The sequence below is a fragment of the Sinohyriopsis cumingii genome, chromosome 7, assembly GCF_028554795.1.
Source record: "Sinohyriopsis cumingii isolate HCF-2022 chromosome 7, ASM2855479v2, whole genome shotgun sequence".
NCBI classification, from domain to species: domain Eukaryota; kingdom Metazoa; phylum Mollusca; class Bivalvia; order Unionida; family Unionidae; genus Sinohyriopsis; species Sinohyriopsis cumingii.
This window is the reverse complement of record NC_142967.1, coordinates 104,840,323-104,899,192: the sequence shown is the minus strand read 5'-3', so window position 1 is coordinate 104,899,192 and position 58,870 is coordinate 104,840,323. Positions and strand designations below refer to the sequence as shown.

Here is a 58,870-nt window from a genome sequence, read left to right as displayed (position 1 = left end):
TGATCCTTGTGTCCATCATTATCACACAGGGATGAAGCCTCTAGATCATGGCCTGGAAACTAATGAGATTCCCTACCATATAGCCATGTACATACTAATGGGGCTTGAAGATGAATGCACACACCCAACAAACATTTGTCTATGAAACTTGTTAAGCAAGATTTTCACACTTTGAGGTTGAGGTCAAAATGAGGAACTGTTGGGATAATTGTTTTAAAAACAAAGAATTCTAGCTCAAAATAGTTTATTGTCTGAAACAGCTAGGTGAAATGAATTGAATTCCACCATAATCAATTATAGAAATATTAAATCACTTTACTGAAAATGAAGGCTGTACTACCTTGAAAGCGATGTAAAAAATCCAATATAATACATTTGATGAATTGTAATTGCTTTTGATCCTAGGATAAAATAGTTTACAAAATGTCAAAAATGTCATTTATTGCAACAGATTACATAATCCAAAACCTAATGCTTTTGTAAATAGTTGCTATTTTATGATCATTCCTTGGATATGAATGAAAGTGTTGTGTAGTTACAAAGAGAGTGTTTAGTCATCTAAGCTTCAGTTAGGAGGAAGTTTGTTATATAATGCAAAGGAAATTCTTTTCCTGCATAAATGCCAGATATATTTTATCTTGTGTTTTAAAAAATATAACTTTACTTGTGGCTGCATCACTCATTAAAATATCATCCTTTTTGTACCACACAATGAAATATGTCCAGTATTAACCAAGAAAAAGAACATACCCTCTTTTTAATTTTTATCTCTGTTTTTCCCTACAGTGTTTCTAAAATCCTTATAATAACCTTATTTTTGTGGAAGGAGTACATGTCAGTTTTTGTTTGAGATAATTTTTTTTAACCGGATGAAAAGAGCCTATAATGATTCATGATGATAGATGAGGTAAGTATAGCAGTAACATATTGGACCTGTTGAATTATTAATGTAATGGATTGTGTTATTTATTTTGGCTAATTTTTGTTCTCAATTACTTCAATAAACAGTATTCACTTAGTAATATTGCAACATCATTATCCGCATAATTTTTGTTATGATATCCATATAAAAACTCTATAATTTTGGAAAAATATGGCTGGGAGGTCAGTGAATATTTGGATTTTAACATGTTATTTCTGCAATGATGACATAAGCATTTTACAAATACTAATCTGATTGACAGATTGGTGATCTAATAGAAGCAGATGCTGGAAATCTGAAGTGTAAGAAAGTGATCTGTTGTGTTGTCCCTACATGGAGTAACAGAATCTCTGATAAAGACTATAGGAAACAGTTGGGACAATGCTTTGAAAACATTATGGATAAAGCCAAAGCATTCAAGTCAGTTGCTATACCGCTCATTGGGACAGGTTTGTCTTGCAGATATTTTATTCATTATCATATTGATAGATCAACATTGTTCAAATTATTTCTCAGTTGTATGCCACCACCACAAGCATTGGCAGAATCTTTATCATGTCCTAATATGTCCTACCTGTCTCCAGAAATCTGTGAGCACAGTTGCACAAAATGTACTCTGACCACAAAAATTTAGCAGTTATATGTAGATGATGTGCCTAAAATGTTCAGACTATTAAAGCATTTTTCAATTTTTCTTAAACATTTCATTAATTTTTTTATACTTTTTTGAAACCTTTGTTATTACATATACAATTAAGCATAAGCTACTCGGGACATATATACGGTACATATTTGACTTGCCTGTTGGTATACATATCTAATTGACCTGATTAGACATTCATTTAAAAAAATTTATAAGTTTTATTTGTGTTTGGCATTTTTTGGTCACAGTTTAGTCTGCAAGTGGGAACATACTTGTTTTAATACACAACTCTAGCTTTTATATTATTTATTAGGTCTTGTCCCCAAAAAATACATTCAGAACATTCAAAATTTATTGTGGTAGGTTGGTTAATGCATATCTGTATCGGGGGTGGGGGTTGATGGCAGTAGTGTTTGTAATGCTTAGCCATTTGTCAGTGGGATATAGTTTTACCGAAAATGTATTTGAAAAGCACGAGTATGTGATATTTCGCTGACACTTGATTATTTTTGGGTATGGGGGCATTTACTTCATTAAATTGTCTTTAAAAAATGTCATTTCATCTTTACACTTTAAACAAAGACAAATGTGGAACTTTGTGTATTGCCAGCTTATAATGTCAGTACTTCCATATTGAAGTGATGGCCTTATACAAAGGGAGGCCTATCATGAGGGGTACCACATCAGACTTCAGTTAATTACCTTAATTAATAATTTTGTCAAATATCATCTTTAAAACTTGGGTCACTTTTTTATCATTGTTTAATTGTTTCTTTAATAATCAGTACTGTGAGATGTGTATATTATTGCTATATCAAGTGTCAAGACACTGACTCTAATAACCAACTCTGAAATAGGTTAGATAGCTTGTTGCCTATTTTGTTTCCACACAATAATTTGAGTTGTCTGGCACCTACAGTTACAAAACTTAACTTGATGGCACGCACTTTGAATAAAGAAGAATCTAATCAATTTTGGGCTAAAATTTTAAAAGTCAAAGTCACTGTGACTGAAAAAATTAAAATCGTTTCCACACAGTATCTTTAGTTCAACAACAAGCCTAGTGTAAACTTTGTTGATTGCTTGCACTTAGAGAAAGTAGGTTAAAAGGTCAACGGTAAAGATGATAGTGGCTGAAAAATGAAAAATGATATCTGCACTTCACGTAAGGAGGAACTTATCAGTTTTGTGCTCATATGGTCTGGGGTCAAAATCACTGTGGCTGAAAGAATAAAAGTGGTTTCCACACAATGACATTAGTTTTGCGTCACATACCTGGATCAAACTTGTGTATGTTTTGGACTTGAGGTAAGATAGAAGCCTATTGCTATTTGGCTCAAAGGTTAAGGTAATTGTGACTGAAACTAGATAAATTGTTTCTGCTAAAATAGCTCAGTTATTGACCAAGCACCTTCACCAGAGTTTGTGAATGGCTTGCACTTTGGGTGAGAGAGAATCACATTGATTTGGGTTTTGAAAAGGTCTGAAGTGAAACTCACTGAGAGAAGAAACATATTAGTTGCATTAAGCTTTAGTTCTACATCAGATATGTCAATGATAGTTTGTGCAAGGCCTTGTACATGAGGTACAGAAGAGGCCTATTGATTTGGGGGCTAAAGGTTAAAGGTCAAGGTCATTGTAACTCAAAGAAAAATTGTTTCTGTAGAGCAGTGCTGTCCAACCCACGTGCTGATTTTAAATGGCCCGCCAAAGCTCGAGCAGCTATATAGTCATTGCTTTTCAGTTTTCTACTGGGGCCCTTGGCTTCAAGAAAAACATTATTCAGTGGCCCACGGTGTCAAAAAGGTTGAACAGCACTGCTGTAGAGTATATGTTGCTCTTGTGAAAATTCTATGGCTATCCTTTGTAGATGGCTTGCACTTAGAGTAATAAAGCAAACTTTAAAAGTTAGTTTGTATGCCTAGAGGTTAGAGGTCACAATCATGGTAAGTCTGATAATGAAATAATGGTTTATGGACATTAAGTTTGGATTAAGTTTGTGATCACATCCCTAGACCAAATATATACAAATTAAAGGTATTTTGGTTTATTCCTCACATTTATCTGTCTTCTTATGCAAGAAACTTTGAGCTCCTGAGGATACATTGATCTCAACTTCCAACATTTCTAGTGAAAACATGATATTGCATGTATTTAATTGTTTACGGGTTTGTTTTAGCAATTTCTTAGATTCATTATGATTGACATTATATCACAATTTGTCAAGATCAAAGATCTGGATATATTTGTTGCTTACTAAAGAATCTTCCAATCATTAATGTACAGACACAGTAGAGCTGGGTATATTGTCATGTTTCGCTATGATAGGTATCACAGTTGTTGTCTTTGATATGATATGCATTTGCAGTAGCATTGCATACATAATAAAAGCCAGTAAAATGTGCAGGTGAGTCCCATCATAAGTTGGGCATATTATATTGTAGCATACATCGGTTTGTCCAATTGTTAACATTTGCTTCTTCGATATGTAACTGATTAGAGCAATTATTGTGAAATTTTGCCCAAGCTTACATCTCTTTTAATAAAATAGCCAATACACTTTTCCTACAGTATGTGCAGTTTTTGATACGACATGTTACATATCATTTTATGTGATTCTGATTGGTCCAAATAAGCCCATGAGATTCTTGTGCAGTACTCTACTGATTGGCTGTGATTATGTGAAAACTATTGTAACATCATGTATAATATATCATTATATGAAAAATGGCATCAAACCACAAGACAACAACAACAAGTAAAACTAAGGTTATTGCTCAGTTGATAGCAGGTGTGTGGGGTGTGGATAGAGGGTGCGGTATATATGTAATATGGAATCCACCCTATATACAAATGAGGTTTAAATGTTAACCTATAGAAGTAAATAAACTCTCCTCTGTTCACAGAAGAAGATGTACATAAAATGGTTTCCTAAACTGATAGAATTTTATCTGACCACAACATATTCATGCAGATTAAAAAGGTGATGCAATTCTGACTCAAATAAAATTTGTGTATGTCTTCTGCAATCTACTATTCCAAATCAGTAATGCTTATATCTGGTCATAAGTACACTAAACAAAATATGGGACTTTATGCACCAGTTAATCATTCTTTTACTTGAATATTGCAACAATGGAATGTTTAGAAGTGAAACTGACATTTTAGTGTAAACATGGATCGCCTATTGTACCCTAACTGGTAATGTATCCAACAATGTGACATCACATACATAGGACATTCTTTGTTGAAAAATGATTTTGTTTGTGTAAAGTGTTCAGTTTATTCAGAAGAATACTTTTTCTTTGATTTATAATTTGTAAAAAACATTAATCTACTTTTAAATCTTAAGAGTTCTTCAGCTGCATTTGGGACTATTTTTAATGCACAACAAATGAAAGGTGAAGCATCTCAGTCAAAATGGATGAAATTATTCCTTCTTCTTTCTCTTTAAATAATGTTAGCTAAATAAAAATCTATGTGATAAAAGGAATCTCAATGGGTAATGATTTATTGATAAATTTTTGAAACTCATTGAATGATGTTTAGCTTTTATCAAGGCTTCCAAAAGTTGGACATTATTCAACTTATTTCATAAATTAAATATTAAATCAATCATTACCAATTTGAGATTTTCTATATAGACACTGTATAATGTGCCATCGCTATGCAATATGCTCCCTACCACAAAGTCAAGCTTGTAGCAAGGGGCAATGTCATTCTTTAACTTACATCCTCATTCAAAGAATAACGTTTGAACCACTGCAGATACTTTAATGAAATTTTAGCCAGTTATATATCATGTATAGACAGTGTGTCATACACCACAGCCATGGCTTCAGCCTCAAGATAAAGGTCACAGAATGGGAAAATTTAGTTCTGACTTACATGGCTTAGATCCTTGCCCAGTGTGTAACTTAAATTAGATCTACTGAAGATATTTTAATGAAAAATTAAACCAGTTGTGTATCATAACTAGACAATGTGCTTATGCAGTGGCCCTGTCTCCTGGTTCAAGGCCAAGGTTACAGCTAAGGGCAAAATATAAAATTGACTTTTAATCCATGTACAGGCATACTTGTAACCATGGAACAAAATTTAGCCTCTAATATATCTTGGCTTCATACTTTCTCATATATTCGGTCATACCCCAGCTGATAGTTAAAGGTCACAACAAGAGATAACAAGTCATTGGCCTGTTGCTATATTCAGGAGGTCACTTTTTAACTCTTACATATAATTTGATGAAACATCACCCAAGTTCCCACTCTGTTATAATATAGTCAAGTCCATTGCTCAGAGGTGAAGGTTATAAGTGGCAAAAAAGTCATGAGATGCATGTATCATGCCATTTTTAGTATTTATGTTTTATTTTGGTTTGAAGCCCTTGCTTGGCGTGTTCTAAAAAAATTAAGAATTCTTCCACCAATCTAGCTGACATATGTCACCTGGTTTAAAGTAAGACTTTAATTGTTTTGTAATTTTTTCTAATATTCTTTGAATCAGTACACATTACCTGAGAAGATGTCTCCCAACACTAGTGAAACAAGCTATATGTTGAATTAAACCAAAATTGCCACACATTTGAGCAAGATTATTACAAACATAATTTTATCAATATTTTTAGATGTTATACCATGCTTTAAAATGAATTTTCAGTGTATAGTGTATTTGTTGTCCTTAAATATAAAATTTGGGCATTTTATATTGCTCTTCAGAATTCAAAAATTCCAGCACTGAAATATGTGGAAAAGTTTTGCTAGATTCCCAGCCATGTTATACTATGATGTGTATCAGAATAATTGTCATTGATAGGATATGCATCCCAGTAGTGTCATAAACATAAATAAACTGTACAATTTGCAAGCATGTTCATTTTGTTTAAAACAATCATTTCTTGCATATTTGCATACATCTGTTGTAGGATAGGCTGAATTTCTGCAACAAACCAAAATAAGTGAAGTCGTTTGGGTTTTCTTTCTGTCTTTTACATGTTCACTGAACATGATTCAGATACACTAAATTTATAACTGTTTTCAGAAAAGGTACATGCTTTTTGAGGAGTTAGATTAATAATGAATCTATTGTGTAAGTGTACAAATGCAAACATTAGGTAGAAAAGCTATTTACTTTAATAAAAATGTAAACATAATATTATTGAAAAAAATTACTTTTTGACCTATAGGATTAATGACTGCTGTATCATAATGGACTAAAATTTGATTCAAAAAGGAGTGTATATAACAGTTACTTAGGCAGATAAAGACAGCATTGACTTTTAGTCTGTATATGACACCCTAACTATAGAAAATGTTCTGATTTATTGATGCATAAATGATACCACCTCTGCAATACAGTATGTCAAGAGCAAAATAGATTAGCTGTACTTTTCAGATGCCCATCGTAAGTTGTTTATATATCATTTTTAAATATAGTAAGTTGGGCATATTATGTTACAGCATCCATCTGTTCATCCAGCCATTAGCAAGCCTGTCCAATCACAGACTTGAGAGATTATCATGAAACTTTGCTCAAGCAATTGTATCATATATAGACCATGTATAGTATGCCATAACCATGCCCCCTGCCTCAAAGTCAAGGAAAAATGTAATTCTTTGACCGTGTCCTTGTTTAGAGTATAACCTTTGAACCATTGGAGATACTTTAATGAACCTTTAGCCAGTTACGTATCATATACCGACAGTGTGGCAGAACCATAGTCATGCCATCTGCCTCAAAGTGAGGGTCACAGCAAGGAAAAATTTAACTGAGGATACTCTGATGAAACTTGAAGGCAGTTATATATCATAACTAAACAATGCCACCTACCTCAAGATCAAGGTCATGTCAAAGGGAAAATATAAAATCCTTGACCTTTTATCCATTAAACAAGCAGCAACTTATATATCTTGAATTAACAGTGTATCATGTATTCAGTCATGCCCCTAGCCTCAGATTCAAGGTCAGTAAGAGATAATGCAAGTCAGTGTCTAATTTTATTATCCAGGCTGACACTTTTTAACTACTACATTTATTTTTTCAAAAGTTACCCAGGTCCCCATCCTGTCAAATTGTAATCAATCCCTTGATGAAAAGGTTCAAGGTCACTGGTAGGGAAAAAATCATGTGATGCTTGTATTAAGTGCTATTTGTATTATGGTAATCATGTTTTAATCTGATTTATAGATCTTGCTTGTTTCAAAAATGCTTTAACCAATCAAGCTGACATCAGTCACCATCTTGTAAGCATCAGTTTAATTATTTTATATTTCATCCTAATATTCTTTGAATCAGTGCACATAACCTGATAGGTGGCCCAAAGTGGCCAAGTGGTCTAAAATGCTCACCATTCTGGATCACTGTCATCTCACCTCTGTCTACATGGGTTAGAGTCTCAGGCTCGGCTAACATGGGTACATGAGAAAGCTTGCCAGTAGCTTCTTGTGGGTCGGTGGTTCTTCCTAGGGTTTTCCAGGGTTCTTCCTCCACCATTTATACGGGCGCCATGTATAGCCTATCTTGTGCTGAAAAATGGCGTTAAATCCTACAACAACTATAACTACAACTACATAACCTGACATGGTATCTTGCAACACTAGTGAAGCAAGTTACATGCTGAAATCAACTGAGGTTACCACATATTTAAGCAAGATTATCACAAAAATAATTTGATGGCTATCAACAGACATTATACCATGCTTATAAAAATGGTTTTCAGTATATAGTGTACTTGTGTCCTTGGATATAAATTTGGACATTTTATATTGCACTTCAGGACTCAAAGATGCCAGCATTGAAATATGTGGAAAAGTGTTGCTAGATTCCTTAATAAGATTCAGTGGAGCACACAGGGATAAAGAGACCATCAGAGAAGTCCATATTATCAGTCTTAATGCTGAATCCATGGCATGTGTCAGAAGTATTTTCATGGACTATTTTGATAAGCTGAAGAAGTTCGATGCAGAGAGCAGACAACCTGGATACACGCAAAGAGGTTCTGCTGCTGAATCAGAGAGAAACAGTCCACCTCCTCCAAGACCTGGAGTCAAAGAAGACATGTCATCTTTTAATCTTGGGTCTAACCAGCCTCCAGGAGTCCAGAAAATGGACAAAGGCAGGAATGACAAACAAGACAGCTGTGTCATCTGTATGTTTCCATTAACGAATCCAGTTAAACTGAAAAAATGTGGCCATGTGTTTTGTAAAGGCTGTGTTGACACTCAATTGCAGTACAAACCTGTATGTCCAATATGTAACACCATATATGGAGTCATTACTGGAGACCAGCCTGATGGCAGAATGACTCATTATATCAACTCAAGAATTTATCTTGAAGGGTATGAAGAATGTGGAACTATTGAGATAACCTATGACATCCCAGATGGATTTCAAAGTGTAAGTATGTTTAGCATTGTATGTTATGACAAATGTCATGTAGAAGATTATACACCAGTGAAGAAATATTAGCAATTTAGGGGTGTCTGATTGTGATGGTGAGAATAAATCCCATCAAAATGTATAATCTACTGAAGTAAATGCAGCCAAAAGAAGAAAAAAATATATATATTTAATGATCTCATGCAGGTTCATTCTGAGTTGTGCCCTCGTGTTAGTTATGTTTATATCATGTTTGGTGCCAAACAAATGGCTATTGGGCACCTATTAAAACAAAACAGAAAATAAGGATGAAAGATTGTAATAGTTGCTCTCAGACTGACTGAACTCAGAACACCTTGAGATGGCTTACTGAACAGAATGCGCTCATTGACAAGAAATACAAAATGATCAGTTTTATTGGCCGACAGATTATCTTACTGATTTTGATTTGTTAGGGCACCAGTTGTGATGAAACTCCATGGTTGATTGAGCACGAACAGGAAACTCATGTTGCAGCATATGAAATTGGAAAAAACTCAGTAACATTTCTTTTCAAAGCAGACTAAACAGGGTGTAAATATTAGTTCAAGTGTGGATATTACAATTCCTTTAGAGAAAAAAAACTTAAACCAGTCATGAATGATCCAATTCCCATTATAGATGTTGAGACTGAAAATCACAATACCGATGCAGAGTCCTCTCAGACTGATACATTTCAGACAATGCTAAGGACTGATTAATTTAAAAAATGGTTACATAGTGTTACGAGTCTATGCTCTTAAAATAAGTAACAAAAAAGAGTGAAAAGCAACAAGCTTTGTAAAATTCAACAAATAATTTATTTCCCTGGAATACAAAGTGAAAAAAAAAGCAAATTAAATATACATAACAATAATTACAAATGGCTGTCTTATGCATCTGAAAAGAAAGTATGACATGTCATTTGTACTTAAAACAAGGAAACTGACAGTATGACAGTTCTAATTTTCATATGAGTACCCTTACATGTCAAGCTAGCAAAGACCATTACATAGCAATATCAGCTGAAGAATTTATTAGAGGACTTGTTAGTTGTATCTTATGAAGCACTGCAAGGAAAGAGGGATATTCTCAACTGCTACTGAGGTGTAACATACCAGTTAACTTTTACGATTTACCTGTAATTTGTAAAAAAAAAATTCATTTTCGTCAGTGTATGGCCGTACAACCATTTTGTACAGTTTTTTCTCATAAAAATTCATGTTTTTTATTTATTTATTTTCATTTTTTTTAATCCTGGGAGTCTTGACAGTTTTTTTTAAAAACCGAACGCGGTCCAGATTCTTTTTAAGCTATGCGCATTCAACATGGGGATAACTCTAATATGTTTTGGAAAGTGATAGAAGCCAGGAATGCCAAAATTGGGTTAAGTGAAAGTAAAATGAAAATAAAAATACGTAATATTGAAGAAAGTGTTTAGATAACTTTGCTACATTCAAGATTCTTTTAACTGATTTTGGTATTCCCACCTTCCATTGCATTCCAGCCAGCTGAAATGTAGGCCATCAGAACTTAAAATCATTTCTATTTTCTTGTTTGGGAATTCAAATTTGTTAGGAAAAAGACAACAGTGTAAGTAAAGTCAGACTAAAACATTATAACTTTAATTTGTAGAAAAGCGCTTATATTGGATGCCAAGTGTGCGAGATATTCCTGAAAATTTGAATTATCATTCCAAAGTTAATCAATGTTGGAACGCTCTACACACCTTTGTTGGGCAATAAGACCGTGACACCCATAAAATGAATATCAGGTTGAGGTTTTATATTGTAGGACGAAGGGTTTATGGGGGAAAAATATAAATATGTAATAATGAGACCATGATAAATCCAAAGAAGTTAATATTACACCTTGAAAATTCGTTTTTCAAAATACCTTGCACATCTTTTTATTTTACTAGTAGCGACACTTTCGTTTCTGAGTTGCTCAACACCTGGATCATGAAGCACTTAAAGATGGGGTTGAGGATTATTGCATGCTGCCTGACGAGTGTGTGCATGTATTAACTAACCATCGCCAGAAAAGGAGCATTTGTAGCTACTGGCTGGATATTATCAGCCAGACAATTAATACTGGTGGCATCCACTTCCAAATTTGAAATTAGTTATTCAGCGACTACTTACCTTGCCTCACAACAATGTAGACTTGAAAGATCTTTTTCTATGATGAAAAAAAAATACATATTGTAGGAAGTCCCTGAATGCAGACACACTATCATCATTTCTACAATGTAAAATAATAAAAAAACCACTGACACCTCCTGCATAGACTACAAAACCCCTGATTAAATTGTTAAAAGTGCAAAAGGTGCATGTGTTGCATATAATAATTTGTGTGTGTGTTTGTGTTACAACACACTGAAAATCAAAAGAATAAAATGAAATATAGTTTCAGAGATGTAAATAATTATGTAAATGTGTGTAAAATTAGTTCATTTATTGCATTTGTTGTTTTAAAACTGTTGATCTTATATAATGAATACATTTTCTTGTGTAAGAATTTTTATATATCTTTATAATCTTTTTGTTGGTCTAGTATATAGGTTTTCATCTCAACTGGTTGGCAGGTATGGGTGTATGAACTTTTTGTCTGATACTAGATTACCTTAAATGAGTATTTCTGCAAAAAGCATTAAAATGCATTAAAAATGTATGGTTGATTGTTTCTTTTGGAAATCAATGAGTTTATCAGATTATGATCCTAGATAAAAATGGTGCGTGTATCGACAAGGAATGAGTCAATCAACTAGGTGAGAATATCGTGGCATCATTGTTTGATTAGGACAGAGACCTTGGGCCCCAGTTTGTTAAATTCTGGAATGAACCCTGCTCAAATTATGTTTTGTTTGATAGAATAATTATGCACTCTTCATTTTCAGCAAACATGGGAAGAATGAATAAACCATTAGTATATACATGTACCATCAGTACCCCATATAAACAGCACCATTCTCTTTGATACAGAACAAAAACATTAACTGCTTTCATGATGACTGGTTAGGTTTCATTAATTGCGGTCAATTATACTGCTGTTAATGGAACTGCAGGCTATACACATTTATACTGTCACTTATAGAAGGCAGCTGAAGTCAGAAAATGGCAGCTCTGCATGCTTATAATCTCAAACTAGATCAAATTCTTCATGTTCTTAATTCTCAGAGAAGGATCAGATTCTTTACTTGAACTGTCCTCTTAACATGACAGTCAAGTTGACCATCACCGGTGTAAAAATAACTCAGATTATTATTGGTGTATGCACTGATTGAATAATTTGATATACCAGCCGTGAGTCATCTCCACAGTCCATGAGAGAACATGGAAAAAGGATACAGAGTGGTCTTGTAAAGGTAGGTATACTGACTCCATTGGGACTTGGTCTAGATGAGACATATCCAACTATGAAGCAACTTCATGAAACAGCAGCAGAGTTACATATCAAGATTCCTTCACAGGCTGAAATTGCATGTGTGGCTATTGATGAACAAAACCATTATCATATCACAGCCAATATTGCTGCTGAGGCTGCAGCATGTGCTTCTCAATGAATCCAAGTTCCAAAGTTCAAGTTGCACAGGTGCAGTGGTGATTCTATAGATTATCAGGCATATATCACAAAAGAACACAAGCCAAGCAGTGATGCTGTGCATTAAACATCTCTCTAACATGCATTTGGGAATCATATCAACTTAAGGTTTTGCACTGATGCTCAGAAAATTTTATGAATGCACCAGAGAAGGTTTCAGGATGACCTCTGTCTGCATGTACAGAAGTTCATTTTTGTGTTTCCTCATACAGCTTTACCATGGTCCATATTAAATTTGAACATGTTTCCCATGGCAGGCAGTGATAAAAGTGAAAAATGAATATGTTTCAGATGGATGATCTTGTATGCTCTGCATCCCATAAGCAATAGTAAAGATTAGCCTCAAAAATGCAAGGAACACATGGGTGAATTCAGATCTAGCAACACAGTATTTCATGCACAGGTTACTGACATCAGTTAGTTTTGAATGGCTCAACCCTGATATCACTGTTAATATATTTACTTGGAACAGTGACCTTTAGTTGACTTATCCATGCATGCATGCAAACCAATGTTGATCTGTTGTTATTCAACAACACAGCACAGTACCATTACATGTGAATAAAAGATCATCCCCAAGTAATGTACAGGTACCAGAAGTATCAGGGGAGGAAATTTCCATGTAGACATTGCATGTACAGTAGTCCCCCTCTTATAAGGCCACCCTTACTGCAGCAGGGAAGTGGCCTTATAATGAGGGTGGCCTTTCTAGAGGGGGATGACAAATGTGAATAGTAAATACATATGAAGAAAGACACAAGTACATTTAATTTTAAAACATTTAATATTTTCATTAAAAAATTCACATGCATATTGTGAAATAAATGTAAAACAAACTGTTTCATCATTTTCAAAAGAATGTCATGAATAATCATTGATATTCTTTTAAAACTCTTTATTATTATGTTACAGATCACATCATCTGTCACTCTGTTGATAACAGTCTAAAAAAAATAAAAGTCTCGTCACAATTAAAAATATCCTTGCTGTCATATCCCCTGCATATATCATTTAGTCTTTTGTTCCAATATTCGACAACTTCATTATTAACATAAGCTGGTTATCCACTAAAGACAAAACACTTAATATTGTGTCGCACTTGAAATCTGTGCAACCATCAGTTACTTGCGGTAAAGTCATCATATCCCAGTTCAACTGACAAATTTTTTTTCTTTTTTTTTCTTCTTATCATTCAAATCAGGATACAGACATCTCCTGGCTCAAACAATCTTCCTTTCTCCATCCATTTCACCTTTCCACTTCTGCAGAATTGTTTCCTTATCTTTCACTATATTGTTTATCCGAGTCTTTCCAACGTTAAATAGTTTTCTTCAAGGATCCTCTACCCCCCACCCCCCGAAACCTCTCGGTCAGTTGAATTAATTTCACTTTCTCTTCTAAATTGATAATTTTTCTTTTCCTTGATGACATTGATCTTTCTGCAGTAACTTATTCATGTTGCCAGCTACAATACTGATAAAACAATTTTTGTATGCATCTAAACAAATTGCCGTGTTTTTAAAGGAAGATTCATTAGTCGCAGTCTGGTACCCTATTGTTTTTATACATTTCTTTACACTAAGTGAGTGAAGCCAAAACAGCTTCGATATGTACCAATTAACATCACGTACATTTGACCTCGCGGCCATTAGGATTTGTAATTTTGACAATTATTGTCAGTAGTATTGGCAACTAATTATCAAAGTGAACATCTTACTAAGGGCAGCCATAAAGACTATCAAACCATTTTCCTGCTGTCTTGTGTATTGTACATCGATGCTGCCAATTCTCAGCTGTTACTACTGTTCAATAATTGTAATCTTAACAATTATCGAAGTGACTAAACTGGACATCTTATGATAACACAGCAGTAAGGCCAATTGGATTACATGTACGTACCCTTTTGTATGGATTAAACTTTGAGTCTTTCTCGGCTTTATGGAATAAATGTGGCTTCTCGTGAGGTGTAAATGATATAATATTAACCTTAGTGGTACATGTACTTTAGTCAACACTTCTTTCAGTAACGAAAACCTGACATTGGGAAACAGAAATAAGTTTACTTAACACACGTTATGAATAAAATACTCATTCTGGATACATATCAAAATAAAATGTGGCCGCTTGTGAGGGGTAAATTTTATATTATTGCACTAATATGCCCGCTGCTGGTCGCATTAGCCGGATGGCCTTTCGTGAGGGGTACTTTTGAACACAAACTCATCGGTGCCAATGGATTCTGGCTGTAAGGAGCGGGTGGCCGCTGGTCAAGGGGGCCGTTCAAGAGGGGGACTACTGTATGTATTTAATACTCAACAGCTGCTGGAAAACTATGACTTCAGCTGTGGAGCAATCAGTGAGAAGCTGCAGTGTACGATTATGCAAGAACCTGAAAGAATGTTTTGAACTTCACTACACTGCGATAAAAGATGAAAGTTCCATATGTTATGTATGTGGACTTTGAACGACTAAACGTTTCCATGAAAGTACCCATGATTGTAAAAAATAAATATGGGTCTTATTATGCAGTTGTTAGATATTGCGATGAAAAACTGAACTGCCAGTGTTACGTAGTAGCAATGATTCAGTTGAGATGCTTATCAAATCACTTGAGGTTACCGTGTAATGGATCCAACAACTTTCCTCACCCATGAGTATGATCAACAGTGATATATACATTTTCTGCAATAACATGTTGTTGGATTTATGATGGTTCCTTTGACACCAGTGGGGGAACTGTAACTTCTGTTTATGACTATTGGCATATACAGAGGAGATATGCACAGTGCATACAATCCAAAGCTGCAAATCTATCATAATAAAACAAAAATTATGGTTGTGATTTCAGGTTCAGCTTGCTCACCCACAGAAGAACCTATCCCTATAAGTACATGAACAATTGAGAGAAGTTTTCTGAAACTCACTTGCTGCTGATTGAGACCAGCCTATTCATCACTGTCCTGCAGGTGAACAATGTATGGTTCACATTCAGCTGTGGAAATCTCGGTAACTGCCACATTCTGTGTTTGCACATGAAAATATTGCTCACATGGATGTCATTGGAGCTTTTTGTGATACTGCCAAGCTTGTGTACAAGCATGACTCAGAATACTATGTCTCATCACCAGGAATGGCCTGGAATGTCAAATATCAAAGTCAAATTGAAAGTGTTCACTGACATTGACCAAATTTTGTTTATTGAACATGGTATCCATAGTGGGATTTCCATGGCAATCCACCATTATCCTCACATGAACAACCCACTTGTGGACAGATATAACCAATCCCTACTGAACAGTTACATCTTGTATCTTTACACAACCACTCCGGTGGCCTAGTGGTTAGAGCATCCACCTCGGATGTGGGAGGTCATGGGTTCGATCCCCGGCCGATTCATACCAAAGACTTACAGAAATGATACTAACAGAAGCCTTGCTTGATGCTCAGCATTAAGAGGTTAGTGTTAGGATTGGTTGGCCTGGTGTCAGGATAATGTGACTGGGTGGGACATCATGCTACATGTATGCAGCATGATGCCCCAGTGCTAGACATCACTATAAACTGCCACATTGCAGACATCGTAGCGATATGACTGAAAAATTGTTAAAGCTATGTTAAAAATCCAAATCACATCACAATGCACATTGTATCTTTACACCAACAACCTATTTGGGTGGGTGATGATGTAACCGATGCCACCAGTATCAAGATTGGATTTGGCATGCATTGTTCAGCAGTGCAGTTATCAATGGAAAGGAAATTGATGCAGTTCTTGACATCATTGACACTTAGCAATTTTGCATTATAATATAGAAGCTATGCTTATACATATATGAAATGCCTGTTGACATCTTCAGACATAAAAGCGCCACAACTCGACGCATCATTAATGATTTAACCAGGTTTGCAAGCAAAGTGGATCTGAAATATTTGAGTAACCTGGTTGCTGTTGGTGTTTACCCAAATGAGCTTGTGATTTTTCTGGATAAGACCAGGAAACTGTAAACGTCTGACATGGACATCAACAACTAGCTGATAACCCAGAGAACTAGGGAATCAGAAACTCTGATATGTTGGTTGCTTTGATTAAAGACTCCATTGATGATTTCAGTACTAAGAGAAAACTACGTGGACATGAGGACTGCCCAGGTGCTATCACCCTTGCCAATGCAGGCATCTATCAGAGGAATATTGACCAGTGAAGTAGAGAAGAAGGTGATATCACAATAACCGACCAATTTACTTTTGGTATTATGAACGATGATTACTTTCAGTTGATAAACCTAAATCTCACAGCTTTAAAGTGCATGTATTCATTCTTCTTATATACATATAGAGGTGGGTGGGGTAAACAATCAGCTGTGAACTGTTATAACACAGACACATGATGTTCAAGACACACAGTTTTGAGAATGTTTCACATACCAGTACTCAGTTCCAAAATCATTCCTTGCCAGAGATGAAAAGACTTATCATCTATCTGGAAGGGAACTTAACTACCTTTTGCATTTGTGGTAAAGATTCCTTAGTATGTATATATGATGAATTCTGAACAGCCTCATGATGATGTTGTAGAATTTATGGGTAAGGTATTGGATATGATAGGAGGGGATACCAACATCGATGGTAGTTTTGTTCCATTCCTTTTTTAAAAAAATTATTTCTATATCACATCTTAACAGACTTGGACCAAATTTGACAAAAAGTGTTCTACCTTAAATGTCATTTGGATATATATAGATGCAGCTATTCCACCACCAGACATGGCAACCAGACCTAAAAGTAGAAAAACAATTACACAACTTTATCTTAAAATAATACCATACAGAATTTTACCAATGTTGACTCAACGTGTTCTGGCACAGAAGCCTGTCAGTACTAAACAAATTTTACTGCTACATGACCATGAATCTAATGCATGCAACCAACATCATTGTATGAAATTTCAGGAGAAAGCATCCCACTGGTCCAGATCTGTTGACCATCTGCTCTTGCATCAGAATATTAGTCAGATGTCAATCAACTGAGTAATATGAGGTCCACATGGTTCTCTTGTTTAATCTTACTATTGGCTGAGAGGGACAAATCTTGGGACAAGCAGATATCCAAACTATGTAAACTAGTTTGAAGAGAGGCCAATCTAATTTTACTCTGAATACATATTCGACTTAGGGTCAAATTGTATTTTCTTTCTTATGTAAAGGCTATCAAATTTTCAGGGCTGAGGTTTATCAGAACTGTTTAATATCAGAATACTCTGCAGGAATGTGCTTGAAAAGAGGGGGTGATTCTCTTAATGATAAAGATAACTCAGTTGGAAATGTGACTAATACAACTATACACATGTGCAAACTTGGATGGATTTATGCTTGCATATGAACACAAAAAACCCAATACACTAGAACTGTTACCAAGAAAATGCAAAAAAGATATAGATCTTATCTTTTTATGTGCATAGAGGGCTATAATGCAACCTGTAATTTTCCTAAAACTCTTTCAAATGGCATTGAACATGATCAACATATCTAATGGAACATTTTTCTAGATAAGATATTCAAGAAAATGCTAAATTTTATTAGTACACAAATTATCCAGAAATGTCTTTTGCTGTAATGTTCAAAAAATGGTAAACAACAGTCTATGATATCAACCTTCCCATTTGCTATATCCCTCTATTATTCCATATTTATGCCCTTAGATGGGAGGGGGTTATTAAAACGTATATTTACCTGAATTATCTCAACTGATCAAGTGACCAGCTGAGATTATGGGATGGTGTGAACCACAGGTCTTTGGTGCATCTACCAGCCAGCCATTAGCACAAAGTTTTTTTCTGTTATTGCTACTCATCCTAGACTGCTAATCTACTTGGATGATTGCCATGAAACTTGGCACACACTATCATTCAAAGGTGACCCATGCAATTCCAAAGCCTTTCTTTTTATACTGAGTCAACTTCTAGCATTCATTGTGATCTGGGTGGTAATTCTGATGTCTTCTTTACAGATTTTCCAGTGATATACAAGAACTATTTGCAGTCAACCTGCTTCTTTAAGGTGGATAAAGACATACTGCACAACACTCTAAAGCTTGTTTGCAATATTATGGCCACATCTTTGTTGTTGGACTTGGTGTCTCTGTTGATTTTTCAGGCCACTGCTGTTCGGTGGCAGGATAGAAGAATTGTGGAGTCGGGCAGCCCAAGAACTGCCTATACATCATTTCTGATTCACCATCTATGATGTGATGGCGGGAGAGGAAGAGATTCAGGATCATTTGCTGTACAACCCAAAAGCTAGCCATGAACCCAATCCTATTCATGAAGACAATCTGCAAATCAGTTCCAGAGGCAGTTGTATCAAGAAGATGGAAACAAAGTTTCTTTATCCCTACACATCCGCACTCTCACCAGTGACTCCAGTCCATGTCTGCCTATAGACTGCTGTTAGATGCTTGACTCTTCTTTCTTCAGAGTGTCCATGTTTCTAATTTTTGCCCACACCCACTACATTTGACCTTTCCATTCCTGATGGAAGTTAACACCATTGGACTCACTAAAGGACACACATTTGTAGCAAAGCAATCTAGATGTTCATCAAGAAGTGGGCAATTGAGATTGTTCAGAATCCACAATCTTCAGAGTTTTCATCCAAGCCTTTTCTGGCTGAAATGGCCTGTGACATTCAAGATGAAGATGGCAGAACTTCCTGCAGTTTATGTACTGAGGAAATTGTTATCAGTTTAGCACTCTTTCCTGGATTGAACACTAGGCCATGGGCCTTAACAGCCTACTCCACTGTATTATGTCCCAGTTCTGTATGCTTCCCAGAAGCATATGATCAGTTCCATTCTAGTCAAAGGAAAAAAAATGATCTCATTTTCCTTTTACATCATCTAGGTTTTCTGATGAGTCGGGAAGTCCAATATTTGTACATCCCATCAGTTCGTCCATCTCAGGATGGATTTTCTCACCCACCTCAACCTGGTACATCTTCCCCACTTTTGGATGGTCTGAATCATCATCCTCACAGAATCCACTTCCAGCATGAAATCGTTCACAACCAGGGAATATCTCATCTCCTCAGATTGTTTTATGCAGCAGAAGATCTTATCCCACTGGGTAATCTCTTCATGCACCCATGCAGATGACCTTGCTATCTCAAGGACACCCCTCTTCCATGCCTCACAGTTATAGAGTCAGCATAATGAGCAAGATAGTATCATTCATTGACTAGTGGCACAACCAAGGTTGGTTCATGAAAGAAATGCTTCTCGAATGTGGCCATGTGTACAGTGCAAGCACTTGTTACTGGACCTCAACACTGTCAGCAACCAGTGGGATCTGGAGGACACAGGTTTCCACATCAATCTCTTGGTGATGAACACTGCCATGAAAAGCTTTCATTTTTGCAACTTAACCCTCTTTAGAACAAGATGGTGTTCATAATCTCAAACAGATTGGTGGTGGTGACATACCTTCTCAAACAGGTTAGTATCAAATCACCCCTGAGTTGTATTTGTTGATCTGGGCATTCTGCAATTGGTGCAGACAACACAACATCAACATCCAGAGCAGAGATATACCTGCCAGTCTGTTCGAGGATGAAACAGATACTACATACAGAATGATCCCTTCATCTATCTGACCATCTCATCCTTCACACTTGGGTTTTGTTTGGAGAACCTTGCAGCAGTAACAGTTTAACCCTTCATTCTTGGAATTAACTGCACAAGCTAAAAGGCCCCCCACTTTAAAGTTCAAGAAGGGAAGTGGCACATTTTGAGGGACTGGGATAAAGTTAAAAAATAGAACAAAATATCCATTTGAGTGCTCCAGTTAATATTAAGATCTTTAGTTCTATGATATTGGACATGTTCTGTCATCATAGCAGGTAGAATATTGGGCATAACAAAGACCTTTCTAACTTGCCCATCTTTGACTTGCATACATCTAAATCATTAACTTTGTTACCTAAGTGGAATCTTCCCTGGGTTCTGCTTTGGTTGAATTCAAATAAGTCTGAGCCTTTAGCCAGGGCCTTGCGGAAGCTCCTTTCATACAAAACCTGTTTTCTGATAGCGTTCACTTTGGCATGCAGAATCAATGAATTACATTCCCTCTCTGTTGACCCAGACTATCTTCAGTTTTATTCACTTGGCTCAGCGATTCTTATGAGACAATCCGGTTTCATTGCTTAGAACAGGTTGCCATCAATGTTCAATCAAAAGTCATCAAATGTCCTCTCATCTGTATTGACATATCCCAAGAGGCTTTCAAAGAAGACCCAGTACATGTGCTCAGACTTTATCTAAAGCAGCAAGGCTGAGCTAGTTCATCGAGCTCTAAGATGCCTCTTTCTCCCAGTCAAACTGCGAAGGAGGACTTAACTCATCAAGCTCTCTTATCATGCCTGAAATCTGCAATATCTATGGCATATTCTGGTATATGGTGAGAGCTATTGCCTCATAAAGATAACAGGTCATGAAATAAGAGCAATCTTCTTGAGACATGCCTTCAGCCATAATGTCTCTATCAAAGATACTAATGAGGACATTGGTTGGCTTGCAGAGTCAACCTTTTTGAGTTTTTAGCCACAAGACCTTACTCAACAACGACACACTCTGGATCTTTTAAGCCCAGTCTCAGTTGCAAAAGTGACTACCAAACACAATTGACATCAGCAGTACCTTCAGATTAGCACACTGTGCAGCTTTCACTGCATTTGCCCAGAAATTGTATGTCATATGAAGAGCTTGTGATTTCTTCTTTCCAGACATAAACCACATCACATCTGGTGCTTGCAATTAGGAGAGTGGGTTCAACTTTATATGGTGAATCCAATATTCTTCCCACAGAGGTTAACGAAGGTATTAGTGTGATGCTCAACATTCCTTTGCATATTACCTATTATCCATACATTAATCTGATTGGGGAATGTATTTGAAGGAGAAAGCAAATTTTTCAATAAATTATGTTTGTCATAGAATACTTACCTAATCTCATTACTTTAATACCCTCACATCCTCCCCACAATGCAACCTTCCCATTACATGATGTTCCCCTCAGCTTAAAACTGGTGCAAACTGTAGGTAGTAAGGGAGGTAATGGACAAGAAGTACTGTCTTTGTATATATAATATAGACAGAAAAATGAATTCTTTTCATCTTTGGGAGGGCTGTTATCAGGATATAGTAAGTCTTATATTTCTAACTTTAATGTGATCCAGTAATAATTATAATTAATTTAATTTAACAAATGTAGTCAAGATTTAAGGTAATCAATGACAAATTGGTTCATATTTTTTCTTAGAGGCCATCTCTTATAATGTATTCAACCTTGAAATTGGCTTTAAAATGCATATTAATGATCCATAAAGTATATCTTTAAAATAACTAATGTGGTATCCAAAGAAACATGTAAGATAATTAGTTTGAACTGCTATAGGAGCAGTCTTCAATACATATTTTTCAATTTCTACTTTAATGTTAAATGGACATGTGATTTTCTTTAGTTAATACAAACTATTATTTTAAAGCTTCAGTACACAGAGATTTTATGGAAACAGTGTGACCCTACCCCAATCCATGAATTTAATAAAATTAAAATTAAATGAATTTTAATGCATTTATCTTGGCATATCTAGAGTAGCAATATCTTTCCAATCTGTTGTTTGCTTTGGCAACTAGTGGTTTTATAATTGCTATTAATTAATTTTCAGTTTCAAAATGCATCAACTTTAGGTACATGGACTTTACATATGGTAATTTTCTTTAATGGATGATAAAGTGTGTTAATGATCTTCCATATTATCAAAGAATAAATGTAGTACCATATGTATACGTTATTAATAACTGTTTAAAGTTCATTAAAGTGTATCACAGAAGAATCATTTTTGATATTATATAATTTATTTCAGGTAATGCATCCCAATCCAGGCAAACCATATATAGGATTGAAAAGAACTGCATACCTACCCAATAATGACAAGGGTCGGAAGGTGTTAAAATTGCTGCGTTTAGCATTTGATCGGCGGTTGATATTCACTATTGGTCAATCTAAAACTACAGGAAAGGATTACGTGGTTACTTGGAATGGTATCCTTCACAAAACAAGGATATATGGTGGCCCTCAGAGGTAACAATTAGGGCCATAACATATCTGATTGTTGGAGCTTTATAATAATCACCTTTACTGTTTCCTTGTCCATCTACTCACACCCTCCAACTGTCATAGCTCAATAACTATTGGGTCTATTTTATTGCTCTGTCAGGTATTTATACTTAGTTTTCCATCACATGCTGCATGCTATGGGGGGTGGTGGTATTCCCTGGTATTATTTCACATTTGATCGAGTTTGTGCAGTTCTATTTTCAAAGCATTTCAAGATTTGTCTGTGATTTATATTCATTATCAAATATTGCTGCAGTTAAAAAAACAAAATCTTAACTTCATCTAAGAACTCTACAACCATCAGTCCCCAGGAGACCCGGAGGTGCTTGAAGTTTCAAACTCATCAAATGATGATGACTTCCCCATTCTCAAAGAAGAGGTGGAGTCAGCAATAAGAGCACTGAAGAATGGGAAGGCAGCTGGAGTAGACAACATCCCAGCTGAGAATCAGTGAAAGAGCTACTAACAAAAATCTGCAACAATATCTGGCATACAGATGAATGGCCAAGACAATGGACCCAGTCACTGATTATAACACTTCCCAAAAAAGGCAATCTCCAGCTATGCCAAAATTACAGAACTATCAGTTTGATCAGCCATGCTAGTAAGGTAATGCTGAAGATCATCTTGAACAGACTGAAACCACAAGCAGAAGAAATAATCGCTGAAGAACAGGCCAGGTTCCGGAGTGGAAGAAGCACAACAGAACAAATTTTCAATCTCAGGGTTCTGTGTGAAAAGTACTCGCAACACCAACAAGACATCTATCATGTGTTCATAGATTTCAGAAAGACCTTTGACAGAGTGTGGCATAAGGCATTGTGGGCCACAATGAAGAAGTAGAACATGGGTCAGAAGTTAACCAATACCATCAAGCAGCTGTATGCCAAGGCTACCAGTGCAGTAATTGCCCAAGGTGCTGTGGGGTACTGGTTCCAGACAACAGTGGGAGTGCATCAAGGCTGTCTCCTGTCACCCACGCTTTTCAACATCTACTTGGAGTGCATCATGAGCGAAGCCCTGGAAAACCACTGTGGGACAGTCAGCGTTGGAGGGCGTAACATCACCAACCTCTGCTTTGCAGACAATATTGATGGGCTGGCAGGCAGTGAAGATGAGCTTGCCACCTTAGTGAAGAACCTGGATGAAACATCTGCCAGATTTGACATGGAGGTAAGCGCTGAGAAGACAAATCTGATGACAAATAGTGGCAAACAAATCTCAGCCAAGATTAAAGTCAGAGGATATGAACTGGAAACAGTGAGCCAGTTCAAAATCTTGGATCCATAATCATTGAAGAGGGATCAAAAGCAGAAATTTTGTTAAGAGCAGCACAAACAATTGCAGTTATGTCAAAGCTAAGACCCATCTGGAGAGACAAGAATATCTGTCTGAAAACTAAAATCAGACTATTGCGAGCTCCAGTCATCTCAGTCTTTTTGTACTCATGTGAGGCATGGACCCTGACAGCAGAATTACAACGAAGAATCCAGTCACTTGAAATGAGATGCTACAGAACCATCCTTGTCATCTCTTACATGGACCACATCACAAATGAAGAAGTGCGTAACACCATCAAGCATGAAGTAGGCCAATATGAGGACCTCCTCACCACCGTCAAAAAGAGAAAGCTGAAATGGTATGGCCATGTCACTAGAGCCAACAGTCTATCCACAACAGTCCTGCAGGGCAGCATCCATGGTGGCAGAAGGAGAGGTAGACAGAGACAAAAGTGGACTGACGACATCACAGAATGGACCAGGAAAAGTTTTGCGGAGACACAGACATTGGCACATAAGACAAGTGGAGGGAACTGGTGATGTTCAGCAGCACAGTGCCTCGACGACCACACTAGGCCATGAGACTGATGATGATGATGATGATGATGATGATAACTTCATTGTCTCAATAGCACTAAGGAGAATTTGATAAGGTATGACCATGATTTTGCAGACATTAAGTTTATTCAGAAGATGCTGATCTATTGTCAGATATGGCCATTGATACTAAATGTAGAACAATGTTGAAATGACTCTCTGCAAAGTATTCAACAGATTTTGATAAAATTTGACAAAAAAATCAAGACTTCCTTTTTTATGCAAACCATTGTACATGGCAGCATTACAAAAATAGAAAAAACACTTTGACAGTAAGCATGCTGGCATAAAGGTTGACTGGATGTTCACCTATTGCCTAAATATCATTCTATATGGTTGCAGTTATTAAAACTAAAGAAAAAAGATCTAAAAAATAAGTTCTTCAAAAAAGTAATATCATTATAGAGAGGATATTTGCTTGCTCTAAGTAATGAATACATAACTAAATGAGTGAAAAACTCATTAATTTTTGTGAGCGGTGAAGATGCAAGTGAAAATACTTGAATTTTTTCTACACATTGAAATATACTCATTATTCATTAAGAGCAAGCAAATTTTCTTTTTAGTTTGTGCTCAGATGCATTCAATAGCTATAGGTATAAAAGATTCATAGCGTATTTCTTCCTGTATCCCTCGTGATAATGTTGGCAATTAAATGCTTATGTTCTGCTGTGTTTTGTATACATTGGCACAGAAAATATCAGTAGTACCTGAATTCTCCTTCTTAATTCAAGGCAAAACAACACTTTAAGTTATCGGATTTGAACTTGGTTCACCTTTATCCTTGATGTTCACATAAACTAATAACTCCACATACATTAAATAAATATATATATCACACTGGAATATTTTCTTAATTAGCTACAGTGTGTTACAAACTGTTGTCATAAGTATGGTGGAGGGTGCAGTTTTAAGGTAAATGTAATACAGATGTCATTCATGTTCTTCTTTGCACTCATTTGATACTGGTTGGTACTGTTGTTCAGACTTCCCAAACATCTTGTTGACTTTTTCCCATAATAGAAAATGATCTTTCTACAATGCTTTGCTGTGATGAAATGGCAGATATGCTAGGTCAGGTGTTACTATTTTGATGGCTGTCATACATTCTGAAATGTCAATATGGTGTTTGCAGTGTGTGCAAAGAGATAAAATGCTTCCCCTTTGCTTTGTGCCCTTGCTGTTGCACTTTACAGAGTCAAACTCCGTTATGGAGTTCTGAAGTTGGTCTTGCTCAGGACCAGGGTTATGCTCCTTTTGCAACTTTGACTAGATTAAAGCTGCATTTCAACATTTTGCAATATAAAGTGAATCACACTTCTACACTATTCCAACTATTAAAATAATTATGTTTTGCATTTTATATATTTAATTAAATTCAACTTCAAAGAAGCATTGGCACTCATCACAAACTTGTCAGTAATCTTTATTATTGATGGCTTAAACAATTACATTCAGGACAATAATGTGTTGTTTTTCAACAGTCATTTCTAAGGCTCTACTTCTACAAAAATGGATTGTTTCACATAGTGTACCTTATCTCTGCAAATTAGCCTAAAGGGTTCTCACAAAGGAGTGTTCATTAATGACTTGAAATGACATCATTATCAAAATTCCCAATCAATTAAATCATCTGAAATGGTGATTGCTTATATTTGATCACCTTACATTTGTATTGACTCCATGATAATCAATATGATATGCCCTGAGGATAGTTAGACTCTAAGCAAAATTGTTTAATATATATACAGACTACATTCTTCTGACATGACTAGTGGTGATCAAAAAATGTGTTTGTGCATGAACTGTCTTATTATGCAGGTATGTAGGAGTGAGAACCTAAAACCTATTCTCTAATTTCCAGGTTTTGAAAGTTAAATTACATTCTAAGTTCCACTGACCCATAGCCAGTTATCTGATACCATACAAGTGCACATTTACCTCAGAAAGGAAGCATACTCAGTAATGTAAAGCAGTCTTATCATCAACAATAATTACACAGCCCAAAATACAGATGGTTGTGAAAAAGTATCACTATTAACACCACAGCAGTAATTCACTGAATATCTTTCAGATAATTCACTATAAACAGATTTCATCAATGAAAAGCAAATAATCCTATTATCATTCATTTAATAATTTATTCAAAGAAATACAATATTACACATGATTTCAACACTCGGGAATTGAAAATAAATGGTTTTTCCTTTTTAAATCCTGGAAATGTTTTGGGGCCAATTGAGCATATGTCCCTTTGACTGACATTTGTATATAAAAGAAATGTGTGATCCTGTATTTACATTGAATCATCTGATTTGAAAAAAATTATATAATATTGAACTAAAAGTTGTTATAATACTAAGAAAATGTTTCTAACTATATGTACCAGTAAAAAGCAAAATATTTATAAAAAATCCAGTGATTCAGGAGCATAGGGCACATCTGCTGTCCGTGTGTGTTGGTTCCATCATTGTGAATATGTGTATGATCATCTGTTCCATTCATTGTTTATCTATATCTATATATATATATATATATATATATATATATATATATATATATATATATATATATATATATATATATATATATATATAGATATATTCATGTGTGTGTGTGTGTGTGTGATCATAAGTTCCATTCATTGTTTGTATGTCTTCCATCAATCCTTTCATTCTGATTATATTTGTTTTCTCTTCCATTGTGTCCTTTACATCTTTCTATAGTGAAGTTATTATGTTTTGTACTTTGGTGATCACCTATAATTTGACCAGTAATATCCCAAAATTTCTTGTCAAAATCTCAAAGTTCCTAAATTGTTTTTTTTTCTTCAAAATGGTCGGTTTATGGCATCATAATCACCTCATGGGAAGTGGGTCATTGCTAGTGTTAAAGACTGACAGTTTTAGAAAAATGTACAGCATCAGTAGCCCTTGTTTTCATGTAGTGTTAAATTTGATATATTACATCTATTATAATTGTGTATGTACCTGGTATATTGGTGTTTTATGCATGAAATTTTTCTGTCTTAATCTCTCTTTTTTTGATAGAATTATTTCCCAAATCTTGTATTATTTACTTTTCTTTCTCCTATGCTTTCAAAATTCCAAAATAATTAGACATATTTAGTCTTGATTTTTCTTGACAACATTAATGTGAAAATATTTAATATAATTTTATTCATGGTAATTAAATTATTCCATTTAGTAAATCATGTCTAATGTTGTTAACATGATGAAACATATTGAATTATTTAAAATAAATATGGGACTGAAGTACTTTGATTGAATTGGGCCTGAAGAAAATGTTTTCAAAGCACTTGTCCCTGGAATGAGTGAGTAGCAGCAGTTATTAATGTATGTTCATAGTGAAGACTACATGTTTAAAATAGTTCTTCTACATCTTCCATTATTAAGAGATGTAGTTGTAACTCTAGATATTGCATTTACATGCCTAGCCCTTGATTTCCTCACTATATTTACAGTGATACCATTTGGTAATCCAATATCCTTTTGAAGCAGTGAAATTTTCCTTTTCAACAATCCATTGCACATTATGAATCAGACCTGTGAATAACAAACAGTGTGAGAATTCAGTGATATTTCATCTTTCTCCAATGCATTTCTACAACACATGATGTTGCCCCTTTAGGTTTAATTGGTTGACCCTCCACAATAGTCACCAATTTTCTTACTTCCATTTCTAGATAGCTACTCAAGGACACGTATCAAAGGGAAGTTTGTTTATTGGTGAAAACAATTGGGTGGTTTCTATAGCATTACCCCAAATGTTTACCATTTAGTTGTTTCAGCTTTATGTGCTTCATAAGAAAGCTGCACTAGTAAAAATACCAGTCATCTGGGCCAAGCATAATAATGTCTAACCAGACAAAAAAATCACATTAGTTTGATATTTTCTGGTTTTTGACTTCTCACTTTTACTTTTCAAAAATGTGTGATAGCTTGTTAAAAGTGAAACTCTATCAACATCAGCATAATGCTTTGATTAAATAAAGAAATTGAAAGCTGTCTTTGAAATTTCAGTTTTTTCAAGTTCGTTTACATATATTTTCCAAGAGGCTAGAATGGGTTTTAAGTCATTAACCATTTTAGTAACAAATTAAGCTTGCATTGGGAACCTGTGTGAAAAAGAAGTTGGCTTTCTTGATTACATACTCTAGACTGAGAAGAAGGCAGTAAAATAGCAAACAAATAATGTGTAATTGACATATACTACCTATTAAGTAATATTTGACTTTGGTGATTGCTAGAGTTGAAAGTGCGCAATGATTTATTGTCAGATCTGCATACACTTGATACAGGGATAATTAATTTGTACAGTTTTATGAGGTTCAGCCAAATTTTACCTGGTTAGGAAAAGAGGACAGGTGATTTACCCAACCCCTGAAAATATTTATGTTTTCAATACCAAGCAAATTTACTTTTACAGGTATGGGTACCCTGATCCTACATACCTGGACAGAGTCTTGCAGGACCTTTCAGCCAAAGGTGTGACAGAGGAATACTTAAGCAAAGATCAAGGGACCTCCTGTGTGTATGAGAGAGAGTTGTGTGAATCTTTATTATAAACACTCTCAAAGATCACCTTCAAAAGATTTTCTTAGGGGTTATATTTTTTATTTATTTTTTATTTTTGGGAGAGTGGGAGAGAAAAGACAGATTTATTTAACAGTGAAGAATGCCTAACAGTTTTATGTCAATACCCATGGTGATTCGGCAACTGAATTGATACATTATGATTATAGACAGTGGAGATTATCACGCCATGGTTTCATTATATGACTTTAGTTTGTGTTTTGCAATCCAACAGTAACATTGCTGGCAATATTTGTAACTTTTGAGTCTGTATAAAGTTCAAACCATAAATAGCAATGCAAATAGGGGTAAAACAATTTACCATGCATTGATATGTTTGTGATTTCAATACACATATCAATACACAAGGTGTAATAACATTATACACAACAATATTTTCCATACAAAAGTGTTTCAATGTTCTGCAGTCATGAATAATAATTAGTCATTTGCCTTTCTTTTTAAATTGAGAATTCATCAGAGTGAGCTGTCATGGCAGATCTTTTGTATTTGCAGGAAGTACAGTGTGAGGGATTGGGTTAGTTGCATACATCTTAACAAAGAATTTAATTATCAAAGTTATAAAATAAAAATTTGAAAGGAACTTGCAGTATTATGAATTGAATAAAACATAATCCTAAAGTCCAAAAGAACTTCAGTTCCTCAATCATACTGTTCTGCAAAAAGTTCTGATGTATTGCAATAGCATTGTCCAGAACCCCTTTGAAACAATTTACATTGGTCCCTGAATTATATCTGAGCCCAGTGAGCACTTTGTAATTCCATCTAAACAAATGTTTCCTCTCAAATAACATCTAAATAGAACATTAAATACATCTGCAGACTGATTTAAACACGACAACATATAAAATAAGAATCTGAAATAGGAATGAAATCATTTGCTCACTTCTTTCCTTTTATATATGCATACAGCACTAAAATGCATTTTTCTTGTACTCACTACATGACATTTAACAAACACACCACTTCACAAAGTAACCCACCTAACCATTGAACCCATCCAGTGGGAAATAACTTAATTCTTCTAAGAATCCAAATGACTGACCCATCCAATGGGAAATAACACAAAACTAGTCAGCAGGTTTATTATCAATATTATTATTAATTATCATAAACACTTATTTACATATCCTACCAGTATTCAATCTACAGGCAATATTAATATCTTAAAATTGATCATATACCCATGTACAAATATTAGCTATTTAATAGGCAATCACTACAATTTACATTCATGATTTTTTTTTACACATTATAGATGCAGTCATATACCAATCATGAACATGAGCTCCTGTGTACCAGAATAACAGGAAGGAAACTGCATCACTTTTTCTTTGAGACAAAAGTATTGATTTACTTTTTTATTTGTCAGATTGATTATGTTCATTTTTAGCTGTGTCATCAAGTGAATTTATGTTATGACCCTGCATTCATTTGGAGCCTCTTATCATTCAAGAGACAAATATTTCTGGCCAAAATTTGATATATCAAATTAGATAGGAAATCTATTATGTATATTAATGAGGTGATCTTAACACTCATTATAACATCTTTTAATGAGATCTTAAGGTTAAAAGCCTGTTAACACTCACGCATCTCTATTTTCCATCAAGTTTTTGTAGTTATGTTAAATTTCCTTATATCATCAAGATCCAGGCAGCATATTATTTTGAACAAGAACCATGCTCCTTAAGGAGATGATTGATTTTCAGCACTCCAGCAACTCTATTTCCAATCAGGTTTTGGTCAATCTTGTATCTTCAAGCTGTTGGATGAATTTGATTAAGTGCCAATCTAGAAACTGAATTTCAAACAGAGTTTTCTACAGCATGGTAAACAAGACTATATTAGACGGATTTAGTTGTAAGATCTGCACTTTTTATTGAGGTCATTCACTTTTGACTGGATATGTTTTTAAACCTCTCATGAGATGGTATTTCTCATTTGATTTTTATGACTTGGTCAGTAATTTTCTTACATCATCTGGATCTTTTATCAAATCAAATATCACTTAGATATATGCATTGTAATTGTACCTTTGTACATGATAATAGTTTGTATCTGACTAGTGAAATAGCCAAATCACCATAATATTATGGTTGGGAGATAATTTCCATAGGGTTATGATCTTGCAAAAATACATAAGCCTGATTAGCGAAATGGGCTACTGCCATGTCAGGTAGGTTAGGTGAGTGATATCAAGCCCTCTTGGGCCTTTTGTTAATTGCTAATTGCTTAGTAACTTGTATTTTCTAAATTGCTCTGCTGTTTAATTTGTATAGTTTCTAATATGAAATTTGATAAAATGTTTGGAGTTAATCAGAGAGTAAAAATATGTATATATAAACCAATAATAGACACATTTACATAAGGTTATTCAGTGTTAATTTCTTAAGAAATGTACATAAGGTATGTATGATGTGCACATTGAACAGCACAGTAGACCCACATTTGCCTTTATGTCATATAATTTTAGTAGATCAGAGGTTTTTGCTGTCCTTGCTACTCCTTTCCTCATGCAAACAATTCAGACCAAGACCTGCAGGCACATTACATAACATGAAATTGAAGTCTGCACTGTTTGTTCTTAAGTGTGCATCATAGGACACAACATGTTTATATAAATGATGTTTTGTCTGAACCTGGAACAGTTAGATATGGAGTAGGACAAGGCCCAATTCTAGGTCCATTACTATTTATATTTTTATTAATGACCTACCACATATACATTGGGGATTTGGTTTCATCTATAGATCTCTGCAGATAACATAACATTATTAGACAGCCAAAACAAAGCAATAACTGGAAATTCCCAAAACAAACTGACAACTGGTGCACATGCAATGGTGTGGTAGTAAATGCTGGTAAAACTAAAATATTACCATAACATGGCAAAAAAGAACAAATCCTGATTTTGATAAACTCTGTATAACCTGGAAGGATACAAATTTGCAAATGGTCTGTCGTGATAGTCTACTTGGTGTTTTTGTAGATAATAACCTGTCATGGACTGAAAATTTAAAATATATTGGTTGAAAAGTTAATTAAAATTTATGGCTTCTCTGTAGATAAAGACATTTTCTCCCAGAAAGGAACAGAAAGCTATTTTATAGAAGTTATATACAACCCTATTTAGGTTACTATAATAAAGTATGGGCTAATTTAAATGATAAAAACATAGCAAAGCTTGCATGTCTTCAGCAAGGAGCATTTGGATTAATATCAATCTGAACAGAAAGTATGGAACATTAGGCTGTCAAGTTAAAAACATTACCTATGAAAACCAAAACCTGTTGAGAAAAACCAAGTTAATATACAGGGGTATCAAATAATAGTGCTTCTGTATATTGACAGTCACTATTCCAGTATAGGCTACCTGGTAATACTCCTCACCTGTGATCTATGTCTACCAAACAGTATAAAATTCCCAAAACCAAATTAGTAATTATTCAAAAATAGTTTCTTGCACTGGAATAGTATTCCATTTGAGATTAGAAATGCCCACTCTATTTCCTTCTTCCAAACCCAGTATATCCAGTGGCTTCAGAGGTGTAGTTAAAATGGGAATGAAAACAACTGTATTTGTATTCATGAATGCCTCTGGGCATCATTAAAAATACTACTTCTCTATTTTGTCACTAATTTCATATTGCATTTTTATATTGACTATGTGGGTTCAATATGTATGGGCAAGGATCCATCTGGTGATAGGAAAGAAAGTAAATATATTGTGTCTATACATGTAAATGCTAGTATGTGGTATGTGTATGTGTGTGTATATGTGTGCATTTGTATATTAATAAGTTCCTTTGCATGAGGGACTAAAGGTATATTTGTTCACCAGCTAATTGTGTTACCACCTGTAAAGTTGTTACTATTATTATTATTATTATTATTATAGGAGAACAAATGTGGCAAAATGAATGATACTTCAACTAAATTTGGTATGAAAAGGATTTTACAAATCTTCTTTTTGTGTATGGGGCTGCTTGCTGCTTACATTTTGTATTTGCAGATTGCATAATACCATTGTGTAGACACTCTGGTGCTTATCAATCAATACATGGACCACCTATGATACAAGTTGATTGATACAGTTATTTTTTGGCCTTAAATTATACATTTATATTATTATTGGCCTTAAATTATACATTTGTATTAGTATAATATGATTCTATTTTTCAGATTATTTTGTGATCTATAAATTGGTGCCTTTTGTATTTTGTGTTACCAAATGGAATACAATTCATTATTAATCCATTTCCATTTTTCATGTTTATTACTATAATGTAAGGGAGAGGGCATAAAAGTACACCTTGTTTTAAGCCAAGTCACCTTATACTGCAGGTAAGGTTTGGGTATAAGGGGTATGTTTTATTCAAAACTATACACATTAGTCCCTCATTGTAATGATAAGAAAATAATTAATCTGTTTATTTATAAGTGATTGCTGGGGCCAGTGTGGGTATTTGTTATATCCAGGAATTCAAAATTGCAACATTCATTATAGTAAAGGTTAAGCGTATGTTTTATGTGAAATTTAATATAGTTAGTTATATTAAGCTAAGATCTTTAAGTAAGTGAAACAAACAGTTAATTTTTTTAAGATAACCCAGTATACCATAAATGCAAACCAAGTCCTTACCAGGCTTGGCTAATGTGGGTACATGAGAAAGCCTGCCAGTAGCTTCTCGTGGGTCAGTGGTTCTGCCTGGTGTTTTCCAGGGTTCTTTCTCCACCAGTTGTACTGGCCACCAGGTATGGCCTATCTTGTGCTGAAAAATGGTGATAAACCCTACAACAACAACAACAACCAGTGTTATAAGATGACTTGTGCTATACAAAGGTGCCCTATATTTTGTGACTACTGGACTTGTGTAAAACAATGACTTAAAATGTTGCCAGAATTTTAAAAAAAATTCGAAAAAATTTAGTTTTTACAGTACATTGTCTGGATGTGTGGTGGCAATCTTGGTAATGAGGATTTCATTATTACTATATTTTTTAATGCATTTATATAGCAGCCATCTGAGCTCAAGGAAAACAGTGTATTTTTGTATTTTTAAAACAATAAATTAACTAAAACATATCAAGAATAGTTTATATACAATTTAGTTTGATTTATTTCTACTGTGAGGAGAGTCATTGTTTATGGCATACCAGTCAAGTTCCAATTGTTCTGTACACATTTGACATTGTAGTACATGATGATGGTGAGAGCACTTGTTAAATTAAGCCACATGATTGACTCCACTATTAGTTGGTCATTGTGTAATTTGAATGCATTGTCAAGGCTTGAGGTGCATGTTTCGTGGTAAGGACACAACCTGATAAATGTAGATTTAAGAAAACATGCTGTGTAAACTCTTTTAAACTAAGTTCATATCACAGGCATAAAGTACCCCATTCATAAAACATTTAAAAATCTCTGAATCATATGAAGTCAGATATAAATATTTGGGGTTTAAAGTGTTTGTTCTATTTTATAACAAAAATACAAAAAGAACAGTGATAAAAAAAAATCTGATGAATTTTTAAAAAAATATTTTAATAAGAAAATATTTTCAAACATAGGCCTAGCTGCCACTGTTGTCACAAATATACGTTAAGTCCCCCAGACTCATCATATATATTTTTTTGTTCAACACACCAAGTAAAAACCATTGAAGTAATTACTTTAGCTTTTGATTGTAATGAGAATAGTACATGAAGTGTTTTCACAATGATGTAAAGATTTTATATGCAGACATGTATATATTGATGATAAGTATGCACCATGATATTGCTACTTCAAGTACTATATGTCTGTAAAACTTTTTTTTAAAATTTATCTCTGTTTTTGTAATGAGCTTTCTATTATGGTTGCTATACATAATCAAGATATTCATAGAAGCAGTACATGTATATAGTTACATTTATCATCTACTTTATCTTGTAAATTCCTTGGCCATTTTGGATTAGGTTATATAGCACTGGTGACTGACATATAATAGGGATTGGAAATTCATGATGTGTATAGCAGATAAATAATGCTATCTGCCTAAACTTGTGAGATTTATTTGGAGTGAAAATAAGAGTGGACACAGTGTGGAGAACTTGCTTATGATGCATGTTTTCAGAATCAGTTGTTTTGTAAAACAAATAATTATTTTCTTTAATTGAGTGTTATGAAAGGATTTACCCTGTAGAGTCTTTGTAACTGAAATTAAGTTTTGCATTAAATCTGGTAAGCAATAAACTAGTTTTTCATTGAATAGGATAACTTTTTCCATCAGACATTTTTGTTACTGCAGATAATAGGACATATGCAAAACAAAATAAGTTTTTGTTCATTTGTTGCAAGTTTCAAAAGGATTTGCCTTGTATCATTAGTGTTATTATTTAGTCTTAAAATTAAAAGGTCAATGGGGCTTTTCAATGTAAAGAATTCACCATACATTGTGTAAGTAGCACCATTTAGCAATTTCACAGGTAGGTAAATGTTAAAAGCGATAGTGAAGGTAATATACTACTTGAGGAAAGAAAGTTTCCAATCACTTTGCATGCACAAGTCCCTGATGACACATTGTCAACAAATTACTTAGTTGAATGTTCAGAAACTGAACCAACATACAAAGTAAATGAATACAAAAAGTGAAATATGAAGGTTCACATAGAAAAGGCTCTTTGACCAATCAAATCACTTAAATTTGTACCAAAATGTGTGACCAAAATGCTTGTTGAGGAAGTGTCATTGAAAATATTTCTGGAATGATACGACTATTGTCAAATTTGTGAATTACTAACATCATTAGGTGTCAGTAAATTAATTGAGCCAGTTGGATGATATTGTGGTAGCCTCTAAGAAAACAGGTAATGGCTTTGCCATAAGGTTTCTTGGCGATTTGCTGACCAGTGAAGATTTTACATGCATGTGTATTTAATAAATGCAGCATGAAAATCTAAGGATAAATTAAAATGGTTATTAAGTTCTGCATAAAGGATTTTGTGTGGGATGACAAAGCAAATAGGTGTGTTTCTGTTAGTTTCAGAAAGGCCACTTGCACCAAACATTCCAGTTATTTCATTATAATATAACATTTATCCAGATATTGAAGCACATGTTGAATGTTTATCTCACTAGGACCTCTATTCATAAAACCTGTCAGCTTGAGTGGACACTTAAACTAAAATTTTATAGCTTACACTAGGTCAATAAATTGGTATAAAACAGATTTCAAAGTAGTGATTTATTTTTGTATGGGTCTCTACTAATACATTTTTTACAAGTTTATTAAATGTAAAATTGAAAATGAAGAATAAATTGAGTTTTTAAGTGTGCATTCAGGTTGAAGAGTTTTGAATGTACAGTTTGATCATGAGGCCATGTGAGCTTATTATATGATCATGAATCTGGCATGGTGTGTCCATATTTCTTGATCAATGCTGCTGTTTTATAGCTTCTTTTCCAGAATGGTTCATATGCTGTTTTATAACTTCTTCTCCAGAATGGCTCATCCACTTTTTTAAACTTCTTCTCCAGTATGACTCATCTGCTGTATTATAACTTCTTCTCCAGAATGGCTCATCCACTGTTTTTTTAACTTCTTCTCCAGAATGGCTCATCTGCTGTTTTTTAACTTCTTTTCCAGAATGGCTCATCTGCTGTTTTTATAACTTCTTCTCCAGAATGGCTCATCATCTGCTGTTGTATAACTTCTTCTCCAGAATGGCTCGTCCACTGTTTTTTAACTTCTTCTCCAGAATGGCTCATCCACTATTTTATAACTTCTTCTCCAGAATGACTCATCTGCTCTTTTGTAACTTCTTCTCCAGAATGGCTCATCTGCCATTTTATAACTTCTTCAGAATGGCTCATTCACTGTTTTATAACTTCTTCTCCAGAATGATTCATCTGCTGTTTTTTTAACTTCTTCTCCAGAATGGCTCATCTGCTGTTTTTTAACTTCTTTTCCAGAATGGCTCATCTGCTGTTTTATAACTTCTTCTCCAGAATGGCTTATCATCTGCTGTTGTATAACTTCTTCTCCAGAATGGCTCGTCCACTGTTTTTTAACTTCTTCTCCAGAATGGCTCATCCACTGTTTTATAACTTCTTCTCCAGAATGACTCATCTGCTCTTTTGTAACTTCTTCTCCAGAATGGCTCATCTGCCATTTTGTAACTTCTTCTCCAGAATGGCTCATCCACTGTTTTATAACTTCTTCTCCAGAATGATTCATCTGCTGTTTTTTTAAACTTCTTCTCCAGAATGTGTCAACTGCTGTTTTATAACTTCTTCTCCAGAGTGGCTCATCTGCTGTTGTTTAATTAACTTCTGCTCCAGTATGACTCATGTGCTGTTTTTTTTAACTTTTTCTCCAGAATAAATCATCTGCTATTTTTTAACTTCTTCTCCAGAATGACTCATCTGATGTTTTATAACTTCTTCTCCAGAATGGCTCATCTGCTGTTTTATAGCTTCTTCTCCAGAATGGCTCAGCCAGTTTTAATAAAATTTGGTAGGTATTCAATCCAGGAAGCTCCTTTAGCAGCAGTCTGGCTTCTCTAGCAACCAACTGAAAGGATTATTTTCCACATTTTTTAATTGGCTGAGATAATTTTAATCAGACTTGGTAGGAGTGTTTCTTAGGATATACTTTATCTATATTATTTGTTTGAACACTTAGTGCACTTATGCTCTTTCTGCATGTATCTTTGTATGTTTTAATTGTGTTATACTTAAGCAGAAGTTATGAAATTAATTTGGTTTGTAAAGATGTAAATGATGGTTTTCAGTTTTACTTTTTCTGCTCACCTGTCATTCTGCTGCCAATGAACTATTGTAGACAGGTACAGTTGAAATATATATATATATATATATATATATATATATATATATATATATATATATATACAGACAGACAGACAGACCAATCTTGAAACACCAATGGCCCCTGAAAATTAATGTGGCAACCTTAGTTTTGAAATTTAATATAAAAACATTCTGAGGAGATATAGCAAGTTTTTACAAAAGAGAAAGCTTGATATGCCATTTTAATAAGTGTACTAGAATTATGGTTTCCTTTTTCAAACAAACAATTGTTGAAACATCATTTCTTCTTTGTAGTTTGCTTTTCATAAAAAGCCACGTTTGACAAGAAATTTGTAAATTTTCATATATATTTACTGAGGGATCAATGCTACTTACAAAGAATATGTTTGGCTGGAATTGTAAATACTCTGATGAAACCATTATCAGCAAATTCAAAATTATTATAATCGTATACTAATGATTTTCGGACCCTGTGACTTGAAGAAAGTTTGATTCTGACAGGAATACTTGAACAACTGTGAACATTGTTTCTATTTAAATCTATGATAGTAAAACTAAGAAGGTTTCAACATACACCTTTAGCAACATTATATACTGTGCTTGGGGAAATGCCTCCCTGAGAACTATTTCTAACATGTTGTCTCTTTGTTCCCATGGTCAGAGATTGCTTGACTATACGTCTTTAAGGATCTGTTATTATAATACGGTGTATTGTTAACATTTTCATCTGATTGACCATTAATCTGAGCTGGCTGTAACTTCATAACATATTGTTATGTATATGTAATTTAATTGTTTGTCTGTTAGTTTTATTTTTTTTATTTCATTACATGTTATTGTAATGTAACAGTGTTTGCTAGACTTGACCTTCTCCAAAATTGAGATCATTTCTGCTTGACCTGATTGACTTTTTTAATTTGTTTAAAATTTCATTTATGTAAACTACTAATAATAGCTTCATTAGTTTCTATGTGTATGAGCTTATTAAAAGAATTATTATTCAGGTAAACAAGACGAAGTAAATATGTTGATCAGGGTCAGGGTTTTGGAGATTGCTAAGTGAATTGTATTGGCTGTTGTATTGTAAAAAACAAGGCTCATTAGATCATTCTAGAAGGTTATTTTCCATTAGGTAATGGTTGTTTTTAGAAATATGCTAATGTGACCTGAAATTCAAGCAGAGAACTGTATTATCTTGTGACTGTGAGGACTTTACCAGTCGTGCTTTAAAATCTAGCACTTTAAGTTGTATTATGTTGTGACCAGTTTGGGCTAATTTTATTTTTTTCAAATTATTGAATTCAAGTGCTTATTTTCTTTGGAAATACAAAAGTGCTCTGACAACATTCTTGGATAAAGGTATTCATTGGAATTTATACTGAATTCAAACCTGGAATAATAGTTCTTTGATTCAACAAGAGACCGTAGACACATCAGCACTTTGCAGACCATAATAGGTCATCGCCTTCAATTTTGGATCTCTGCGGGATTGAAAGGAGTTTTATTCAGGATTTTTTATTAATAGGACTTATGTCTTTATTTCTTGGATTATTTTTGGATTTAATTCGCAATAACGTAAGTTCTTTTTGCTACTTTTTCACATTGTATTCTAAGAAAATAAATTATCTGTTAAATTTTACAAAGCCTGTTGTCTTCACTCATTTCTGTTACTTATTGTAAGAGCATAGACTCGTAACAATATGCTGTACTTGTGAAAGCGTTTTGAACCATTTATACAGGATTAAAACAAAAATCGTCAGTAATTTTGTCATCACTCATGACAACGTTTAATCAGAACACAGTGGTTTACTGTTATCTTTTGCGTTGATATCTATATACGATCACTGACAGCATGTATAGCAAAGAGGCTTTCATTGCTGTGCTATAGGAGAAAAAAACAAAAAGCCCTAACAGGCTTCGTGTAATGTAAACTAATCTGTTCCCAAAACCATGATCGGAAAAGATCGATTATCAATTGTCCAGTGTCGAATTTCTCAATTAATTTGACCTGGCAGACACTACGCTTCCTGTCAGATTGCTTCGTATGATATAAATTACACATAAACACCCAATTATTGAATATACGAAACTCTTTTTCAAATGATTTTTTTATTATTGTCCAGAATATAAAATCTACCTAAAAGCGATTGATTCTGTATTTTGGTATCCAGCTATTACTATTCCACAAAAGGTGTGCACATCTTCTTTGTGAATAAAATGATTAAAAAGGACATAGTCCGTTTTGGGACTATTCTGGCCAGATAGTGACACACAAGTCAGTGTGAAACTTTTTAATGAAAACGAAAAAAAAAAAATGTCAAAGGTAGTCGACCGCACTTAATGGAAATATGAATATAATTTCCACAATGCAATCTTTATGGTTACTGTCATTGGCTATTTTGCATACTGAGCATAGTTCCTCAAATGACATCGCAAGCTCGTTCATGCGTATTGGGCTGATTGAAAAAGTAGCTTGGCTGTTTTCGTGGAGGTCGCATTTGGGTGGTAATTAAATAAAAATATGTCCAGTACCAATTAACAAATGTGTGTGAAGTCTTCGCAGTGCACGTGAAATGTGTAACAAATTAAGAATCTAGATCGTAGTTTCTAGCAATCATGTATTCCTTTAAATCACCAATATACTGTAAGAGTACAAATATGCGCAAGATACATGAGCAGCAGGGAGGGCGAACAGACCTAAGGATTCCGACAAAAAAATAAAACCTCCATGGAAAATCATCTCGTAGAAAGCTTTAGATTTACAAATAAAGGCTTCCTTGAGATGTTTTATTTTTGTAATGGTCGATTACGTGAATAAAACTTTAGTTCGAAAAGATAGCTGAAAAATAAAGTGGTCTACATGTTTATTTATTTTTGTTTACTTTTTTCTCGACCAGCTATGGGTAGCGCCCTCCCTGCTGCTGTAGTAATTTTAATTGATATGAGTCAGGGAATTTTACATCAGAGTTTTATAAAAAAAAATATATTTTTTAGTTTTAAGATATAAATTGAAATTAATAATTATAAAATAATCAGTGGATGTTGGAGAGACACTTAGAACCAGAATAGCACGAGAGAGATTAAAAGCAATAGAAGAATATCTACCAGTACGAGAATAAGTTAAACGAAAAATACGTGCAGTTCAAGATGCGAAAGAGGGATTTGCTGAGTCAACCCAATTATTATTTAAACCAATAACTGAAACAAATGAAAAAGTTATCTTAGGTGATGTAAAAGATCATGAAGATATAAAACGTGGTATTCTTCCTGTGTTGAAAAAAATTGAAGAGCAAACTCGACAAAAACCTATTGCTGCACCTGTACCTGTTGCTGATGCAGCAACTGAAGCTGTAGCTGAAGATGAAGATGAACTTGATGATGATACAGGACAATCAACTACTAGGGTTGCTGCAATTGATAAATTTACCGAAAAAAGTATTACCGAATTAAGATCGATAAAAGATGTTGATATACTTGTTTCAACTGCTGTGCAATCATATAATAATCTAAAACAACGAAAGCGAGTTTTAAAACCTGAATACGCCAATAAAACAGTAGGTCGTGAAATATGGTATAAATAGATATTTAATATATATCACAACACTAAACAAGCTAGAGTGAATGATGCTAGATATATTGAATATGATAATGCGATAGATAGATATCTATTACAACAACAACCTCCACCTGCTCAAATACGACAACCTCCACCTGCTCAAATACAACAACCTCCACCTGCTCAAATGCAACAACCTTCTCCACAAAAAGAAAAAATTCTGTTACTCATTTCTTTACTGATGATGCTCTTAATACTTTCAAAGATAAAGATAAATTAATTAAAATTGCTGTGTACGGTTATGATAGTATAGATAAATATGTAAAACCTGAAAAGATTAAAAAATGAACAAGAATATTTGGATACCTTTGGTATATTTTGCTTCTATAGGTGAGGATTATGATATAAAAAATCCAAATTATTTAAAATTTAAAGGAAATGTAGATGATGAAATAAAAAGATCTCAGCGACCAAAATCTCCAGAAGAAGAATTTCAGGATGTACCTAAAACCACAGGTAGTGGATATAATTCTATCTGCCCTGACAACGTTGTCAAAGATGTATCTCGGTTGGAGGTTCTTATTGGAGGAAAACGAGCTGGAAATAATTCACACGAAATAATTAATGAAGCAACTGATATCTGTAGAAGATTATTTCAGGGAAATATTATTGATGTAGCTATTTACCCTGATCTTATTGATGAACTCGTCGACGACTATAGCGATTAAACAATTAAATAATAAATAAAATGATCGTACATAAAGGTCATCGTGCATCGTTGCCAGCTCGTGTTGTAAACTCGCGATTACCGATGTATAAATTCACGTACGGTGTTGAATTAGGATTTATTACACGAGTAGCTCCTAAACTCGGTCCTATTGCTAAGCAGCTATCAATGGAGGCTATGAATTTTGTTCGCGATAAGGCTGCAGCTGCTGTTGGTGCTGCTGCCAGTAAAGCATTTGATGTCGTCAAAGATAGAATATTAAAATTAATACGACGAAAAAAAAAACAGCCATAAAATTACCGAGTACCACTGAGATGCCCGGCGATGTTAGTAAAATAATAAATGATTCTGCTAATCAAAAACTAGCATCGCTGATGCAGAATGAGATAGCAAATACTAGTATGTATGGAGATGGTCTTCGTTTTAGACGATAAATAATAATAATAATGTTTTCGCGAACATCTAATGATGCTTTTAATGTACATGATCTAACAGAGAAAGATGAATCAGTACGAGATTATCAATATTACTCGTATGAAGCGATAACACCAAATAGTAGTAGTCGAATTGAATTACAAGTACACGATACAACAAGATATTTTCTGCCATATGAGGCATTTATCGAGGTTGTTGGTAAAATCGTAAAAAATGATGATAATAATTACGATGCAAATTTTAAGGTTGGATTCGTCAACAACGGTATTATGGCGTTATTTAAGAGCGCCGCTTATATGGTTGACGGAAAACAAATTGAAGCGATTAATGATAACGTTGATGTTGCAACAACAATTATTGGCCTAGCAAGATACTCAGATGATTTCACCAGATCAGCTGGTCCTAGTATGATGTTTGCTAAAGATAATTCAGATAGCGCTGATTCTGGTCTGTATGAATTTAGACGACCTAAAAAACATAATTCAAATGATGGTGCTGATACAGAACCAGTAATAATGGTTTCTAATCCTAATTTTAATCTTGGATTTGCTGCGCGTAAAAATGTTATCACCTGATAACAGAAGATTTTTATGTGCTATTCCATTATCACATATTTTTGGATTTATAGATGGTTTAAAAAAGTTATTTTTGGAGCCAAACATACGATTGTCTTTTATAGAAAAGGTGATAGCAACGATGCTATTTGGAGAGAAGCTGGTGCTGGTGCAGGTGGTAACGGTAACGTTGTATTAGAAAAACTTACTTTGTGGATGCCATCAATGACAGCATCAATAATTGAGGAAAAAAATTTACTGTCCTTCATGGATCAGGGTGGTAAATTTGTTCTATCCTGGTTGACAACGGTTACAGATAGTATTACTACTACAGCTAATGGTAATTTTACTTGGCATATAGCATCTCAGCAAGGTGTTTCTGCACCAAGGCATATCTTTATAGCTCTTCAACTAGCTGATCGATTAAATAATCAGACTAGAAGTCATATAATTTTCGATCATTTTAAAGCTAGTGAAATTTCACTGAGAATAAATGGACATCAGGAACCAATCGAAGAAATTTCATTAGATTATGCAAATAATTCAGTAGCACGTGGATATCATCGATTGTGGAGCCTTATGGGACGGGATCAAAATATTGATACCGGATTGCAAATATCACAGTTACATTTTAAAAATTTATATCCGATCTACTACTTCTCACTAGAACATCTTGATCTGCTACAACAATCCGTCGTTGATATACATTTTAAGGCCAGAATAGATAAGGGAAACGTTCCATTTAGGGTTGTTGCTGTTATACTCAGTGATAGAACCATGATTCTTGAGGGTATTGATGGCAGAATGAGAATTACTGATGCTCCTGTGGAAAAAATGTAATTTAAATCAATCACGTTATTTATAAAATGCCATGTGAACACGTTAGTGTGACTCTGACTCCAAGTCAGACGAAAAAACTTCAATCAGATACAGCAAAAAAATGTGGAGTAAAATTAACTCTGAAAAATAATCAAATTCAAGGTGGACCAAATAAATTATCAATAACTAAAACGCAGCAAAAACACTTTAATAAAGCTAAATCATCCAACATCGGAGTACAAATTGATCTATCTGCGAGCGCCATCAAAGATATGGTTAAAATAGGTGGATTGTTTCCATTATTAGCTGCATTACCAGCCTTATTCGCTGCTGCTGCACCAGCTGTGGCAAAAGCTACTGTGTTAGGTGCTGTTGGAACAGCATCAGGTATGGCGCTGAAAAATGCTGTAGGAGGAAGATATAGCAAAACAAAATGACGAGGACTTCGACTACCAGGAACACCTCCATCATGGTACGGAAAAGGCCTAAGATTACCAGGAACACCTCCGTCATGGTACGGAAAATAATAACACCGATGTCGAATTATGATTTAATTGACGAAACTAAAAAACTAAAAATAAAGTTTTTCAGAGGAGTATTTATGCGAGATAAATTACCAGTGTATCCAAATAAATATGAAACAAGAATTATAAATCTCGATAACAGCACTGGATCAGGCACTCACTGGGTTGCTTATGCTATTAATCCACGTGAAATTATTTATGCTGACTCATACGGATTAGCTCCACCTCAAGAATTTTTAAATTATGTAGCTCAGTTAAATACTCCAACGAGGTATTCTACGTTACCAACACAAAAACTAGCTGATCCTCCGATATGTGGTCGTGAAGCAATAAATGTTCTCGCAACGATATCTGATTCTGATAAACCCTATCATAAAACCGTCCACGAGTACACGTCAGGTAAAGTAAATCAATTAAAATAAATATAATGGTTGACACTTATGGTAGATCTTTGTCATCAAGAACAGTAAAACGCATATTAGAAAAAGAAAAATTTACTATTGGTGATTTATCTAAGTATGCAACAAAAGATGATATTAATAATCTCTTATCGGTAGTAGAAGTGGATCGTGATGATGTTGCTATTTTTCAGGATCAACATGGTAAGTTAATAACAAGTAACCTTAAAATAGGTGATATAATTAAGCGAAACGAATATAACACTCACGTAGGTGATTTTAATACTATTAAAGAAGATATTAAAAAAATTAATGATGTCATCAAAAAAACAACGAAGATATTAATAATCGCGTGAAAAGCACTGGTGATACAATATTAGGAGAAATTAACATGAACAAAAATAAAATATCCTCACTGGGAGATCCAACAGTAGGTGAAGATGCGGTAACAAAAAAATACGTCGACGATGTAAATTTAAAATTACGTACCCTACGTGAAGAATGTGAGCAACACATAATAAACTTCGCAAACTTCAGAAGAAATACTTTAGATCCAAACAAAGCAGCTAATGAATTTTTTGGAAGACCCTCCCATAGTTAGCATAAAACTCGCAGAAATTAAAAAATTATTTGATGATACAGTTCGTGTGGTAGCATCATCTTCATCTGCAACATGGACAAGAACAGATACTAAAATAAAATATACTCCGGCCGTAACTGTCATATACAGATTATCAGTAATTAGTCCAATGAAATTTAAAATAACTACAGCTGGATTATCAATTGAATCTCTTTATCCAGCAACAGTTGAATTACAAAAAGATACTGAAGCAGAATTTGAATTACAGCCAGTTGATAATGTTTTATTTGGAGCATCTTACTCATATGTGTTAGAATTTCTAGTTAAAACATCTTAATTAATAAATAATGAGCGCATCAAAATACAGATACAATCAGGCGCGCGCATGGCAGATGTCGCTGAAAAACATCATTGACGTCTATCAGGTAAAAATAAAAAAATATCAGCGACGATTAGTTATTATTGATGTTATTTTTTACTCAGTATCAGCTGTTGTTGCTGGTGTTGGTATAATATTATCTGCGATGACAATGATTGCGTCGATAACCGTTACCATCGCTGTTTCTGCAACCACTACGCTGACTGGCGTATTTAGCATCATATCTAAAACAATATCTTCGTGTACTAATGCAAAATTAACCGAGTACAAAGATAAATTACAAACAGCAACGGCAGCGTACTCAAATTATCTTCGATGCCTTAATGACGGAATTATATCTGACGCAGAATTTGCAATGATAACAAAAATTTAGAATCAAACGATTAAAGATAATAATATAAATAAAGGCCGAGCTACTACAGCAGATCGCGACGAACACAATACCGATAAAAACAACAATGATATCAGCTAGCTCAACCAAACCTGAATTTAGTATTAATTTTCCTACTCCTATTTCTATTAGTGAAATTGCATTATCACAATTGCGCGTCTATCACAGCTGGCTAAATATCAGATCAAAATCATTTGGTGGGTTACAATCAAATAATTCTTTTGTTTTTGCTAATAAAAATAAAGATGGTACCAATGAACCAGATTGGAACGTAGTTGGAATACCAACAGGTAGCTATCAGAATGAGCAAATCAATGATAAGCTCATATACAGAATAAAAAATATAACAGGAGACAAAGAACCTGGAATAAAGATATCTGTACACGAACCGACATTAAAGTCAATTATTGAGATAAGCTCAGATTACAAGGTGGATATTTATGCGATTTCAATAAGAAGCGTACTAGGTTGGCCTGAAGTTAGACAACCAGAACCACCGATACCACCAGAACCTAAGAGAGATGATTATCGTGTATATGGTGGAACCCTCGGTGGTTTATATAACCCAAGCTACTTAGCATGAGTAGCGATTTTATTATCAGAAGAAAAGATGATATGATGTGGATTTTTAGTAATTCAGTTGATGAAGAAACACTCAGAACAGATCCTTTTCATGTTGAATTTAATGATGTTTTTTATGGTTTAAGGAAAATAATCAGGGTCATAAAAAAATTCTGCAGCAATTACGGCAGTATTTTCAAGAGTGTATTTTTGATTCATCAAGTTCATGTGATAAAATTATTGATCACATAGAAGCATTAAATAAATTTGCATTCAACACAGAACATTTACATGAATCATTAACTCAGGCAATAAATGGATCACCTAATAAACAGAAATTTGTAGATACATACTCGCTAACGGAAGCAACACTAGTTGATTTTAAATTCACCGATTATAACGCAGATGAATTAAGAAAATCCGTCACCGACACCATTGATGAATTATTTCCTAAATTACACGCCGCGTGGGGAAAAAAATTACCTCCACCATCTATTCTTAAACGTGATAACGCTCCTGATCGTACTGGCAGGCATATTTCACCTGAAATAGTAAATATCACTAACGTCATCGCAGTTAATCTTAATTGTGAAAACAGCTACATCGCTGATGCATCAGTGTCGGATCAAGCTAATCAGGGATTTGTTCTTTATTCATTTTCACCAAAAGAACCATCAGGATTTTTAATCATACGGGAGCCAATTAATCCAATTTATCTTCGGTGTCATAATAATTTATTATCGCGAGTAAATTTTTCACTAACAGATCAATCTGGACATCTGCTCGACCTGCGTGGAGAAACCTTGAGTATAAATTTACTGATACGATCTTAAGTTATGTAGGTAAAAAAAATATTTTCTGAATTTTATTTTTTCTGAAAAAATCTAAAAATCTAAAAAATCAGTGAAAAAATCTAAAAATTAGCTATTTTTTTAGTCATTTTGTCAGTAAATTACTGATTTTTGTTGGGTCAAACCCCGAGCGATTCTCTAATTGATTTATCGATAAATCAACGAAAATCAGCAGAATCAGCTCAAAAAATAATTTTTTTATGTAATTTATTATTAATTTGCTGGTAATTTTTCGAAAAAATGAAGATTTTTACTGATTTATCGATAAATCAATTAGAGAATCGCTCGGGGTTTGACCCAACAAAAATGAGTAATTTGTTGATTTTAGCGGGTAAAATACTACTCAAAAACAAGAAATTTGTTGATTTTTTACTAAATTTTACAAAAATTCAGGTAAAAAATTAAATTTACAAAAAAAGAAACCAACAAAAAAATAATTTTATATATTTTTTTTACTGATTTTCATTATCTATCAGCTTTCTTAGTTGTCGTGCACGAGTATCAATCATTTTTTTGGACGTACTCGTCAGATAACGTGATCTAATCTTTTCAACGGCGCTCGCTAACGGGGTAAAATCTTCTATTTCAGTCTCATCGATGTTAATAAGTGATTTATACACCGCAGATTGAATCTTTTTGATAAATCTGTACTCGGACGATAAAGTATATCGACCCTCTTGCTTGTTCTGTACTATTGTTTCAAAATCTGTGATGATTTTGTCAACATCTAGTTCATCTGACAACGTTATCTCTTTGATTTTTAACACCTCAATGGATTTAATTATTTCATCAATATTTTTCTGATTCATTATAATATTATTTTTATTTCTAAATAATTTTATTTATCTAGTATCAGAGGATAATAACTGAATTTGATCCAACAACCAAATTTATATGAAAAAGTTGATTTATTTATTTTTCTGCAACTCTACGTACTGAAACTGAATGAATATCAAAATATTTACCAGCAGAATACATCAACTGAAAATATAACTCTTCTCCTGTTTGTGTATTAATTGATCTAACTGCCTTAGAAACCCTTCGTCCACCTGCATCACCTTTTGCAGTGTTTTCACTCTGGGTAATCGGCTGAAGATTTTCTATAGAATTATTAAGTATATTTCCATCAATATGATCAACTACTAAACCATTTCTGATCGGTCCATGAAAACACTCGTACACAAATCTGTGATTAAAATATCCTTTCTTCTCCTGATTCACAGTAAATTTAAGATAACCAAATTTATCAGCGTTACCAACAGATATTTTTTATTTAACGTGTCTAACAACACCATCACAAGATGCCTCGTAGTTATCGATGATTGGATGTCTCCTGAATATGGAATTCATATACAATATTCCATTTGTCTAAATCAAAGTTTGTCTAAAAACCTATTTAAATAATCCTCCTCGCGCTTGATAGCGATATTACTATTGGAAGATTTTTTATCATAATGTCGTTTTAGTTCTTTGTATTTTTTTCTACCACATTTTGCACATATTCTAGTTTTTCCTCGGATTCCAATGTTACATCTGATGCATCTTGTTGGTCCAATTCCACCTCGTCGTATATAAGCTAGATGTATCCCACAAAATTCTTTTCTGCATGATATATTACAGCAAGTAAATGTGCCAATCATCAGCCATTTGTACTTGTTCAGTATTATTTAAATACTTGTTTAAAATATAATATGTTATTTGATCTTGATGAGACCGAATATATTATTCTTGAAGTAGATGAAGCTAAATAAGAATTTTACGATGACGGAGCAACTCATACGTGGTCGACGTGGAAAGCAGCAGATATCGATAATACAATGAACGATACAAGAGCTAAAAAAAAATAATTAGCTCACTCAACGATGATAAATTTATATTCAGAATAAAATTTATTGTGAATAATGAAAATGACGTTTGGATTACTCGTGATAAACGTGATCCTATAATAGGTGGAAAAAAATCTGTCACGGTAAGTAATAGTTCTAAACCTGGATTACTAACAGGCATAGATAAACCGTATTATTCAAGAGCATATCCTGTTACCGCTGTTGTTTACGGTATTTATCGATTAAATAAACCTGTTGCTGAGAATCTTGCTAAGATGAAAATGTCGGTAAAAATAAACTGCGTAGCTGAACGGGTGATAGAACACTACAAACGCGCGACGAGGAAACGGTCTAACAGATTTACGAAAAGAAAAAAATAAATACGTGGGCTGAATCTGTTGCTGACGGCGCATCAATAAGTGATGTTGCTACGTTATCAGCGAAATTAAAATTCCCTATAACGGTAAAAACGTTATGAGGAGAGATTTTATACTCATCCGCGTACAAATCCAAAGGAGCACCTATTAAAATAATTGATCATAATTCTCACGCTTGGAGTAAATCAGTTACAATTTTTCCGCAAGATCGTAATATTAAATTCTACTCCGCAGAAATGTTTGATTTTATTTATAAAATAAGTAAATCCGATCCAGTATCTATTTGGTTATTTTCTAGTGATGAGACATACGATCAGTTTGTGAGACCCAACGGTGATATATATAGAAGTGAAATTTTACACGACTCAATGACAACAATAGCAGAAAAATATTCAGTAAATAAGGAATTACTTGTTAACTGCTTTACTATTTCATCTGTTGCTGCTCACGCAGCAAGAGAGAAAAATTCATGGAAACCAACTAGACGAGAATACCTCAAAGATATTCAAGATAGTTGTATCGAATACGGCCACGGCGGATTATGGAATACTGATTATAATTATGCTAATATGAATTCATTTGACATGATCGCATGTTACCCAGGAAGATTTTTAGGATACGGCGAGTGTAATAAATATTTTATGCAATTTGGTTATCCAACTGATGAAACGACTCGTGTATCAATAAATGGTCCGTTACCAGAGTTTCCCATGACAGGATTTGCTGGTGTTGTATCATTTAAGTTCGCTGATGATTTACATAAAATCTGTTATGTTTGGTTTGGTAAACACTTTTCAGAACAACGATGGGTTCCAATAGTATTATTGAGATATATGTTAGATTCTGCGATGTTAACGTCGTTGACGGTCAGCGAAGTAATTATATCATATCAGAAACAAACTAAGTTTGGTTACCAACTGAGCACGATGACGCAAAAGATTTAGGTAGCAAAAATTATTGGTAAATTTACTCAAGGTGGTGCGTACGATCATCAACGACATCATTGTAGATTAATCATGGATGAAGCTGAATTAGATTTTATAACCGCTGATACAGCTGAAAAAGGTATCTTTTGTAGCAGAGAAAATATTTATTTATCTGATGGAACAAAATTAGGTACCGTGGTCAGCTATCTCGAAGGAGAATCACCACAATATACTCATTTAAGATCATCAATGTTGGCTTATGCAAGTATAAATTTATTATCAATGATAAACAGATTTCCCAACGACGCGGTTAGAGTAGCTACTGATTCATTTTACATCCATAGAAAACATTTATCAGAGTTAGAAAAATTAACAGGAGATGGATCATGGGGTACATGGCGGGTAAAAGATGAAACTATTTTATATTACTGTGGAAACGCTGATGTTGCCGTGGAAGATAAATATTACTCAGATAGCGTATTAGAAATCTCAACGGCACCATCAGTATATGATCCCGCAGCAAGATATAAAATGGTTTACATAAACGGACCAGGTAGAACAGGTAAAACAACAAGAATGATAGAATTATTTAAAAACTCTGCTGTAATTGTTTTAACGCCGACACATAGATTAGCGCGAGAAATGAAACAACGTGGAGTTAATTCATGTACGTATCACAGTTTTTTCAAATACAACGGTGGTACGTGGAGTCCATCTCGGATGGGAGAAAAATATATAAATAAAGTTATTATTTGGGATGAGATTTGTACTGTTTTGTTGGGGTATTAAAAATATTCTTAGATTGTTTATTAACAAAAAATGTTGCAGTAATTATGTACGGCGATCATGGTCAACCAAATCCAATTGATGGAGAGTCACCTCATGACACCTCATGAGTGGCTAAAAAATTTTGTTGATTACTATGAAGAAGTTGATACCGATTACAGATCACTTGATGGTCGACTGAGTGAATTTAAAAAACTAATTCGATTAAAATCTAATAAAATTCAATGTAGTGTGATGCGAGAAATAATCCCAGAAACACCAATGAAAGATTTTTATTAACGTGGACGCCAAATGATTTAATAGTAGCTAGCAGAAAAATAATCAGAGACGTACTTCAACAAAAACTATTTAAATTACATCAAGAAAAATTTCCATTGATGTCTGTGCCGTTATGTTATAGACCAGCTGATACTAGATTACAAAACATTGATGCTGATGTACCAGGACGAGGAAAACAAAATTTAGTGTTGAATGATATTGTTACCGTCGATATTAATTTAGCTGAAGACGCATTAAACGAAACAAAATCACCTTGGACGCTAGGGTATGCTATGACTATACACTCATCGCAGCGATTAACAATAACTGATACTAGGGTTTGGATTCAAGATGAATATATTGAGTGGTCCAATTTAGTTTATTTAGCTGTTTCTAGGGTGAGAAAAATATCTCAATTAGGTCGTATTACCCTAGACAGATTAATTATTAACGACGAACCAACGAGTACGTGATAAGAAAAAAATTATTCAATTATAAACAATTTGACAAAAAAAATAATTATGAATTTGATTTGGATGTAGATTTTATTTTATCGTTGAAAGAGAAACAGGGTAATCATTGTTCTGGCTGTAATTGTATTATGACATGGCAGTATCAGAAAAATGATTCTAGACAATTTACCGTAGACAGAATAAATAATAATTTAGGTCATAACAGAGAAAATGTTACTCTAACGTGTTTAGAATGTAATCGGCGTGGGGTTCATTATTTAAGTGATTGAGGTAGTAACTGAGTATCAGCTGGAATTATTTGAAGTTCTTCACGAGTAAATCCAAGTTGAGGAGCTAGCGAATCTAACATATAAATAGCTGGTCTACCTGATGATCTTGTTACATATATTATTTTATGTGTTGTTGTGCTCCAAATAGGATCAGTTGCTCTTTTTCTGCCTCCTTCAGCATCACCTGGTTTATATAAATATCTAACAATAACGTCACCGAGAACTGGTCGAGTTGAAAAATCACGTCTTTTATCGGTATAATTTTTTTTGTAATATCAATTGCTGGTTTCATTGATATCGCTCTCGTTGGTTCATTATTTATTGCTGCTATGACATTTGGTAATCTAATAAGCCAGTATTTGGACCGTTTATTTTTAATAAATTCCATCTCATATTGATACCCAAATAATCGCTCAGCTAATGTTTTATTAAATCGCTCAACAATAGCTTGATCGTTGTGGAGGTTAACTTTTCCTCGTCGTATTTTTACATGTTTCTGTTTCATTAAAAAAGTAACCGCACCAAGAAATTCTCGCCCGGGATCAACCTGAAGTAAATTTGTCCACGTCAATGGACCTCGCTGATATATTTTCTCAAATGCGTTTGCAACTTCAGTTGCTGTTTTAGTTGTTAGCGGTTCAGCTTCTTTGTATCTGCTCGCGATATCAACAACAGTTAGCACATACTTGTAGGTTTTATCATTAACAGTATCATGTGGTAAAAACATTATATCAGCCTGATGAACTTCATTTGGTACGCTGACGTCAAAGTGCGCGTATTCGATTCGCTTAGATGGTGGTAAATAAATCTGCCATATAGCTTGTTTAGATAACCACGCATCAGCTACTGATGGTTTTACTTGAGCAGCTTTTGCTAATTTTTTAATAGCTGGTTTACCACGCCAAAATCCAACAGGAGAACAATAAATTGCTTCCATATTAATTACCTGCGCCTAAAACTAATTTACCTTTCATAGCAGTATTAATTATCCATGTAGCTAATTTTTCTCTGACAGATTTATCTTTTATAGAATTTAATGTATGAATTAATTTCACATCAGCTAGATGCCGTTGTTGTAGATCATTACTTCGATACGCGATATCATGAGCTAAATACGCTCGATCAATTGCATGTATTGGATCTTCACCAGAATTTGGTTGATCCTGATTATTTAATCTGATATCGAGTCGTGTTCCTGGCCCATAGTAATTATATCCTGGTATATGTTTTTCTCCGCGATACTTAGACCGAAAAAATCCTGGTAAAGATGTTAACTTTGCTGCAACATCACCTCCGTGTTTTAATTTCAATTTTCAAAGACTTTTAAAGACCTCAGGATAATATGCTCGATTTTCCCAAACTTTCAAGGCCTTGAAAATGCTGCCTCATTTTTCCCAAACTCTCAAAGACCTTCAAAGACCGTACGAACCCTGTAAAACAAAGAGTTCCAATCGTTTTGATTTCCACTATCATTCTTATTAAATGATCTATTTTGTCAAAACCTCCATTCGAGAGAGCAAAACAAGGGCACCATTGATAGTTGGTCCAAAGATTGGGGACACGCCTATGCCATTACCTCGGCTAGATTTCGACCATTCAGCTGTGTCTGTATTATCTAGATTACTACATGCATTGTGTGACTCGCTTGCTACACTTAAAATGCTCATTTCGAATGTAATTGGCAACATTTTTCTTCTAAAACGTAATTACATACTTGCAAAACTATTTGCTGGCATCTTTTTTTGGCATGACAATGTATCAATAACAAAAAGCCTCAAATATATGTAGGCTAGCAGAGTCTGATAGGTTGCCTTTGCTACGCGTATATTAACATATTGACATAGACGTTACCAAACAAAATTAAACTGTATGTTTAAATCACAACATGGAGAGAGAGAGAGAGAACAGGTAGCGAGCGGTCGCTTAAAACAAATACCACGTTAGAGCTTAAAGCGAATTTCATTATTTTAAATGAACCATTCATTACAAAACATCAGGGTTATATGAAAATTTCTGAGTATTTTGTTATTGTTTATTTGAACCTGTCAAATAAGTCTAACGCCAATCGATAGACAAAATAACATTCTATAAAATAATTTCCAGCTGCACGTGCATCACAGGACTCCTGCAGATACATGCATGTGACGTAAGATAAATACATGCCAGTGACGTAAAATGTCGTAGAAGGAGAAAAATTCTTCTACTGTGCAAAGAGCCTAATGATAAATATGGATGCTCTTAGGATACTCTACAACTGATATCAACGCCAACTTGGATAAATTTTGCAAATGCAATTCCATTTCATGTCCTATATGTTTGAAGCGGGTTCATTGTTTGAAAGATGGTCGCGAGTCCATAGAAGATGACATACATTCTGGAACAATAATGTGAGCCCGAAGTGGCTGCTGTAAAGGGGAAAACAGATGAAGATGTCCCATCATTTCTGGCGGCTGATCAAAAACTGACTCTCTTTGAAATCATCAAACAGCTACTTGCCATATATGAAAAGAGTAGCCAGAGACTCTTAAACGAGATTATCAAGGTGATGAAACATGGGCTTATATTTCTGAGTTCGACTCAAGAAAAGAATATTTTGAATGGGAGAAAACTGACAGAGATCAAAACTTACTAGAAGCATTGCTATGGAGAGAGTTTTATTACAGAGAGTCTTTCGAAGCAAACGGCCCGATCATTACAGGACCGGTGCTTGACACTGTTAGTGTCACTGGACATTCGTATGCCTCCAAAGCATTCCCAAATGTTTTGGAGCATCAACAAACCACCCTTTCATGCACCAGTGCCCTAGATATTCATCTACTCAGTGACAATGCATCCACTCATGAATTCGCTATCATGACAGACATACTCATGAAGCACAACATCCAAACTGTGCCACATCATCCACACATCCCTAATTTAACTCCAAGTGATTTTATCAGTTTCGCTAAGGACCAGACCATTTGAAAGCCACCATACGGTTGGAAGTGCAGTTTTCCAGTGTTGCACAACATACAGAAAAATTGAATAGAGAATGTAATTGAAGGATAGAAAAAGAACATTGATTTATCAATAGTTCATACTACCATAAATGCATATATAGTGTACATTCACTATGGAAACGTAAGTAATATAAATTGATATATCGTCATATCATAATTTCTTTCCAGTATTTTGTTCTATGCCTTACAATGAGATTACAACTGTCTTGGATTTAAAGTGACTTTGACAATTTTCTGTTGCAGCAAAATGGAAATGCGGCTTCAGAAACTGAATAGAATGATCAGCATCACAAAACCTTAGACGATTAGGAATACAAAGGTTTGTGACAACAAACCTCGTTAATATTAGAGGTAAAACATAATATACTTATTCAAAACAACTTATCAAATGCATCAATCGCTTCATTCTTATAAACGTATTGGGGCAATTATCCATGGCAACGATGTGGATACAACCAATGATGAACCACATTGATTACTATGCTAAGTATAAAAGATAAACACAATATGTTCGTTCAAATGTTTGTTTTATATTTATCTCATAGAAGCAACAGTTAAAATTTTAACATACGTATGAGATGGAAGTACACAAGTTGTTACATGCTTAAAAGAATTAATAAATCACGGGTCATCGTACTCAACAGAGTATTCGCGAATCAATATTGGACATTAAATTTAAGTACATGTAAATATTATCCCAGAATACATGTCAATCATTATGTATTGACGCATATCAATCACTTATCCAACTTCCACTGTTACTTGCTGCGGTTCCATTGGGACTGTTATATACGATACACCACTGCAGCAGGATTCGTGCAATATAAATTAAACCTTTCCCAATCTGTGGTCTGAAACGATCAATTATCAGTTTTCCAGTCATCAAACTTCTCCCGTTAATTAATGAATGTGCTTCAGTTGGAACTGTAAAATACTACACTTGATATCAGCTGACTTTGTGTAATTTAAATTACACGTAAACACACGCATCTTGAATATACAAAACTCCTTTGAAATGATTTTTTGTTTGTTTTCCAATTACACAGTTAACGTCAAAAAACAAGTCCTTCTTTGTTTCGTATCTAGTTATTACTATTCAACAAAAGGCGTGCACAGCTTCTTTTGTAAAGAAAATTGCCACGAAATAAATAAATTGCAGTTTTTGTGTTTATTCTTACCAGATATTGACCCATAGGTCAGAATTAAACATGAACAAAAGCAAAACATTTTAATGAAAACGAAAATAAGTGTCAAAGGTACTTAAATATGAACATCGTTTACACAGTGTTGCAAAACAATAGCAAGCTTTGTTTGCTAACCTTGACTATTTTGCACAGAGAGCATAGTTCCTCAACTAACGTCACAAGCTTGCGCGCCCATTTCGAGCTGCTTTACAAGAAGACGCTTGGTTATTTCACTGGATGTCACATTGGTGGTAATTAAATAAGCCCATAACACCAGATCTAATAAATGAATGTGCGTCAAATCTTCGCAGTGCACGCAAAATGCCTGTAAAATTAAGAATCCCGAATTTATATTCTAGCAATAATGTCTACCATTAAATCATCAAGATATTGGACGAGTAAAAATATGAACAAGATCCATACGCATTGATAAGATGAATTTGCCTTAAACTGGCCGAGCTTGCCTACACTTTAGCCACTTTATGTTTTTAAAACTAGGTAAATATTGTTATATCGTCAAGATATATAAAGTATGATAATATGAGCAACATCAGTGTGAGGTTTGCACGTATTGGGGTGGGGTTCTTCCAATATAATTTAATTAAATTATGATGAAAGTTCCACCCTGGCTCGTGAGCTTAGAAAGTTAAATTAGTGACCAGGTAGTTTTACAGCTCTGAGCCCCAGTCAGCAATGCCGACGGTTAAATTATAGAGAACACTAACATGAAATTCAATCAATAACAATTTAATAAATGTGATAATTTAAAACGATAACTTCCTATCACTCGTCTTTCCCTCGACCAAGTGACAGCCTAATTCATCCCGTGATTTACAGTTTGAGTTCGATTTTCCCCTGTCCTTGCATCTACTCATCTATTTCTTTCCCGCTGATTCCTTCCTTCTTCCGTTCCTCTAACTCCTCCTTTGTCTCCGTTTCCCTCTCTACTTAGTACTATCTCCTCCTCCAATTTCGCTCCCAGACTTCAACTTCTCCTGACTTCTCTCCTTTCTTCTCCTTTCCTCCGTCTCTACTATCTCCTCCTCCAATTCGCTCCTAGACTTCAACTTGTCCTGAGTTCTCTCCTTTCTTCTCTTTTCCTCCGTCTCTCTATCTGAGACTACGGGACCAAACTATAACTGGTCTGTCCCTCAAAGCTTCCTTATTTGAAGCTCTCTGTACTTAGAATTTCCCGCTCTAAAATTTTCCCGCCAATAACGAATGGCTATTCGGAGTTATGCTAACCTCCACTCTGGGTAATTTCTCTCAGCGAACTAACTCTTGCTGGAAGACGTGGGGATATCATTCTACCCAAATCAAGGTCTCTTCCCTATCTCGATTCTGATTGGGTGGCGCTGTGCCCCTGTCCAATCGTTTTAGCGGCCAGTTCAACCTGTCTGTCTGTTTGCAGGGAAAGAAGTTAAGACACTCCCACTTCTTCAGGCAACTTCTTTTGATCTTGGAAACATTTCGACACCTAGGTGATAATTGGCTATCGGGCGGCCTCGCAACTCCTATGTCCGGCTCTTCAATTCTAGCCACAACAATCTTACGTAACGGATTAGTGCTAGCCTTCGGCAATGTTTGACATCAAACAATGGCCTGTCAGAATTACTTTGATTATACATGTTTCAACTGGGCTACTCTGGGTCGGGGTAAACATGACACCCAGTACATATGAATGGAGTGACCTTGAATATGGTTAACTGAATTTCATACCACTTGAATAAAATTATTTCGGATTAATTCTAATTAAACGTAAAATGATTATTATTTGTTATAAGCAAGACTTTTTATATTTATAAATTTAACAATTGCGTGATGTTTTTACTTCACATTTGCATGATTTATCATTACGCTTTTCTAAGCCGAAGATTGGTATTTTAATACATGTACAACAAATCATGATCAATGCACGTTATGCACATAATTAGTTCCATTTCAAATGACTAAAC

The 58,870-nt window shown here is 34.4% G+C and overlaps 1 protein-coding gene across 1 annotated transcript; it reads left to right on the top strand.

The window, feature by feature from the left end:
- Positions 1-895: 895 nt before the first annotated feature.
- Positions 896-39,685, top strand: LOC149795864 (E3 ubiquitin-protein ligase DTX3L-like). Its single transcript, XM_089963872.1, has 5 exons — positions 896-907; positions 1,185-1,371; positions 8,341-8,960; positions 22,481-22,698; positions 29,061-39,685. The coding sequence occupies exons 1-5, from the start codon at positions 896-898 to the stop codon at positions 29,197-29,199; spliced, it is 1,176 nt and encodes a 391-aa protein (XP_089819998.1). The 3' UTR covers positions 29,200-39,685.
- Positions 39,686-58,870: the final 19,185 nt, after the last annotated feature.

Bases quoted from the DNA above. Each gene is read 5' to 3' on its own strand.
- LOC149795864 (XM_089963872.1), top strand. The intron at 1,372-8,340 runs GTTTGTCTTGCA...ATTGCACTTCAG, and splicing joins TATACCGCTCATTGGGACAG to GACTCAAAGATGCCAGCATT. The intron at 8,961-22,480 runs GTAAGTATGTTT...AATTTATTTCAG, and splicing joins TCCCAGATGGATTTCAAAGT to GTAATGCATCCCAATCCAGG.